Raw genomic sequence first — 57,095 nt, 5'->3', positions numbered from 1 at the left:
AAAAAGTTGATGTGATAGAGAAAAACTGGGGTCATTTTTTTAATTCAGATGCCAATAGTCACAAACAAGTGTCAAATCTAATTCAATGAAAACTGTGTTTCCATTTCACGTATAAGTGGTATCATGCAGTATTTGTTTTTCTGTGTCTGGCTTATTTCACTCAGCATAATGTCCTCCAGGCTTATTCATATTGTTCCAAACAGCAGGATCTTCTTTTGCAAGGTTGAAAATTAATATCTTTTTAACCTGAATATTGCCCTACATATTTTAACCCTTTGGGAAAATAAAGACTTAACTAAGATTGGGGTTAGAGGTAATTATTCCCTTTTGTGTGTGTGGAAAAATGAAGCTCTGAATAATAAACCCCTGCCTAACATTCATCAAAGGATTAGAAGCAGAAGTCTGGAGGGGAGGGGACATCTATGCCATCATACTCATTGTCAACCATCTGTTGAACTCTTACCCAGTTGTAGGCACTGAGTTAAATGTTTTATACATATCATTTTAATTGAAGTTTCCTATGAAGCTAAGTTGTCTGGTTATTAAAATACATTTGTCTTGGACATAGGTATGATGATTCTTGTCACTCATGTATAGTTGAAGAAGCCATATCTTTCCCTGAAATCACATACGTAAGAAGTGAAGAAATTGGGACTTGAATTCAAGCCTGTCTGGTTTGAAATCCTGATTGCTCTTGACCACTCTGCTCCACCATCCTGGCATTTGTTTGCTTTGGAAAACACTGGAAGTTGCTTCTTTCCTTGGCAGCTCCTCAACAACTTGTTCATTTAGAAAAATCCTTCCTAATCTCTTAGTAGGTGAGGTCAAGGGCACCACCCCATCATCTCCCTTACATTCTTTCAAGCAGCATAGCTCAGCTATTAGTTATTATTACTTTTAGTTACTTTCTTATTTAATGCTTAATCAAAGAGAATGGTGGGTTGGGTGTTGTTACAACTGATGCGTTTCATGCTTGTTTTTGCTTCAACCTTCCCCACCTCTGCCTCTTGCCCTTTAGATTAGCTGATTCACAGGTTGTGTTCTATTACCATGAAAACTGGGGGCAGAGCAATCCTATTTCTAGTTGTCATTAGCATTTTTATTTTGGAAACCTTTTGAGTTATGGGTGTGGCATGCTCAAAGGTTCTCCAACGGTCTCTGCCAAAGGAGTTTTTAAGCACAGTGTAAGAAAAAGACATGAGTTATGGATTATATGAATCAATGCTTAACCCTGTGAGAAACGCTCACAATAAAACACTGGGACACAGGACTTCAGCAGCAAAGCGAGGCATTTATTCATGAGTCTGCAGCCAGGCACATAGACAGCCAGGGGCAAGCGCGCCAACAAAATGGAGCTGGCTGTTTTTATCCTCATGAGAGTAACTCCCCGCCCCCTCTTCTCCTCCATTTTTCCATGCTGTATGCTCCGGAGTTACAATCTAATGTGATTAACTAAATTAACCAAGGGTGATAATTAACTCAGGGTGATCTGGTTATAGGTCTGTCTCCAGCTCTTCTTTGAAATTTCCCTGTCTTGTTTGCTGGGCTCTCTAGCTACATTTTCCCATTTTCTGGAGTTTTGTGATGAATATCTCCCCCCTTTTGATCTCAGATATCCTTTGTCCTCAGAAGCATTTGTGCTGAGCTGCGGAATGCCCCCTTCCTGACTTGTAAGTGTGCTGATACTATTAACTCTGGCTCACAGACCCCTGATTTAGGATTTAAGTATATTTGTCCTTTGCCGCTAATTATCTTCTACTGATTTGAGAATCACCATTTCCTTGCCCCTTATTACCACAAATCACTTTTTAAAAAATCTTTGGAATGAAATGTGTGAGAGAAGCTAGATACACCAGTACCCAGCTGGGGGCCACAGTAGGGTGCCTATGGCAGGCAAATGAGTTTAGTGTTTTCCTGGTGTGGTGGGATGAGTCAAAGCCAGGATGCGCTTTAGAGCTCAGATCCACAGCTCTTAACCAGGAGTCACCCTTTCGACTATCTGGGGTACTCCTAGGAATAGATTTTATTTCAGAAGGTTTTGGTGGGTTTGGTATGGTTATGTTGACAGTTTTCCTGGTGACTCTGGGGCACACCCCTTGGATGAGATGGTGCACCAGCCCTTTGTGCAGAGGAGGTGAACCTTGGGTGTATGGTCATGTACTACTGAAGCCAGAGATCCAGAGTTTATTAAATTAGCTAGTTCATATAAAGTGCTTAGCACTGTGTCTAGTACTGAATAAATGACATACTGTTACTGGGTCAGGAGCAGGAAAGGTAATCCTAGGATAGAAGTAAGAAGGAGGGTCAGGAACACAGATGATCTGATCATCAAACCAAGGGCAACAAGAGTCAGATTTAGGACGATGAGGGAGACCCCAAGAATCAGGTTTTTAAGGTTGGAACAATCTAGAAAAGTAGAGACAGGTTCACAAGTGACACAAGTGAACAAGTTTTGAACACCCAGCTCTACTGAATGCCCAACCTGCCCTCCACCTCTTCCTGCTGTTAGTTAACTACTGCTCTTCAGCCTTACTAGTTTCCTGCCCATTTTTAATATTATTTCAGTAATAACTTTAGAATCCAGACATTACAGGAAATCAGTTCACGCTGTTCCCTAGTCCCATGGCAGAGTTTCAATTTCCTAGGGAACCAACATGTAAATGACTTTCTTTCCCATCTGGACCCCTAGTGCATCCTTTCTGGAAACTCTGCAGAGAAATGAGCTCAAGAATGAGTCAGCTCAAGGAAAGGAGGAACACGACAGTGGGCATATGGGGACCGTGATGTGAGTAATGACACGAGTCTCTTGTCCGGAAGTCAGACTTCTCACTTAGCACCAAGTGACACTGCCACAAGAATGTAATTTCTTCATTTGATAACCTAAAATAGATTCATCACTAACATTTGGAAAATGGGATGATCTGATGATGAAACTATAGTCCCTCTCTGGGACAGTCAGAGGAGCCAGTGGCACTAAACACCATGAAGGAGGGATGAGAGGAGAACCCTCAGGTTGGTCCCTGGGTCTGACTGTGCCTTCCTGGCCTGACCTGTGGGCTGAGATGTGAATGAAAGCAAATATCTTTCCCTGCTCAGGATCATAGGCTGACATTTGGTCTCTAACTTTTGGTCCAAGAAACCCTTCTACTATAAGAGTGACAAGTAATGTATTCATTTGCTTAAACATAAAAGTGAAAAGTTGAGAATTAAATTTCAGTGCTCTTTTGCACATGAATTTGAGAACCAGCATCAGTTTTTTTGAAAGATTTTATTTATTTATTTTTAGAGAGAAGGGAAGGGAGGGAGAAAGACAGGGAGATCCGGGGCCCTTAACCCAGCATGTGACCTGACCTGGAATCAAACCAGTGACCTTTCACTTTGTGGGCCAACACCCAACCTACTGAGTCATACCAGTCAGGGCTAGAATCAGCATCAGCTTTGATGATTGTTTATTCTTTGCTTGTTTCTACCTCTTTCCCAGTTTAATCTTGCATCCCTTTCTTCTCCTCCTTTTTTATTTCTAGTTTCACCTCTTTACTTGCTTTGTGACCTACTTTTCTCATTTTCCTCCATTTTTTCTGGGGACATGGATAATTGAATCCTGGAATAGAAATCAGAAAATCTAATTCTAATGTGAGTTCTGTCATGAGCTAGCTGTGTAACCTTGGACAAGTCAGCTCTCCTCTCTGGGTTTTAGTGCTGTTTTTTTCCTATACAATGAGGGACTAGACTAGACAAATTCTGACAATCTTCTGACCTCTGCTCTTCTTTCATATGACATCTCAGTCTTCCACGGGATGTAGCTTGCCTCACCAGTGTCTATGCCACAGTAATAGCACCCTCTCGCTCTTCACCCTACCATCCTCACCTCCTCCCACCTCACATCCTGGCCCTACACTCTCCCCTCATACATTCAAGTGTTTGACAGCATGGTGCTGCAGACCAGTATGTTTGGACTCTGTAATATTCTCAGATGCTCCTCAGCTGAAGAAAAAAAGGGAGCACCTGGTGGCTGCCATTGGGAAGTTTAACTATTTAAGTGGTTAATCTGCTTTCCCTTGCCCTCCGTGCTGCTTGAAGACACAAAGGGCCTCTTAACCAGGCTCACTTGGGGCAGGATTAGCCAGCAACTTGTTGCCAAGGTAACTACTGCCTGGCAGCACTATAGCCTCCATCTTCACCTTGCTGGTGGCTAGGTAGTATTTGCATTGTCCAGCTGCTCTGTTTGCTTTTCTAACTGTAATGGTCACAGTCAGAGGGTTAATGAGGCAATAGATGGTCTTCTGGGTGATTAAACTCTCAAAGATGGTGAAGCATTTTATCAGGCTGTCTCTGAGTTCTCACTTGCCTGGAGGGATATACTAATATGCAGCCCAACTCACTGGAATTTTCTAAGGGTCTGGGGTAAGTCTGGCTCAGTCATCTGGGACGCAATGTTTGCTGTTCTTAAAGTGTAAGGGGGAGAGTGTGGCATTATGTTCGATGATTTTTCTATAATTATAGAATTTCTCAGTGGGCAGAATGGTCCACAGCTATGCCCCTCACTGGGAATTGCCCCTGGAAGCAGGAAAATGCCACCCTAAAGAGGGGATTCACTGCCAGTGACCACTACTGCAGGTATGCCAAGGCCCAGCCCCTTGCTTCAATCTGGGACAACTCAGAAAGACTATCCCAAATCTAGAGCTTTCCGGAAGATTAGCAGAGGTCTCAGTTGCAACTGCTTTATAGGTCAGCTTCTGCCTCACCCATTCTTGCCTTCCTCATACTTTATAGCTGTATCTTCTAAGAATATTTGCTCCACAACTTCTGCATGTAGCTTTCTGTCTTTGGTTTTTTCTAGGGACCCTAAATTCAAACACAGAAAACACACATACTGCATGGTCTCCCCTGGCACCCAAGACCCTCAGTGTGGGCAGGTGCTGCATGTCTCTACCTTTTTCATGTACCCGACACTGAGTGCTCATGGATATTCATCCAAGGAATGAAGACAGAGAAGTTTAGAATTGTGCTTTACTCTTCAGCTGAGCTTTACATTCTAACCCTTCTCTCACGTTAAAGTGAAGTGAGGAAAACTGATAAAACCTCCATTTAAGGCAGTTACTGAGAGAGTGTGGAAAATGACTTTGGGAACCATAATCTTAAAATGATACAACTCTTCTAATATTGGTTGGCATAGTTGTTATCTTTTCAGCAAAAAGATATCAGGTTTGACAGGTGGGGAGTGAGACCCAATTACGAGGGAACCATTAACCTACAGGACTGTTATGCTCGCTAAGCTCCTTGCCAGTTCTCTCCCAGGGACCCAACCTAGATCTGAAAGCAGGCCAACAGATCCTGGTCTGAAGGTTGTTCAGAGCTGTTCTTGTCTATGATTTACATTCATGTCTCCCTGACCTCCCTCCACCCTCTTCCAACCTCCCTCCTATCCCATCCAGCCCCAGGGTCTGCTGACACCAGGCCCCAGGTTCCCCTTCCCCTGGTGGGTCTGCTGGCTGCCTGGCATCAGCCAAGGTGTTTTGCACTTGGCCATCTTCCCTCAACTTTGAAGCCACCCTAAATGGTTGCTTGTGTCCTTCAAGAGCCCAGGCTGTGGCGAGCTCATGACAGCCCAAGTGCATCAAGTAGGCCTGTCAGTTCTTATAGAGGAGTTCCTGGGTTCTGCTATTGCCCTCCAGTGAAGAATAGTCATTACTGAGCTTTTGCAATTTTAAAACTTGTTACTCTTCTTTTTTTTTTCTTTGCTTTAGCTTTAATTTTTTGTTCCCCTCTGCCCAGTAGCCCCCTGCCCTCCAGTAATCCCACTCCCTTAATTCATGTCCATGGGTCATGCATGTAAATTCTTTGACTTCACCTTTTCCCATACTCTTCTTAACTTTCCTGTCTATTTTGTACCTACCAGTTATGCTTCTTAATCCCTGCACCATTTCCCCATTTCTCCCTCTTCCTCCTTCCAGCGGATAACCCTCCAAAAGCTCCCTGTACCTATGATTCTGTTGCTATTCTGGTTGTTTTCTTAGTTTCTTTTTGTTTTTCAGATTCATTTGTTGAGAGTTATGAGTTTGTTGTCATTTTAATGTGCATAGTTCTGAATAAATAAGTCCCTTTAACATTTCATATAATAAGGGCTTGGTGATGATGAACTCCTTTAGCTTTACCTTGTCTAGGAAGCACTTTATCTGCCCTTCCATTCTAAATGATAGCTTTGCTGAATAGAGTAATCTTGATTGTAGGTCCTTGCTTTTCATCACTTTGAATATTTCCTGCCAGTCCCTTCTTGCCTGCAAACTTTCTTTTGAAAAATTAGCTGATAGTTTTACAGGAACCCCTTTGCAAGCAACTCTCTGCTTTTCTCTTGCTGCTCTTATGTTTCTCTCTTTATCTTTAAACTTTGGCATTTTAATTTTGACGTGTCATGGTGTGGACCACTTTGGGTCCAGCTTGTTTGGGACTCTCTGTGCTTCCTGGACTTGTGAGTCTATTTCCTTCACCAAATTAGGGAAGTTTTCCTTTGTTATTTTTCACATAAGCTTTCAATTTCTTGCTCTTCTCCTTCTCCTTCTGGCATCCCTATGATTTGGATGTTGGCACATTTAAAGTTGTCCCAGAGGTTCCCAAGCCTCTCTTCGTTTTTTTCAATTCTTGTTTCCTCATTCTGTACTGGTGGACTGTTTTTTTCTTCCTTATGTTCCAAATCACTGATCTGAACCACGGTTTCCTTCCCTTCTCCATTGGTTTCATGTGGATTTTCCTTCATTTCAGTTAGTCTAGCCTTTCCTTTTTCCCTTCTGCATTTTCCGGACGCAAGCATATCTGTTAAGTCTGTGGGCATCTTTATCACCAGTGTCTGTTATGTTGGCTATCTCCTTGTCTCTTAGGCTGGCTATCTCCTCATCGCTCAGTTCTCCCACTGGGACCTTGATCTCTGTCTTTTGGGCCATACTTCTCTGTCTCCTCAACTTGACAGTCTTCTGTGTTTGCCTCTGTATCTTAGGCAGAGCTGCCATACCTGTTACATTGTAAGGGGTGGAGCCTTAGGTATTCGTCAGTATGGTGTGACCCGTTTCACCATGATGTGGTGCTATATGTGGGGGAGGGGTCTGAGAGGGAACAATGCCACTTGCTCCGCACTTGCCCCCTTTTGAGGCACTTCTCCTGCTTCCCGTATGGGACTGGTGCCTCTCTAGCTCTTTCCCTCATTTTCTGTAACTTCTGGTTGTCCCTAGTTTTGAGGTAGTTGTAGTTTTTCTTAGTTGTGGAGGAAGATGCAGCATGTCTACCTACACCTCCATCTTGTCCGGAAGTCCCTAAAACTTGTTATTCTTCCTTAAACAACTCTAGGCTCCTTTCTGGTAGAGTTGTTGTCAAACTCTTGTACTTGAATGTCTCAGAGAGGCAATAATATAAAGTTAACATTCATTGAGCACCATTGATATGATGAGATAAGCACTTTTTCATGAAGCTATGCACACGTTCCAACAATCTTATGGGTTGTTGGCCAGGGAAGGCAAGTAGCTCATCCAATTTATTGCAGATGAAGGAAAGGTTCGGAATACTTCTCAAGGTGACTGTGCATCTGTGACAGGGCTGGGATTTGAACCAGGCAGACTGGCTCCAGACCCCACCCTCTGGTGTACATTAGATGGCATTGCATCCTGGATAGTGTGACATTTTGCAAAGAGCACCAGTCACCTTTATAACTTGAGCATTGCCAGTTACTTTCTGGGTGAGCTCTGGAGAGTTGCCCAACTCTGCTGGCCTTAGTGAGACAAGAGTGCTGTATGGATTTCCTCTAAGATTGACCCTAGCTGGACAATCCTAGAAATGCTCATGGTTCTTCTCTCGATCAGTTAAATCTTTCTCTCCTATCACATCTTCCCACTAGACATGGAACACTAACAGTGTACGTGGGGAGAGAGAATTTCCTGGTGCAAAGAGGTGGACAGCTAGTTTGCAACTGGTGCCAATTCTTGAAATATGCTTCTAGCAGTTATGGCTTCCCCTAGACACAAAGATATTCTATTGCTACAGCAAGCATTACAAAGTAGGTTCATAAATATTATTCTTTTATGAGCTATAGGAAGTAATAGGGTACTTGATATTATTGACATACTTTCCAAGATCAAGACAGTCAGTTGTTGCTTCCCGGTGTCTGAAAATATTAACTAAATAGCATCCTCCACCCAAGTCTTTGTGTTGTGCTTAAAATTTTCTTTAAGGTACCGTAAAAACCAAGAAGGACACAGAGCCTCAGCTCATTGGCCATTCAGTGTGGTTTAGACACCACAATAGCCACATAACTCTGCAGTGTGATGGAGGGACATCTGACTCTGGCTGGCCTGTGGTCCAAACAGGAAGAAGTGACATCTTTGGCATAAAAGTTTTCCCCTGTAAAAGATAAATATTTTATGAGACGATTAACATAGTAAGCTGGTATTCATCAATTGTTCCTATAGGTCTGCGACTGTATGACCCTTTATAAAAAAAATTGTGAGATAAATCAGAATTTCCGGCCAAGATGGTGGCATAGACAGACACGCTGCATCTCCCTCCACATCTAAGAACGTATACAACTACCTCAAAACTAGAAACAACCAGAAGTTCCAGAAAATCAAACTGCATAGAAGTCCAGCAAACAGAGATGTAAAGAAGAAATACTCATCCAGTCAGGCAGGAGGGGCAGAGCCAGGGCGGAGAGGATGTGGTGTGCTGGTGGCAGCAATGGCGGCAACGGCAGGCCAGCAGAAAGCACAGTCACATGTTTTAAAGTCAGGAGGGACACCTGGGGAGCGTTCCCAGCTCCTCGCTGGACCTCGCAGCTCACAGTCCCAGCACCGGGGAAAATCAAGCCTCATTGCTTCTGACTGTGCACACCAGTGGGGCTTGGGGTGGAGACAGAAACTGCCAGTCTCTCAGCAGAGTCCGCTTGCTTAAAGGGCCCCACAGTCCTAGAACATCTGCAGACCCACCCACTCTGGGGACGACAGCTGGAGCGGTAGCTAGAGGGGCACCAGTACGGTACGGAAGTGGGAGAGGTGCCTGGAAAAGGGACGAGTGCTGGGCAGGTGGCATTGCTTCCTCTCGGACCCCTTCCCCACATACAGCGCCACAACATGGTGAAATTGGGTCGCCCGGTACTACCCTAAACGTTCCTTGGGTAAGTTCCAGCAAAGCAAAACTAAAGATCATAAGTGATCATTTGCTGCTCTTCTTGCGTTTACACAAATGAACATGATAAATTAAAAATGGACTTAATGCAGTCCCTTTAATGACAAGGAAGGTAATCTTAAGGAGAAAAATCATGATTCAAGGAAAATCACAATGCTCAGTGGTAGACTATAAAGTAGTGCAGCTAACTGTCTTTAAAGTTTCTTTTCATTTGAAGTTTGTTTTCATTTGAAAGTTTAAATATGTCTGTGGTATCATCAAAGATGTTTAATTTCCAGGCAAGAAGAATGTCAAATGCCTTGCAACTGGATGTCTTTCCAATAAGACAGTCTTTCAGATTCAGAGACTTGTTTGTGTGTTATGTTGCTTAAATTAACATCTGTTTTCTGTTTTCAAAGGGCATAAGCCTATGATCTCATTACCTGAGTGACTGTCTGTATGTACAGGCCTCATTTAATCCTGTCTGCATCGCTCCCTCCTGAGACTCAATGGTTTGGCTGAACTAAGTGGCTGGGTTGGTGAAGTAAGGGGTGGTCTGTGGGCTTCACTTTAAAACTGGTTTCTCTTTTCTATCCTAATGGGTTGGACAGAAAGGGCCCAGAGGTCTGAGAGAGGGGAAACTTAAAAATATTTCCCTCAGCCCAAACTAAGTACAGTGGGCAAAAGGGTTTTGGACAGGTGAGATGTGCCTGGCACACCTTCCTCCAAAGAAGCCCTTCTTTTCCCTAATGTGGGACATTGAAAAATTAATACCTGCCTTTTGTCATCTAGTGGTTATGGATTGAATGATGTCTTTTAACCCTGTTGCCAAATCTGTTGCCCACCAGAATACAACAAGGATGCCAGCCTGTTAAACCAAGCATGCCATTGTCTGGGGACAGCCAACTGACCTGGAGTCTGCACGATCCTTTCCCATGTGGGAAGGCCATCCTCCCCTTCACACGCCCACTCTTATTAGGGATTTCTGGACCCAAGGGTAGGTAGGACGATGACCATGCCCAGCTTGAAGCAGCTAGAGGAGCACGGGATCTTCGCCCATTGTCCTTTATAAGATTCTAAAGGATCTTAAGTCTGAGAGGGGGAGGTTGTTATTTTTTATTGTTAAAAAAAATTATTACTTTTTTAAAGAATAATATAGGAAAGGGTGAGGCCAGAGAACTTGTATGTATGACCCATTGGCATGGACTTGGGTCAGGGGGGGTGGGATTGCTGGGGGAAGGATGGTACTTGGGCAGAGGAGAGCGAAGGGAAAAAAACTGGAACTATTCTAACAATATAATCAATAAAATATACTTAAAGAAAAAAATACCTAAAAATGATAGTCATTCAGACTTAGACAACTTCCAAAAAGTGAACAAGGTGAACCTGCCACTTCCAGCAAATGACTGATAGCATTAGCTGCCTATGATAAAATTCCAGATTTCAAGTGAAAATTAAAATTGTGGCGATCTTAGCTCTGTCACCACGAGCTTGATGGTACCACAATACTTAAAGATGTTTCTCATGACATCACTGATGATATTAAATAATGTGATTTTTAAAATAGGATGTAATAAAATATATCAACATTTGGAAGATGTGCATAACTAATTGAACCAATACTATCAAATAATCAGTGAATTAATACAATATATAAATATTTTTTAAAGATTCTCAGCTTTAACTTTCAATACAGTAAGTATCGCTAAACCCAGAAACAAAAGCCCAGACCAAAAGCTTTGAGAACTGGTGATCTAAGTTATTGCTCTGCAATGAAGTAATGGAGATCAACTTAAGGAAGTTCCTAAGTCACATAATTCTTTCTCCTCTTTCTCCGCTGTTTCTCCAACAGTTTTCAGCCTTCCTGTCATTGAAGAGCTGACCAACAGACCTTTCTGTGTATTGAGCAGGGGGGAGAGAATTAATTTAAAAGACCGGTTTTACCAGTAGGAGGGATTCAAAGACTTAAAAACTAATTCTGAGTCCGCCCTTCCACTATGCTTCAGTTGGGCACAAACCCTAAGTAAACCACAGACGTGAATGACCAGGAGAACTGATGCAGAATTCCAAAACATACCGAAAGATGGCAATGAGTATAAGGGGCAGTCTGGGAAACTGCGAGGGAATAAGGGACAGCTGGGAGAAATTCTGCCAAAATCTTGGGTTTTCCTGTAACTCCCCCACTTGCTCCCTAAGGCTCCCGATAAGGTGTCAAGGGGGGGACCTGGCAGAGCCGCACCAGGGGCCGGGGCAGCGGGCCTCGGGCAAAGCCCCATGCCCGTCGGAGTCCTCTCAGTACCGGTCCCCTCACTCCCGGCCTCCGCTCTCGCTGACCCCTATACGACCCCGCGCCCACGACCCCAAGGGTCCTCACCACCAACGGGTTCCGGTCCTCCACCAGCTGCCGCTTCCCGAGGATCTCCGACTTCAGAACGTGCACGCTACCCAAGTTTACGCACAGTTTCCCACTCCGGCTCCGCCGGCCAGACCTCAACCAGTCCTGGAAGGAGAAGGCCCTAAAAAATCCGAACCCAAACAGTGGAAGAAAATAACCAACGCGGCTGCTCCCGGCCGAAGCTGAGGTGAGCGAGAGAAAAGAGAGCGCTCCAGCGCACATGTTGTTGACGAAGGCGCTGTAGACTAGCGGCCCCTGGCGGCGCCCTGCGGCAGCGAACCTGCACTTCTCACTACTACAGACGCAGGTGGGCTGAAAAGCGAGTCTTCCGAATTGTGTGAAGGTCGACATACTTCATTTATTTTGGTACGTATGAAAACTTTGCTTCTTTTTACTGTTTTTTTAAGTATATTTTATTGATTATGTTCTTACAGTAGTCCCAATTTGTTTTCCCTTTGCTTCCCTCTGCCCAGTAACCCCCTTCTTCCACCAATCCCTCCCCCCTCAGTTCGTGTCTGTGGGTTGTGCATATAAGTTCTTTGGCTTCACCCTTTCCCATATTATTCTTAACTTCCCCCTGTCTACTTTGTACCAACCAATTATGCTTCTTAGTCCCTGCACCATTTCCCATTTCTCTCCCTTCCCCCTCCCAGCTGATAACCCTCCGAGGGATCTCCATACCTATGATTCTGTTCCTATTGTGGTTTGCATAGTGGAATTTTGTTTTTATCTTTTTAGATTCAGTTGTTGAGAGTTGTGAGTTTGTTGTCATTTTAATGTTCATAGTTTTGATCTTCTTTTTCTTCAATAAATCCCTTTAATATTTCATGTAATAATGGCTTGGTGATGATGAATTCCTTTAGCTTTGCCTTATCTGGGAAGCACTTTACTAGCCATTTTAGAAATTAAAACACAAATTTAAATTATTAACTTATTTACAAATAATAACGTGTTATATATTACAACAAAAAATACATTATTGTGCTTTGTGTGGCTCTTTTATGCATCCATGGTGTTGTAACATGATGCATTAGCATCATGCATTGGTCACTTGGAAAATATTAGTTCACTTATTTATACAGAGCTTCCAAATGTTGACACACTTTATTACACAATATTTAAAAAATCACATTCATCCCATCAGAAAAGCCTTTTAATTATTGGGAAGATAATAAGCTCATTTTGGCAGATACAATTTGCTAATTGTAAAATGCTAATTTTGACTGAAAAAGCTCATATTTTATCACGAGAAACAAACATGCTCATTCATTTTCTTTTAGCGACAGTATCACTGTTCATTTGCAAGAAGACACCTGCCAAATACCCAAGTCTAAATGACCACAGTTTGTCTCTTGGTTAGCCTTCAAGTAAAAGTAGTATCCCGTTAAAAAGAAAGAAAGAAAAAGAGCTGCTTCAACTTGCAATTCAGTCGCTCACTGCTTTTCCTAAAGCCGAGCATCAGACTTGAGCACGCAGTGCAAGTGCTTTCTGTTCACTTCCTGCTTCAGTCCACAGAATATTGAAAAGATGCCCACTCGAGTGTCCACGTTTGATAGAATTAATACTTTTTATTCTTTATTACGAACATTTTTTAAGTGAAGCTGGCTGTTTTGTGCATGGGAGATGCCCACTCGAGTGTCCACGTTTGATAGAATTAATACTTTTTACTCTTTATTACGAACATTTTTTAAGTGAAGCTGGCTGTTTTGTGCATGGGAGTGATAGCAAAGTCAGGTTCAGCTGCCTGTCCTTCAAAAGCCAATACTGGAGAGAAAGGTGCAGATGGACAGAAAGGCGGCTTATTCAGGTGCCGGCAATCTGAGAAGATGGCAGACTCTCACCCTAAAGCCCATCTTAAGTCCCAGCACAGGCAGGGGTCTGTATCAGGAGGGAGAGGAAAAGCAGAACCAAGAAATTAGGAAGCAAGGGGTTGAAGGTTTCCTCTGTGTAAGTCAGCACAGGCTGCTCCTGTGAGGGTCCTGACTCTGGGCAAGTGGAAGTCTGGTTTTCACGGTTTCGAGTCAGCAAGTCTCCTGGAGCAAAACGTCTGGTTGCTGGACTTGGCTTCCTTTAAACATAGTTGCTGGGAATCCTGCACGAATACACTGTTTATCTATGTTTGTATACATAATAGCTAACAATTCATCTTAAAAAAAAACACTTTTCACATAAACAATGTTAAAAGAATTGGGGGGATGTGGATTACGGGAGGCGGGGAAGAAAAGACTGACGGCTGGTACAGTTCAGTGCCGCTGCTTTGATCCATGCCGATGCATCAGCAAAATTGCCACCGCTTTTGTACCGTCAGTGCAAATGTTAACTTTCCCAAATACAATATATAAAATCCACATTATACTATAAGTTTTTAAAAGATTTTATTTACTTATTTTTAGAGAGAGGGGAAGGGAGGGAGAAAGGGAGGGAGAAAGAGAGGGAAAGAAACATCAATGTGTGCCTCTTGCAAGCCCCCAACCGGGGACCTGGCTCGCAACCAGAGCATGTGCCCTGACTGGGAATCAAACTGGCGACCCTTTGGTTCACAGGCTGGCACTCAATTCACCAGCCAGGGCTAACTTACAATTTTTATGGAGTGGGGTTTTGCAAGAGGACAAAATGATCTTAAAGATCACAAGGAAGTATACATTTCCAGTAATAGTCAGAAATGGTGTAAGTATATAGTAGATTGTTGCTTCTGGCCTGAAGGAGTAACTGCTACAGGAACTTCTGTCCTACCATCAACAACTAGAAAAACAGGCAAAATATATAAAACAACTATTTTTCAGATGTAGGGCAACAGTCAGCGATGGACTATGGCTCCTAAGAGAAAGGGAACAAGCAAGGTGAGCTCTAGCCCAGATTACTACCTGGAGGCAGTTCCCAGGATACAGCCCAGATACAGGAAACCCAAACAGAGCCCACTGAATTGAAGGAAAGGAGATTACAGAACTGGGAGACTGAGGAAGCTACAAGTGTGGGGAGAATATGAGAAAGGAAAGAGATGTTCACGAGATAATCTCAAGAGCTCTGCAGACGCATCATTTATAATCATTGGCTGAATCCTAACGTGTATATGTTTGGGTGAAACTCCCCAGGGTGAGTTAAGAACCACTATAAAGCAGTGGGTCATGCAATGCCAAGAGCTCACACAGGGAAGGGCATTCACCAGACATTGAAGAGAGTGTTCTGAAGGGAATCACCCAATTAGCGGGGCTAAATTATCCTAGACTGAAGGCTGCTCTTACTCACCCTAACAAAGCAATAAAGGCAAGACTCTGATTCAAATGAACTTAACTGCATTTCACATCAAAGGCCAATGTTTTTAAAGAAATACAACAAAATGCAGCACCCAACAATATGAAAATACAAAAATCAATCAATGTAATCCATCATATCAATAGGCTAAACACAGCAAACTAGGAAAGATCATCAAAAAATAACCAACACTACAGCCAAAATCGTATTCATTAGTGAAAGACTCAATGGTGCCCACTGGGTTAAGGAAACAAACCAAATGTCAACCAACTGTGGTATTACCCATTCAAAAGAATACTATTCTGCAATAAAAGGAACGCACAGCTGAGACACACAACAGCATGAAAAAGTGCCGAAATGTTATGCAAGTGTAATGTCCCAGACACAAAATACCATATACTTCATGATTCCATTGATATGAATTCTTTAAGTTAAAACCACTTAGAAAGCAGATCAGTGGTTGCCAGGAGCTGGGGCTTGGGCTGGGAACTGACCACAAAGGAGCAGAAAAAAGACACTTCCAGACCCTTCCTAAACTTCCAGTATCTGGGATGCATAATCCTCCCACAGCATCCACCCCTTAGCACCCTCCACCACCCTCTTCTCCTGTGCTCACCACCACACCCGAAATACACACCCCACCCATTTTTGAAGGGGGGCACTATCTGTGACAGCAGCTACTACAGTTCATAGCATCCAAAGGAGGGACAAGACATTGCAAGTGGGCAACAGCATGATCATGAGAAAAGCTGACTCTGAGCAGCCCCAAGTGTTAGAAAAATCTATTGAAACACGGTTATAGGCTGTATTTCATTATTTTAAGATGCTTTTGTTTTCACATTTAACTTCTATAAAATAGGGATACATCTTTCAACTGAAGGCACCATGCAGTTATAATTGAACATGTTTATTTTTTTAGTGATAATTTTTTTTAAGATTGCATCTTAGAATTGATGGCAGAATTCTGACTCTAAACTTCCATATTTTTCTAGGAGATGTTATAACTAAAAGTATTTTATACCACTTGAGAGTTTAATCTTCTCTACAAAAGGACAATCCAAAACTTTTAAATTCATTTATTTTTATTGTAATACAAAGGATTTCTAAAAAAGAAGCCAAAGCACCAGTCAGAAGAGGTAAAGAAATTATAATAACTAAGTCATGACAGATTTTATTGAAATGATTCCAAAATGAGCCTTATAATAATATGTTCTTCAGTATTAATATTTTAGATTTTGGAACAATCCACTTGTTGGCACAAAGATCCAAATTAAATATGGATGTATGTAACCTGTTTGCTGATGTCATATTTTTAAAAAAAAAACCCTACTATAAGCATACTTCGGCAAAGCATATGGTGAGGTAAGCTTCACTGCCAATATTCCAAATAGGGAATTTTGAAGATTTCAAGTAACAACTAACCTAGAACATATGTAGCAAAATAAACAAATGAAAAATTTATACTGCCTATTATACGGCCCATGAACATATGAGATATAACTAGTGTACAATTCTTATTAAATGTACTGTGTCAGAATGCTTTACCCATAAAGATTGAAGGCTGAATGTAAAATGAATGTCGTAGAGATGACCAGGACTAAACTTATGTTGTGCCTTTGTGAGGAAACTCTAGCTTTGCTGGCTTTCAAACAGGAGAGGTGATGTTTCTCTCGTCATTGCAGATGAGGGGCTCATGATGATACAACCCCTCATTTCTCTTTTCAGATAGGATGGCATCAGCACTCCTAGATTTTTTTATAGCGGCTCTGCACAGGTTTTCATCGTTACAACATCTGGAAATGTCCTAGGAGAAAAAAATCAAATAGAACACAGGTATGTTAAAAAAAAAAAAAAAAAAAAAAGGAGTTCCAGCCTTACAAAAGCAAGCATTCCTAATAAGTCACACATTCCCAGTTCTTTTTTTGTTTATCTTCATCCCAGGGCATTGACATGTTTTCATTGTTTTTAGAGAGAGAAGAAGGAAGGCAGGGAGACGGGGAGGGGTTGGGGAGAGAGAGAGAGAGAGAGAGAGAGAAGAGGGAGAGAGAAACATCAATGAGAGAGAGAAACATTGACCGCCGCCTTCTCGTATGCACCCCCAACTAGGGATTGAAACCACAAGCTGGGCATGTACCCTGACCAGGAATTGAACCCGTGACCCTTCAGTCTACAGGACAATGCTCCAACCAACTGAAACACACTGGCCAGGGCCCCACTTCTTTATATGGGTTATAGTAACTGCCTCTTTGAATAGCTGTGATCTGCACTGATAGATCCTTGGGATTCCACTTTATGCTAATTCGCTAAGGTAAGTTTTATAGAAGCTATGCTTAGATTGCAAGAGCAAAGGGGAACTTAGAATTTTTTTAAAGTCTGGGTATTCTTAACGATGCCAAAGGCAGAATAGGCTCCTAACAACAATGTCATCTGTTGCCTGTATATTTGCTTCCTTAAATATAATAAACATACGGTTGGGCAAAATCTGTGTTTACGCAGCAACATAAATTCTATGTAGTCTTCATTAGTTATTGTGAAGTAGTTACATTTCACATGCCTGTACTTTATTGAAAAGTAGGGAAGTTCTAATGATTGAAGCACCATAAGGTACTACTTCACTTGCACATTAATTAAAGTAGAAAATGTCTTATTCTGAAGTGCCACCAACGTATTTGTGAATAATTTTGTTGTATACTCACCATAAGTCATAAGGCATAATATTACTTTGTCCCATGAATTTTACTATTTTCATTAAAAATCATGTACTTTCTACACCCAGTATTTGAAACACATATTATACAATCTAAGTATAGGTCTCTCAGGTTAGCTTTGTCTAATAAACTCATAGGACTTAACTGTGATATATATATATATATATATATATATATGACATGAGTTTACAAACTGAGTTAAGAATAGTAGATTATGTCCATAGATATGATGTTATACAATTATAAGAAATTATTCATGTGTGGTTAGAACAGGACTGTTTCCAAAAAAAAAAAACCATCAATAGATTAAATTTGATTTAAAATATTCTGACTCATTGTCACAGAATAGAACTATAACTTTTTTATAATGTGGGATTCTTATATAAACCACAAAAGACACCAGAAATGTGATGTGAAAGGGTTACTAAGTCTTCTTCAATGTGTTTATCTAAAAAAAGCTTTTCATTTTCCTAATCATTGCTGTATATGATTTATCCACAGATGTTGGCTTTGGTGCCTGACAGAGAGCTCTCCTCAGTGATTCCTTACACTTACCTGTAGGGACTGTGCTCTTTCTTTCTGACGAGGAGGAAATACAATGGCCAGTTCGTGGGCCCTTGCTAAGGATCGAAGGTCAAAATAGTATCTGGCATAGACACTGTCAGAAACATTAACATCATAATCTAGTAGATATAAAAATTGCCCCTCCAGCTCGTTCCTGGGGAAGAAAAAAGACAAAACCAACACAGGATAATTTTAGTCAACTTGCCTATTTTTAAAATTATCATTCAAAGCTACCAGGCCGGCTCTGAATATTTTTTTAAACAAATGGAGGCTACCCAACTGTACTAATACACTAACGTTCAAACAAGCAAACAGGGTGCAGGTATTTGTGGTCCCTTTTGCGTCCCAGCACGCTGAGTTTGGCACCAGGGGGAGGAGGTTGTGTCTCACTTGTGCACTTGGGGCTCATTCTTCAGAGTCCCATTAGTGCAGCTGCATAGTTCATGCTGCTTGCTCCCTTGCACAGTGATGAGATGGAAGGAATGATGTGCGCTGTTTCTTAGCTCTGAAGAACTTGAAGACATTTTCAGCAGGCTGATAACAGGAAGGGGCTTACTGAAGTAGAGACGTGCCATCAAAAGGAGTGTGCACATCACCGCAACAACAAATGGATCCATTGAAAGCCACCACTATTACCTCTGAGGGAGAAACCTTTTCAGACAACAAGGATTCATCGTAAATAAATAAATAAGCCACATTTAACGGGGAAGAGCTCCTCTCCCCCTGCCCCAGTGCATGAGGCTAATGTCAAAGAGCATAATGCAAGTTTATGCACCTTAATATTACTGGGGTGAGAAATTGTCACTATGACAGGATTGAATACACTTTTAAAACTCTGGAAGTAAGAAAGATTAAGATAGATATCTCCGCTGGACTAAACCCATGTTGCGATATGACCTCTGATAGAGCGCTGGACTCAAACAGTGTTTCTCCCATGTTGGGAATACAGTCCCGAGATGCTCAGCACCCCTGTCCTTTGCCAGAACAAAAGAAACTCATGGAGTGAGTTCAGTAAAGTGGGAAAGGAAACCTTGGAGCAGTCCTTTGCTATGTGACCAAACTGCTGTCACTTGCCAAGTGGTTAAGTAAAGATGAAATTAGAATAAACTGTACTACTGCCACAGTCATCCCACTCATAGAGTTAATAAAATGATAAATACCTGAACTAACACAAGAGAGGCTTATTTCCTAATGTATTTGGTTTGTTAGTTTTAAAGTTTTGATAATTTATCCACGTTCTCCTGTATGGAGATCAGTCAGCCTATGAGCAGAGATGACGTTTTCTCACTTGTTAAACCTTAAACCTAACTGAAGCTACTTCCAGATTTAATTTCCTGTTCATATGGCCATAAGTCTATAAAAATATAAATAAGATGTTTTGATAATCAGAAAATCAGGACTATGACACTATTATCAAAGTGGGCATTTTACCAAAAGCCACTTTGACAGCTACTGATAATCTCTGGTTCCTTCTCTTAGCCACAAGTGTCCTCATTTTCGATATAAATGTGCATTTTTATTATTCTGAGTGATTCTTATCCATAGTAATAAGCAAAGATAACAGAAACAAACTTTTGCCACTTCCTGACATAATCTCAATCATCCTATGCTGTTCAATATGATCAAGAGGTATTTTTCACATTTTCCTAAACGCCGCCCACAAAGACATTTAAATTTTTTAAAATTAAACTTATTGGGGTGACACTGATTAATGAAATTACATAGCTTTCAAGTGTATGGTCCTGTAGGTTGCATTGTGTGTGTATCACCCAAAGTCAAATCTTTTTTCATCACCATATATTTGAGGCTCTTTACACAAAGACATTTTCACCATCAAGAAGATACTTTAACACTCTGTGGGAAATGCCTTTTGGGCTTATCCTTACTTTCAGCCTCGGGGCCCTTCACAGCAGTTAATGTAGTCAGATCTAAAGCCTTCCTTAAATTTGGAGTTTTATTCCCATGTTCACATGCCAGCTCTGAGGAACGCCCTCGTGGTTAACCTATAGCCGCCCACAAAGCACAGCTGTGTTTGCTGAGTGCCCCTAAAAATTCTCAAATGGGACAGGCACTGGAAGATGCCGTGTGATGCTTCTCTGACTGCCTGAGAGGTAGGAACGTCCTAAATCATCAGACCTATTTTTAAACACACGCCATGCTCTTTAAAGCAGGAAAGAGCACAGAGACCTTAAACCTTTATGTGTAGCTAATTTTCTATCATGGTTTCTTTAACAACAGAACTTCATCTAAAAAGGAGGAAAAGATCAGTAACAGCAAGTATATAATATGTGACTCAGGTTTAAACTAACAATCCCCTTCATAGTCATGAGGCCTTAAGACCATAACAGTGGCCAAACATTTATTTCAAAGGCTAGATGTATGCTCCTTAAAATGGACCAAAGACAACAGAAAAATGTTGGATGGGATCCAAAATAGTAACAGAGTAAGTTACAGTCACCTCTTCCCAGGACCAAATTGGAATTACAACTAAAATATAGAAAAATCAATCTGAATAACCAGCTGAAGACTAGCTGAGCAGAAGTCTTATAAACAAGGATTTACAAAGAAGCTGCATTAAGACTGGTAGGAAGGATGGAGACCCACAATAGGGCTGCCCCTGCTCTCACGTGCTGTGTCTGAGAATCCAGAGAGATATCTCAGTTGCAAAGGTCCCCTCTAAAAAGCAAGTAGTCTCAGTCCCATGTCAGGCTGCCCAGCCCAGAGTTCCAGAGCTGGTAATAGGAGCCCATTTGGCTCTGAAAATAAGCAGCTGTCTTCCAGGGAGAGACAACAGTCTTCTAGAAGTCCAGTTGTCCTCTTGAAGAGCCAGCACACAAAATCTTGTTTGTGGCCACTTACTTGAAGCTTGCACAGAGGGAGGACAGCTCGGAGTGGACTTGTGATAAAAGACTGGGTTATGGGCTCCAGGGAGAGAGCTAAAGGGACAGCTGCCAGGATCTCTGTACTGAGTTCCTCTCCCATACTACCCACAGATTCTATCTTTATTGGGTTGAGCATTTCTCTGATGAGATCACCCTGAGGGAAAACAGTAGCCCTACCCTCCCTACTTCCTGTACTCCTGTTCTGTGGAGCTCACACCCTGTGGAAAATTCAGCTCACTGAGCCCAGGGTATAGAAGTCCAAGCAGATTCATGGTGCGTCAGAGACTGAGTTGTGTGGCCCTGGGGGCAGGGGCCATTTATTCCATCTTCCTTAGATCCTGACCCGTTCTTTACCCCCTGCCCCCATGAAGACCCAGCAGTCCTACCCTACAAAATGTTGGTGGTCCTCCCTGCTGAACTCAAGGACACTAGAAGGCCAGGCTAAATCAGGATCAGACTGAGTTGTGTGGCTCTGAGTCAGGGGCCAATTTTCCCTAACATGCCTGACCAGTGCAGAGATGTCCCTTCACATGGCCAAATCTTGATCTATTTGAGTCTGAATAAGTCTGCTGGGCAATTGTTAGACAATTCCCTGAAACCCTGCCCTACCAAAGGGGACTGTGGTCACCCAGCATCTTGCAGGCAGCCTTGGTGTACCCTGGGATTTTTTTCTGAGTGACCTGCTATTCAGCTTTGGCATCGAGTTTGAATATGTACTTAATGACTCACTGAGAACCTAACTCATGCCACTCAGTACTGCCAGAGGCTCTTACAGTGATTTAGCCTAACAGGCAGCCTACAGGAGGAGGCAGGCAAAGGTGGAACTCAGAATGCCTTGGGCCTTTTGCTGACCTGCACCAAAGCTTGATGCTGGTGGAAGGTGGCCATGGTGTGCAGCTTGGCCCTTCACATGCACACCAAATCAAAGCATACACAGCCACAAACTGGATCACTTTGTATCCCCAAGCCTACTACCCAGGGTCAGTCACAGGCAGTGTCCAACATTGGTCTGCACTGAATTTCTCCCAAGAGATCTGAAAACCAACTTACATGATGGCAGGCATCAAACAACATCAGAGCAAGATCCAAATAGCTCCACAAGTGACACATTCAAAGGGAGATCTTGGGAAGACCCAGACCCTGCTGAGACAAATTCTGCTTCATGTGGTAATCTCCTCGCACAGCAGCTCATACACTATGGTTAAGGTCAATCCTCACAGTGAGCCAGCCTGATGGTCAACCCCAAGCACAAATGGGCCAACAGCAATCAGGACTCAACTACAACAGAAGGGCTTCCATAACTCACATAAGAACTATTCCTGGAGCACCCAGCTCAGGTGATCAGCAAGACTGTGCCACTGGGTCTCACAGGACATCTACTACATAAGGCCACCATATCGAGATTGGGATACATAGAAGATTTACCTAACACACAGAGACAAACACAGAGAGACAGCCAAAATGGGGAGACAAAGAAACATGCTTCAAGTAAGAGGACAGTAGAAATCCCCAGAAAAAACTCTAAATAAAATGAATGTAAGCAATCTTTCAGATACAGAATTCAAAACATGGCTATAAGGAAGTTCACAGAACTTAGAACTGCAAGAGCATGAAAAAAGGACCTAAAAATCATTTTAAACAATCAGGAAGAATACAATATATAAAATGAAGAATATAGTTGAAAGAATAAACAGTACATTAGGTGAAGCAAGGGATCAAATCAGTGATTTGGGAACAAGATAGCAGAAAACAATCAGTGCAGCAAAAAAAAAAAAAAAAAAAAAGAAAAAAGAAAATTGCAAACAGTCTAAGAGACAACTTGAAGCATAACAGCATCAGCACCATAGGAGTACCATAAGAAGAAGACAGAGAGCAAGTGATTGAGAACTTATTTGAAGAAATATTGACTGAAAATTCCCTTATCCTGGTGAAGGAAAAAGGCACAGAAGTCCAGAAGGTGCAGAGAGTCCCAAACAAAATAAACCCAAAGAGACCCACACCAAGTCATAATAATTAAAATGGCAAAGATTAAAGAAGAAAAAATCTTAAAAGCAGCAAGAGAAAAATAATTAGTTACCTATAAGGGAGCTCCCAAAAGACTGTCAACTGATTTCTCAACAGAAACATTTTAGGGCAAAAGAGACAGGCACAGAATACTCAAAGGGATGAAAAGCAAGGACCTACAACCAAGATTACTGTACCCAGCGAAACTATCGTTTAAAATTGAAAGAGAAATAAAAAGCTTCCCAGACAAGGAAAAGCTAAAGGAGTTCATTTACACAAAACTAGAATTACAAGAAATGTAAAGGGTCTTTTTGAAGAAGATGAAAGAATAAGATGGCACTAAATATATATACCTCTCAACAATCACTTTAAATATAAATAGCCTGAATGATCCAATCAAAAGACACATGGTAGCTGAGTGAATAAGAATACAAGACACCCCACCCCCAAAATAGATATTATTCATCTGAAAAAAAATTTTCAATATCTTTTTCTATCCCTCACCCCACCCCCAGCACCCCCAAAGAAAAACAAGAAGAAGAATACAAAGCCTGGGGGTGGGTCAGCAAATGACTGAAGGCACTGCAAGGTCTGCCTCCATCAGCCTCTGCCTGCTGACTCACTGTCAGTCTTAGTCTAGCCTCAGGGTCCACGGTTTCTGAAAGGGCTTCTGGAGGAATCAGGACGATGGGAGCCCTGCATCTCCTGTGGGATGTGCCATTCAGATGTCACAGAAGATGGTGAATGTGTTCCCCAATCCCCATACCACACGTCGAGTCTGTCCCGGATCATTTCCCTGAACTCGGCAGGATGGATCCCCTAAGTAGGAAAGTGGGTGGGGCCCACAGAGCCCAGAGTTTGGGCCTGCCAAACACCAGGAGGGTGTTTCTACACCAAAAAGATATTTCCAGTACAGTTGTCCTGCAAAGTGAGCCTCTAAATTGTTTTCCAAATACCACCAGAGAAATACAATTTAAATAATCAAGTAGATTATTACAATAACACCTCAAGACCTACTAATTAATGATGAGGAATATAAATTGTTATACCAAATGCAGATAGAAAAATATATGTAATTTTATGCCTATTTCAGTTCTCTGCATAATGTAACCTTTAAAATATTTCTTAATATGTAAACATTATAGGGCAAATAAAGTATTGGAAAATAGTAAGAAAGTTCACCAAAACTGTGAAGACTCACATGTTAAGTGCATTGTTCCTGAAGAAAGTGCAGAAGTCTACATTCCATATAGGCTGATCGTGCAAACACTTGGAAGCAAGAGCAATGGCCCCCAAAACAATTCTTCTCCAATTGGAGGGACAGATGTCAATCTCCGCATAAATTAAAAGTCTTTCTATGAAAATCTGCAAAAGTAGAACACTGTTTTTTTTTTTTTAATTTTAATTCATTTTCAGTGCCATAATAATAACTCTTAGGAATGACAGATTTCATATGTTTGACATGCCTTTTATCCCTAGGCTCTACAGGGACTGCTTGGCCAGCTAAAGCCAGGGGCCATGTAATAGTTGCAAATCAGAATCTTCTACTGCCTACATTGCCTGTGTGAATTTCCAGTTCAAGTTTTGGTCACAGGAATGAATGGATATCTTAGCAAAGGACTTCCTGAAGAAATGCTATTACCTTGGCACTTGTAAAGGGCAGCGTATACAGGCTAAGCGTAGATTCAAGTTTTCAATAAATACTTGAGTGCCGACCATGTAGAATATGTCATACCTGGCTGGTAGTTATGTGGTGATTATATATAATATTTGGATATGGAATCCCTGGTAATACTGAGCACATTTATATCTTCTTTTTACAGCAACTAGTCCTTTGTGACACAGACTGAAGCTAAAGTCTGACCATCAAGAGCGCCTCCTAATGGCTGCTGTGTGGTGCAGTGGGACACATAGTGCAAACAGGTGTGCCTGAGGCAGGCCTGACAACTGTCAGGTGTCCCTGTACTTTGTGCCCTTGTGAGGGACACACATGCATACAAAAGACAATCTTTCCCATAGCTCCTAATTTCCACATCTCCATAACTATTTCGTGAAATTCATCTCTGTCTCACACAACCTGAAGCTCAGTCAATTCTGTTGGGTTCAAGGTGGTATCAGAGCTGCCAGTCTTTGCATCCCTGGTACTCCTCTAAACCTGCCAGGTAGCTTGTGAGGTCTCATGATTTCTTTCACATGTGTTCATCTCACAGTTAACTCTTTTTGAAGAGTCTGCCCTGTCTGCAGAGATGTTCCCTAATACGAATGTGTTCACATTGTTCCCATCACATCCCCACAACCCCTAGAATGCTTCCTCTTGTTTTGCTCACAGAAAATGCCCTGATGCTACTTCTCATCTTCCACTCTCTTTGTAACCCACTTTAGTCCGCCCTGGCCACTGTCACACTGCTGAAACTACTACCGCTAAGGTCATCTATGTTTTGCACTTACAAGCTGGAGTTGTATATCCCAGCTCTCCACTCCCAAGCCTAAGAGAAAGGGCACTGCCATTTGCCCAGTTGCTGGGCCACAAACCTCCAATTGCCTTAGCCTGCTCCAATCTACCTAGCATTGGTGACCTGACCCCTTTCTGCTCTGTTTGTCACTTCTCATCTGTATCACTGTTACTGCCTCCTCACTTCTGGCCTCCACTCGGACTCACAGCTACAGGCTCTTTTCCTCAAAGCGGCCAGGAGAGCCTCTTTAATGCAGCGCACATCACTACCTTGCTCAGTGTCTGCCAAATATTTCCCATGGAACAAATAAAAGTTTAACTTCTTCCCGTTGCCTGCGAATTACATGGCTCTCTGAGATAGGACATCACCTTATTTGACCTGTGTGTGCACTGCATGTGCGTGTGTCTCCTGAGGTGTGGGGGAGAGGCCAGAATCTCTCCTCCTGCCTTTAATAGCAGTTGTTTTGTGATAAGAACAGCAATGGTGATTTAAATTATACTAGTTATTAAGCTCAAGTGTGTGTATTTTACTTCCTTTGATGTTTTCTCTTAATAAAGTTCTGATGATCATTCCAGGAACCTACTTTTATTTGAAAAATAAGATCATGCCCTCTGGATGAGACAGAAAAGGAGCTTTCCGAAAGAATTATCTTACCAAAGCTGTTATTCCATATTCAACTCTTAGCCTTGTGGCATGGAAAAAACAGTGGATAAATCTGTAAATGATTTTAGGATCAGGATTGTGATTAAAGTGTTCCTCTGGAAGCACTTTTTGCTGAAAGAAGAAAAAAATGCAATATATGTATCCATTGAAGAGAAATACTTAAGTACTCTATGATAACTGTCTTCAACTTGTGCCCATGTGCCCTTGAAAATAAGTTTGATTTATGTCTCTTATTTAGTCTTTTAAATATAAACAATGGGACCTTAAAAAACAATAGGGATTCAATATCATCACTCATTTAAAAAAAATACAGGCACAACCTCAGAAAATTTATATGTTCCCTCCCACCTTCCTGTACAGAATTCTACCTGAACTATCTTAAGGCTCAAAAGTCTTACTGATGGCTAGGTCATAATTCTTTGCAATCAACTCTGAAAATACATCAGGCTCTAAAGCTGTGCTGTGCTGTACAGTAGTCACCAGCCACGTATCGCTATAGAGCATCTAAAGAAGTGAATTTGAACATTTTTGTCATTCTAATTGATGCAAAATTTAAACAGCTGTTTAATTTTCTTTACAGAGACAGTGACAGATCTGTTAGGTTTATTTACAAATATTTATACTGTTTGATGCTACTGAACATTATCTTATAAAGAGATACCTTTTGCCCTGGCCAGGAGCTCAGTTGGTTAGAGCGTTGTCCCTGTACGCCAGGTTTGTGGGTTTGATCCCCGGGTCAGGGCACATACAAGAAACACCCAATGAGCCCTGGCTGGTATGGCTCAGTGGACTGAGTGCCAGCCTGCAAACCAAAAGGTCACCAATTTGATTCCCAGTCAGGGCACATGCCTGAGTTATGGGCCAGGTCTCCCGCTGTGGGTGTGCAAGTGGCAACCAATAGATGTATCTCTCACATTAACGTTTCTCTCCTTCTCTTTCTCCCTCCCTTCCCTCCTCTCTAAAAATAAACAAATAAAACCTAAAAATAAAACACACACAGACACACACAAAATGAATGTGTAAATTGCAAATGGAAAAACAAATTGATGCTTCACTCTCTTTCAAATCAATAAAATTTTTTAAAATGATACACTTTTGTTTTAGGGGCACGTTTACTCACCTTTACTCACTAATTATACAAAGCTGCAACTCAGTTCTTACTAACATATTTCTTATATAACATTCCTTTTATAAAATAATTAGACACAACGTGGGGTGGGGAAGAAAACTTAAAGGAAGACAATTTTGACTTCAAGCTGGAGAAAGTCATTTTTTTCTAGTACTGTAATTAATTTCAAAGCAAATCAGCATGAACTATAAACCAATTGTATGAGAGAAAAATACAACCTCAATACAACTGACACTTACTGAAAATGGATATAGTCTTTCATCAAAAATATCCTTGGATCTATTTGCATCTCTGTAAAATAAGAACATGCATTTAAAAAACTAATTCAAGAATTGTTAATGTCTTAGTAACACATCTGCTGGGAATAGAGGGGTGGAGGAAGAAGTTTTACCTTCAACAAAGTCCTTTTACAAATTCGCCTCTTGAATTATCTAAGTGTTTTCTGACCTCTTCTTACTCAGCACATCAAATTTTGTGAAATCTTTTCCGTAATGACCACCCAGAGCTGCCTTTATAAGCATTGACCTTCCCTAAATAAACCAAGTATATTTCCTATATTTCCACTCCTCTAACCTCACATTGGAATACACAAGAACATTTTATAAAGCAGTAGTAGTGGGCAAGAGTTGATGTGAATATGAGATGCATGTTTTTTCCTGTTTTTCCATCTTAATATTTTTCTATATTATATTCTTTTTTAAAAAGATTTGATTTATTAAATTTTTAGAGAGAGAGGAAGGGAGGCAGACAGAGAGGGAGAGAAATATTGATATGCAAGAGAAACATTGACAGTTGCCTCTCTCATGCCTCCAACATGGGTCCTGGTCAGCAACCCAGGCATGTGCCCTGACTAGGAAGTGAACCCTTTGGTTCACAGGCTGGCACTCAATCCATTGAGCCATGCCAGCCAGGGCAGAAAAACTTGCACCTCTTTTTGTGAGCTTGAGAGCTTTGGAATACTTAAGGACTTTTCTAGTAAGACTGGTGGTGATAATATACTAACAAAAGTGGGTTTAAACACCATATGAAGAAATGTGAACCAATACTTTCCAAATGACCGATGTATTAATATTATTATATAACTATGTACAAGAAAAAGATCCATTCAGCATACAAGATATATGAATGGCTATTAATTTAACAGGGACTTTATTGAACAGAGACCTTACTACAAGTTCACAGATATGATTTAAAATTCCCTTGTAATTAATTTTAGAAACCAGCACTTAAGGACTTTTGGTACAGTATCAAAGAATATCCACAGTTATCTGAAGGCTTTAGAAATACACCCTTTTCTAGCCACAAAGTTAAACAAGGCTGGGTCTTCTTCATATTGTTTCTTCAAAACAGATTATTGAGATGATTGAAGTAATTGCAAATGATGAAGACAGCTGTCTTCTATTAACCGAGATATAAAGGGATTTGCAAAAATGTAAATGACACAATTTCCAATCAACTTTTTGTTGAGGAAAATGATTCTTTTTTATAACGAATTATGTTAATACTATGGTTCCAAATCAGGGGTGGTTTTTGTCCCCCTGGCAACATTTGGCCATGGTCAGAGACATCTTTCGTTGTCACAATGTGAGGTGGGGAGAGGGTGCTACTGGCACCCCAAGAGCAGAGGCCCAGGATGCTGCGAGTGTCCTATAATGCACAAGGCAATCGGCCACAACAAAGATTTATCTAGCTCAACACTTCAATAGTGCTGTACAAACCGTGTTTGGATATACAATGGTCGTATTTTTTAATTCTCAATTTTAATTTTTAATACAGTAAATATCTGTATAGCCCACATAAACAAATACTCTTTGGGATTCTCAATAACTCAAGCATTAAGAGTCCTAAGACAAAAACACATGATTCACTTCAATAATGTAATAAAAACACTCCATAGCTTACTCCAATAGTGTCGGTAGCTACTACCTAACACTAAACTTTGTGTCTTGTAAGTTTATTAGCTAGAATAACAAGACAGGTTTTAAAACTCACCTGTTCTTTATGAGGTAATACATTGCGAGAGTCAGGCTGTGGAGAGAAAAACATTGTTAACAATTGACTTTATGTTAAGTTTGACGACATTTTTTAAAGGGGGTTGTGGTGGGGGAAGACCTTCCTAGCTGCCCAGTGGCTATGAAATCCTTACTCAGGACACTATCACATGGGCACTTTTTGCCTTGTTGTAGTTCTTTGTCTTTCAGCAAAATTAGAAAAAACTAAAATGCTTGGTGACATGTTGTCAGAAGACATGTTTCGGTGGAATTTTATAATATGTAAGTTACTACACATTTCCCCTGTCATTTGCCCTTCTACCCATAGAACTTCTCATCCTGTACAAGTTATATCTATTTGTACACACACTTAAATTTAAGCCATACAGTAGTTTTTCCATCTACCCAGTCATTTCCCATCATTTCCCTAAAGGTAAGTAAAATGCCGTATACCAAATAACATCATATAAGGTGGTTTTTACATAGTTATTAAGAAATCTAATAGCAAATATAAGAACCCACAAAGTCAATGTCTAACTCTCCTACAGTAAGTAGTGCTAACAATGCAGCAAAATAGTACACAGTGTGATATTCATAACATTCATTTCCAAATACTGTGTAAATTACTGTATTCCTAAGTTACTCAAGATGTTGAGTAATGTGCTGAAATGGGTACTCTAGGTTGTTATATGCTTTTCCTCTTTGCCCTCAGTATCTATTATAAAATGAAGCTCAAAATAATTGAGGGAAAGCAAATCTGAATTTTTTACTAGGTCTGTAGAACGTTAGCACTTGTAAAAAGGCCTATAACATTATTAGCACAAAGATGGGTACTTGTATAGTGCTTTAAACAGTTTCATGTTCAAATTGATTTTAAAATCACAGAATTTGGAGCATATAAGCTGAAAAGGAGAAATGAACTTTTGATTACATTTAATTCAACGCATCATTTTACAGATAAGGTAATCAAGGCTTAAAAGTGACATGCTGAAGGTCCCACCAATCATGAGAAGCAGTTGTCTCTCAGACACTCTAACCAGGCACTGTCCCCAAGCTTAACTGTACTTTGGGACCACTGGCGGAGCTTTAAAAACTGCCTGGCTTCCACGTTTAGGCGATCTGATTTAACTGGCATTGGGTATGGCGTGAGATTGTTTTTAAAGCTTCTCAGGTGATTGCAATGGGCAGCAAACTTTGAGAACACATGAGTTAGGGTTAAAATTAGAATCTCCCTGGATGCTTTTCCCCGTGTAATTTTGCCTCCCATCCTTCCTCAGCTTATCGAAAGGCTTGTGAGAGTGAAAGAGTGTGCTGGGGGAGGGAGAATGGGATGCATGTGTTTAGAGACATATTTTGAAAAAGGTTGCGTAAGTGATTCCAATAAGCCTCACCCACCTCATTGAGAACAATGCACTACTACCCCATAATAAACATTTTTTTCAAAATCATTCCTAGGAGCCAATTAGCTGTATTAATTTTCTCAGAAAACCTTTATCTTACCAATCAACCATAAATGTACTGAATGATCCTTTCCAAAACTTAATGAGTTGTAGTTTTATAAACTATTTCAGAAAAGCCTTCCTTCCTCACATTAATACAAAATAGCTTTCATCACACTGTCATACTTTCCCATCAGCATCCCCCACAAATACACAAAAGTTAGAACAGGGAGAAAATCAAACTAGTTGATACCTTTTAAAATGCAGAACATTTAAAAATTGCCAGTAGCCAATAAACTTACTCTACTTTAAAAAATTAGACTAATTTGGAGATAAGAAGCATAAAAACTACTTGTGTGAGCAAGGTTAATCTTTAAACCTACTTTTGAATTAGATACTGTAACATCGGAATCCTTGAATTCAAGAGAAGCTATGGAATTCAGCCAAAGTCAAGTGGATTTTTTACTCATGTCCAGGCTGAATAAAAACACTCAGTGATTGTGTGATATGTGTCAAGCTCAGGACTTTAGAGAGATACAGGGCTCAATTTTTGCTGAAACACAACCTGTTCTCAACTATTGTTATGACTGAGAGAAGAAAATTACATTATGATTGTGAACTTGTTGTTTTTAATTAAAATAGAAGTTACTGATAACTTAATTAGCAAAAAAAAAAAAAGTCTGGCACAATGAAAACAAAATCAATTTTGTAAGCCCTTTATGTTTTTAAGACTGAAAAATAAAATTAGGAATGAGAATATTAATATTTTCAAAAAGCATTTCCCAAACTGTGTTCTGAAAAATCAACACATATCCCACGGAGACATTGATAATGGTCCTTGGACAATCCCAGCAGGATTCAGGAAGCTCTGCATTCTATTTTGGTTTTATTGTGCCCCATATAAGCTTGAAAGTTTCCTCTTAGGGTGTTTTTAAAGTGTATCTCCAATGTCTCATTTTTTTCTGCTGTGATTTTCTTATATATGGATTGATAGAGTGTCTTTATATGTATAGAGATATTATATCTCTATACATATCAATATATAACTAAATTTAATATGTCTATGAAATTTAAAACCTCAGTTGACCAAATTTTATCCACAAAGAAATTAACTTGAAAAGTTGTTCCTTAAGACTGGTTTGATGCATTTTTTTTTTCCTGGAAGAAGTGAATTTTAATACAGAAATAGTGCAGGGGAAAAAATGTACAATGGGAGAAATCTGACAAAATCCAATTAAATTAAAATTCAGATACACTCTGGTGCCAGTAGGGGACAAGCTGTCCCTTCTTCCACGAGTAGCTTCTAAAGTAGTATACGTTGTTTTAGGCCCGAATCTCATTTAAAAAAAGAAAGAAAGAAAGAAAGAAGAAGAAAAAAGAAATTTTTTTTCTATGAACATTCAATAAAAAGCATCTCTCCGATCACTGTGTTCAGCAATGTCTCAACAACAGTAATACATCCAATAAAGATAAATACTTTGGAGGTGGGGGCAGGATACTTTATTCGCTAACTGGCTTTCCCTTCTTCCATCCACTCTAAGAGTAAAATGAAAATCAAAAATTTGTATTTAGGTCCTTGAAATCAATAACAATTGACATCACTGAAAAGGACAATCAAATGACTAAAATTACATATGGGCAGGATGCTCTTTACATAAGGGGGTCTGTTACTGAACCCTGGGCACTTATTTGCACTCACCTGTGTATGGTCATATCAAGATTAGGCTGGAAAATCGTGCTGTCATCTAAGAATATTGTTGAGCACGAGCTGTGACTTCGAGATACCTGAAGGGAAAGAGAATTTTTTTTTAATGTCACAGTAAGTTAAAATTACAGAATTGTGGTCCCCCCCTCTCCTTGGTTAAAATGTCAATCAATTAGGCATTAAGATTTTTCTTTTACTCCTTGAACTGCTTTAGTGTGATATCATATATGGCTCTATGGGAAATTCATTAGATACTCTTAGTTCCACAGATGAGATTTGAGAAATCGGTTATAAAATGCTACCCTTGATATAGTACCTATAACCAAACCTGGCAAACACCTATGATAAACTCCCTTTATAAAAATCTGAAACATTTAGAATAAGATTTCAGTGTTTTTTCTTAAGAAATGAAAAGCAGCTGAGATTTCTGTTTCTGCTATTTCTTACATTAAAAAGCATAATGCTTTATAAATAATGAAGCAAGAGCACTTTTACGGAAGTAAATGAAAGCCAATTATAAACAGTAGTTCAGGAGACAGTGTGACAAAATAAATGTTCTTGAGGCAGAGGTGTGTTGTTGTGCTGGGGCTGCCCTATGGCTAACAAGCTGGGAGTTCTTTTTGGGCATCAGTTGCCTTATCTGGAGGATAGAGGAGTATTGTTTTAAGATCTTTCTACATCCAACAAAACATATAAAACAACTCTGAGAATTTTACTCCCTCTTCATGTTTAATAAGACTAACTGTACATTACTCAAATGAGAACCTCAGAGAATACTTTCCACTCATTTCTGAATGTAATTAATCCTATTCTCTAAGTTACTTGACATTCATCCTTTCCTCACTCATGCTGCACACTCTGCTTCCAAGGCCTTTTTCTTCCCCATTTTCCCAGCTAGCTTAGCCGCCTCCGGGCATCTACCCCCAGGATACCTCTGCCAGCAGCCACACTAGAACTTCTCCCTTGTGTGTACTCATGTGTCTAAGTCACCACTCATTACTTGGTATCAACTGCTTACAGGGAATCGCCCTCCTCAAAAAGTAAGCTTCTCTAGGGAAGGGAGAACTCTTACTCCTACCTCCAGCTACTGAGCACAGAATCTGGGGCAAATTAGGAGTTCAACAGGTGTTTGACAAATTATATAAAAATCAATTACAACTGGAAGGAAAATCTTACTACAGATGCAAATCACAATTTCTCTGTAGTGGTATCAGAGAGATGACATTAAATTCTTGAGATCCTCTAGAAAATAAATTACCTTGAAAACATTTTAGATATTCATTTATTGTAACAGTATCCATTGATTTGAAAGGTGCCCAATAAAACAGCAACAATCAAATACAGAAACAGCCTAAACTATATTAGAACAATTCCCTTAAAGTAAAACCAAAAACTAATCACAGTTACTGTAAGCAGTTGAAAGTAATGGTAGCATACCTTAATATCACAGAATACCAACAATTTTAATATGCTTGGTTTTGTTAGCAGCAAAAGGGCACCAGATGTTAGACCTTGATCTTTGAGTTTGGCTGGGAAAGTACTCAGAGCCAAGAACTCAATTATAAGAGAAAGTTTAGTTATAAAGTCACAGAGGTGGAAGCAGTGAGACAGATGGGCTGCATGGACTCAGGAAAAAGCTACAGAGGCTAAAGAAGGGCCCTTGGAACTTAGGAGAAAGAAGGCAAAGATATGCATGCCTGGGGTAAGTAGAGGAGGAAAGGTGTGGGCATGCGTCCAAAGAGAAGAGGGTGAGGAAAGCCACAGATGAGAGAGAGAGAGAGAGAGAGAGAGACAGAGACAGAGAGAGAGACAGAGACAGAGAGAGACACAGAGAGAGAGAGAGAGAGAGAGAGAGAGAGAGAGAGAGAGAGAGACAGAGACAGAGACAGAGACAGAGAGAGGCAGGAAGGCTGGAAGGGAAGGAGAGAAAGAGCCCGCTGGGTCCTTCGTCTTAAGGGTTTTTATCTGAAGGCAGAAACTTTAGGCAAGGTCTCAGGATAGGATCTCAAGAAACTATTCATCAGCTTTCCAGGTGTGTCTCCTCAAGGTCATGGTCTCCACTGATGGGTTGGTGCCAGGGCAGGGGGTCATTAGTCATTGTAGCTGGTCCTGATGTTAGTCATGGGGTCACCCTACCTGGCCTTCCTGCTTTTCTGGGCCTGGAGCTGAAATACAGCTGAGGCCTAGATATTATAGCTACTTTGACCAAAACTTTCTCTGTGGCCAGTAGACTAAGGCTTTGTTCCTAAGATTAACTGATGCAGGTCAGAACCTCATGCTGGAGGGTGTGGTGGTGCTAGGGCTTGTGAGGGAATCCTATGAGGCTATTCTTTGGCCCCTTGGCTCTACCTCCAAGAGAGTCAGTATTCCAAGGGAGAGAAGTTGAGAGGAGGGTCTGAACCACATGACCAGTGATGCGAAAGTTTAGGAGGTCTAATCCACATGTGCAGCCTTATGCTAGGGGAGGTACCTCTGGGGGCAAGGTACCACCCTACAACACTTGGTTTCCCAGTTTTGCCTATTGCTAGGTACACAGGGCTTTCCACCCTGGTGACTCTCCTTACTTGGTCTCTGGTTCCTATCCTGTTCATGTCTGCCTAACTGCCTACTGTATCAGTTTTGTTGTATTTTTGTAAACTAATTCAGATAAGCCTTCCTTCCTCATATTAATATAAGATAGCTTTCATCATTCTGTCATCCTTTCCCATCAGTATCCTCCACAAATACACAAAAGTTAGGACAGGGAGAAAATCAAGCTAGCTGATACCTTTTAAAATGCAGAACATTTAAAAATTGCAAGTAACCAATAATCAGAATTATCTTTACATTATAAAAAACATCATTTTGCCTTTTTTATAAGTTATAATTCAAAGCCACTTATTCCTCATTAACCAAAAGTTCCAGATGGCATATTTTGGACAAGAACCACTATTCGGAGGAATAAATGTTCCTTCAAGCTAGAAATGTTTTAACTATAACTAAAACTTTAATATGTTCCTTAAGCTATGCAGTTAACATGTAATGTATTTCTGGGATCTCAAAAACAAAACAAATACAGCATAAAATACAAAAATTTACTCAAATACTTTTATTCTAAATGGAAGGTAACCTTTTAAGATCAGTACTATAAAGGTATAATATGGCATATAATATACCATAATAAACTCAATTATGACCAAAAACCTATATATAGGGTAGTACAAAGAATATAGAGTAGTTGGTAAAGCTTTGGGTGATATATGTTCTCATTTTCCTCTATTTAATTTTTTTCTATTAAAAATGTATATTGGGTTCTCCTTGAAAATAGTAGTCCTAAAATATTTAAAAATTTAATTAGACATGGTTCACAGCCCTATAGAGGCTCATTCAGTAAATCAACAACTTAGAGTCTACTGGCTAGATGCAACCAAAGAAACACAGAACACTTTGCCATCAGTTCAGGCCAACTGTCAACTCTTCAAACTTTTCAGTATCAAGTACCTAGTATCCCCTAGAGGGTGGTAGAATTGTCTCCTAGCAAAGCCTGGATATATTGGCGATGAGAAGCTTGCTTTCCCCTCTTGCTTAAAAATTTAAGACAATTGTTCTTTTCTTTAAAAAAATAATTATTTATTTATTTGTTTGATTATTTATTTTTAGAGAGAGGGGAAAGGAGAAAGAGAGGGAGAGAAACATCATTGTGTGGTTGCCTCTCACTCACACCCCCAACTGGGGACCTGACGTGCAACCTAATCATGTGCCCTGACTGGGAATTGAACTAGTGACACTTGGCTCGCTGGCCGACGCTCAATCCACTGAGCCACAGCAGCCAGGGCAAGACAATTGTTCTTTATGGTTCAAACTTTACTATTGCTGGCTTACAACCTCAATAAACTACACTGACAAACAAAAATAAAAAATGCAAATACAAAAATACAATCAAAGAGCAAAATACTATTGAAAATTTAGTGTTAATAGGTATTTTAGTTGGTCACTAGAACAGAGAGAGAATTATCCTACCATATCTTGATTTTCAGCACTAATGACAGAATGGATGGACTTTGACAATCTTCACAAGAAACGGAATGGGTTACTTAGTAGACATAAAGTTCAATAGCAAAGTCTGGAAAAATAATCATATCTAGAAATTTAGTAAGTGACACACCAAACCTTCCTATCATGTCAAGTACCTGCTGAAATCATGCCTCCATGAATTATGTCTACTAAAAAATAAAGTTGATGCCCTGGCTGGTGTGGCTCAGTGGACTGATCGCTGGCCTGCAAACCAAAGGGTCGCTGTTTCAATTCCCAGTCAGGGCATTTGCCTGGGTTGTGGGCCAGGTTCCCCGTTGGGGACATGCGAGAGGCAACCACACACAGATGTTTCTCTCCCTCTCTTTCTCCCTCCCTTCCCCTCTCTAAAAATAAATGTAAAACTTTAAGTGAAAATACAAAATAAAGCTGAAGTTTACTGTTTTCCCTCTACTTTTTCACAAGTTTTAGATATTAAGAATTAATGACTTTTAATTAACTTAAAATTTTCTAACACTTTATACATTAATGAAAATGCTCTATGTAGCACATAAATGGGACAATATGGCAGGGTACATGGTTTAAATTGAGTTCTTAATGAAGGCTTTTGTAGAAAAGTATAGTATGCTAATTATAGGTATAACCAAAAACATTCTCTGAATTAACATGTAATTTTATTGAATTAAAATTTTAAACTTGAATTTACTTTAAATATAGATTCTAAATTTCAGTTAATCATGGTGGACTGACCAGAAATCTATGTCCTCTCCCTTTCCTTTCAGAGATATTTCATTAGAATTAAAGGCATAAAAAAAGCTACGCAGTATAAGATAAATAGCAGCTGATTTTTAATGTCTGACAGTTAAAGACTAAATAAAGGAGCTGTTACTGACATGGCTGAAAGAAGGAGAAGAAGCACCACCTTGACACCCAAAGAGGGTACCTGGGGCAAAAGTAAGAAAGCAAGTAACCCAGGCTAGACTTAGGATGTGGCCCCCAAATTCTTGCAGTGAAGCCCTGTCAGTTAACCAAGGTTCTGCTCACTCCTAGTGCTTCCAATTAGATATAAAAAGAGAGCCAGGGACCACCACCCATCTGAGGGAAGCCAACAAGAGAGATCAGAGACTTTCGGCAAGAAAGAGGCTTAGACAGAGATGCTTGGTCTTCCTCTACAACTAGAAAGGAATACAAGTGCCACAAAACAAAAGATAACCAGAAATTCCAGAAAATAAAACTACATGGAAGCCCAACATATGAAGTTATAAACCAGTGGCGCTCATCTGGATGGGTAGGAGGGGCGAAATTGGAACAGGAACGGAAAGGTTGGGTGGTGCAGTTTGTGGTAGCAGTGGGCAGAGTGGCAAGGGGAGCAATCCCGGCTGCAGTTGAGTCTCTGCAGCTCACGACCCCAACGCTGGGAAAGGCAGTCCCCCCATTGCTTCGGACGGAGAGGCCCAGAGGGCAGGGGGACGGATCCCAGTCTCCCAGTGGAAAATAATGGCAGGAATACATCTTGGACCCCCGCCTCCACACAAAGTGCCACAGTGCAGCAAAAAAGGCTGCAGATCACCACCAGTTGCCAGTAGCGACGAGTACACGGGTTCCGCCCCCCACAGCCTGCCCAGGAAGCAAAGCAAAACACAAATCTGTCGAAATGAAGGAGACAACAATTGAAATCCCGGTGACGCAGCTCACCAGGCAGCAGATGAGGAACCTGACAGAGGAACAAATAGGAAACCTGTCAGAGGCTCAGTTCAGAGCTATAGTTATAAGGTGGCTTAAAGAATTAACAAAAGATTAGGAACAAGACAGGGAAGAAATGAAAGCCACTCATACTGAAACAAATGAACACACATACGAGACAAGTGGTGAGGAAATAAAATCCAGAGATCAAATCAACAAATCGGAACATAGGGAAGGAACAAACAGTCAACCAGTGCAGAAAGAGGAAACAGAAAGCAAGGAAAGTGAGGAGAGGATCAGAAACCTCTGGGACAGCTATAAGAGACCAAACATTTGGATTATAGGATTGCCAGAGGGTGAAGAAGAACTAGAAATTGAAAAATTATGTGAAAAAGTAATGAACCAGAACTTCCCAAACTTGGGGAAGGAAATAGACTTACAGGTCCAGGAAACACAGAGAGTTCCAGAAAAACTGGACCCAGGGAGAACCACTCCAAGACACATTATAATCAAATTGTCAAAAATTAAAGATAAAGAGAGAATCTTAAAAGCAGCAAGAGAGAAGAAAAGAATCATGTACAAAAGGGTCCCAATTAAACTATCAGCTAATTTCTCAAGGGAGACCGTGCAGGCAAGAAGGGACTGGCAAGAAATATTCAAAGTAATGAAAATCCAAAACCTACAGCCACGAATACTCTATCCAATGAAACTGTCATTCAGAATAGAAGGGCAGAGAAAGTGCTTCCAGGAAAAAATAAAACTGAAGGAGTTCATTAGATCCAAACCACTGTTATATGAGATGTTAGAGGGACTGGTTTAGAAGATGGAGGATCAAAATTATGAACATTAAAATGAAAACTGCATCACAAGAACCAACTACAGAAGCTAGGGAATTGAAACAAAGGCAAACTAAATAAGCAACGAGAGTTGAAAAAGAACTATAGGTATGGGGAACATACTGGGGGGAGGTCAGCAGGGAGGGGGAAGGGGGAGAGGGAGGGAGATAGTACAGGAATTAAGAAGCATAGTAGGAGGGAATGGAATAGATAGGAAGAGATTGAGAAGAACTATATGCACAACCAATGGACATGGACTAAAAGGGGAGGACAACTGGAGGGAGGGGGGCCACCAGGTGGAGGGGAGCAGAGGGAAAGGAAATTGGAACAACTGTAACAGCAAAATCAATAAAACATATTTAAAAAAAAAGAAAGAAAGAGAGATCAAAACAGAATGCCTACTACCAAGAAGACAAGTTACAGCAAGGAACCCTCATTCACTGCTGGTGGGAACATAACCTGGTACAGCCACCACTAAAAACAGTATGAAGTTTCCTCAAAGAATTAATAAGAGTTACTATATGACCCAGCAACCCCTCTTCTGGGTATCTACCTAAAAAAATCTGAAATCATTTATTTGCAAAGATATATACGCCCTTCTGTTCATTGCAGCAATATTCACAGTGGCCAATATACGGAAACAACCAAAGTGTCTGATTGGATAAAGAAGATGTGCTACACATACACAATGGAATACTACTCAGCCATAAGAAAAGATGAAATACTGCCATTTGCAACAACATGGATGGACCCTGTGAATATTATGCTAACAGCAAAATAAGTCAGTCAGTAAAAGCTAACCACGATGTGGTTTCACTCATATGTGGGATATAAAAGTAAAATCATAGGCACAGGCAACAGGATGGTGGTTACCATAGGAAAGGGTTTGGGGACTTAGTAAAAGGCAAAGGGGGCCAAATATATGGTGACAGAAGATGATTTGACTTGGGGTGGTGGGCATGCAATGTAATAATGTAATACACAGATCATGTATACTTGAAACCTATATAATCTCATTAGACAGTGTCACCTCAATACATTTAACTTAAAAATAAAATAAAAATAAAAATCTCAACTCATAAAAAATAGCAAAATCATTTCCTAAAATCTACAAGTTAAGAACATCACATTTTTTAATGATTACTTTAATAGAGCAACTTAGAATCTATGGTATCAGCAAATGAGTTGCCCTATGTAAAAAAACAATAGCATAAAAAAAGAAAAGGAAATTAAAGGGGGTGATAAAATTCAGAAACAAATAAAAACTTACCAATTTTAATCTCAGAAAGGTAAAATTGCATTGGTGAAAGAATGAAATGCTATTAAAGAAGAATGACAGAATATAAGAGAACACTAAATTAAAAAATAAATAGAGAAAACAAAAAATTATAAAAGGAAGAGTTGGAGCATAAAGTCAAGGAAATATCCAGGAAGTAGAAAAAGGCAAAATGGAAAGTAAGCGGGGGAGAAATTAGAGATCCATGCAGGAATACTTGTCTATGAATTCCAGTATTGGAGTAATAATAATACTAGAAAAAATAAGGAATAGAAAAAATATGAAAGACACAAAAATATTCCAATAAGATCTGCAGTCTTTTTTTTTTTTTTATTTTAAATCCTCCCCCAACAACATTTTTTCATTGCTTTTAGAGAGAGAGAGAGGAAGGGAGAAAAGAAGGAAAAGAGAGAAACATCAATGTGAGAGAGAAAGCTCGACTGGTTGTCTGCCATATGTGCCCAACTGGGGATAGTATGCACTGGGACCAAGGATTGAACCTGTAACCTCGGTATGTACCTGAATTGGCAATTGAATGTGCGACCGTTTGGTTACATGATGACATTGCAACCAACTGAGCCACACCGGCCAGGGCAAGATCTTCAGTCTTAATGATCACAAGGAAATGAAAACGTATGTACCAAACCATAAAAAATTTCAGATTCCCAGGGATAGAGAAGGTTCTAAAAGCTTCCAGAGAAGGAAGGGATGGGGTGAAATGATGAAACTCAGTGATATGCAATATATCATACAATGTAACAGATTTAAAAGAAAGGCTGTAATGAGAAAATGTCTTTGGAACTGCAAAACCTAATTTTAACCTAGAATTCTATAGTTTGTTAAATAGGAGGCTTATCAGAGAGGCTAGATCTCTAAAAATTTCTGTCTATATAACCTTTCCCAGGAAAACATGCTCCAGTAAAACAAGGGAATATAACAAGACAGAGGAAAACATGCAATCTAAGACAGCAATTTTTGTGTGCTGCAAGAACTTTTGAAACAACCTATACCTATTTAGTCAGGGACACTGATCTCCTTTCCCTTAGACTGTCAAATTAAAAAAAAAAATGACAACAACCAACAACACAATAGCTTTCCAGTGTGAGTAAATCAAAATATACCTATTTATTTTGTCAGATCAGTAGAAAAATGTATATTTTTGGTGTGCCACAGAATATTAGTAATTAGTTTATGTGCGCCATGAGATGAAAAAGGTTGAAAATCTCTGATCTAGGAAATAAGGGATCCAACACCAGAGAGCAGTTATGTGAGATCCCAAATGACTTCAAAGAAATATGCCCCCAAAATAAAAATAAAACAATAAAAAACAGGAACAGAGCAGACCTAGGGAAAACCAGTCTATACTAGAGTAAGATAACAAAAGGCTGGGGAAGATTGTTTCCAATAAAAAATGTAACAGATATGTTTTGGAAATGGAAAATATTTTTGACAGGCCTGTGACAAATGTAACAGCATTTTCAGAAAAAAAAAAGTTGTCAGAAACAGGAAAAGTGTATATAGTCAAAAAATTAATTCCAGGTACACAAAAATGAAGCCTTACTAAGCATTAAGTTAATGTGGTGTAAATGTAGTATTTCTGTCTGGTAGTCAGTCCTCTTTCTCTGCCATATTACTAGATTATTAGTTATGAAAGAAGTCATTTTTGAAAACAGGGAAACCAGCCTGCTCATTGCATTTGGCTATGTGAGATCATGTTGACTAGGAAGAGGGGTTTGGATTTTCATTGTCCTGGAGAAATGTGGAAATGCTCAGATTGCAGTAATATTTGAGAAAAAGAATGAAGGGTATACAAGAAGAAAGTGCAGCCAGAGATCAATATGACTCAGCATTAAAAAACATTTGCATAGTCATAAAAATGTACACATTGATTCTGATTTAACAAACACTGTGATACATGTTGAGGGGACAGAGGGAGAAAAACAAGGCCACGGTGGCGTGAGAAAGCTAAGCTTGCACCTGCTATGGCAGGAAGTCAATAAATAGCTCTAAAAATTAACGTGGCTATTATGTTTTTCACCTGGTTAAAAAATTAAGGTAACTCTATACCACAATTTCATTATAGAAATTTAACATAAATGTCAGAACTCTTAAAAAAGGGGTGGGGCATTACAAGCCAAAAACTTTCCTAAATGTGTACATTTGATAAGATAATAGAGATTTAGAAAATTTACAAAAACAGGTTTATGCTAATGATATTGGGTACATTATGTTCTTTTTTTTAATTACGGCCAACTATTTTTAATTCAAGTTATTAGTTTTTTACTTAACTTTTCAGTTGTTTACTTACATGATATGAATAGTTCTGCTTTCCTCGTACTAAGAATAAAAAAAAATTGAGTGATCAATTCTGATGATGATGCCACAGAAACACAAAATCAACAACATACAAAACAAGACAAAATTTTATTCCATTTTTAAATAATTTCCAACAAAATTAATAATTTAAGTCACCTGTCAAGATTAATCCCATAAAATAAAACCCAAAATCTAACTTTTACTTTTTGACCTAACAGGTATTCTCTATTAGGTACAAATAAAAGTCTCTCCACATACAGAAAAGAACAAAGCAAGTTAGGCCAGGGGGAAAAATTAGCTAATAAAAAAGTTTACCTGTTGCATATCTGAACCACTACTCAGTAGTAGTTTCTAATTTTACATTTATGCATATACCCACCTTACTTGAATCACCGGGATCTAACAGTTGACAGCTCTTAGAACCAGTTTCTGGGCAGGCACTAAGCCATATATGCACCAGCAACCCTGAAGCACCCTGAACAATTATTAATAACCAACTAAAATACCTCACTAAAAAAATTAAATAAGCCTTGACTAATTTGAAGAGTAACCCATTTAAATTTAAATTTAAAAATGAATGTGGCTAACCTAATTAAACATATCACAGCACACAAATTCATTTTGCTCTAACAAGTGTCAGAAGAAGAATGAAAGCTCCAAAGAGAGTCTTGGCTGTCCTTTGTCTTCCCACACTGCCTCCTTCAATGTGGGGCGGTCGTCCTGACCACATACTCCTTAGGACTGAAGAGAGGGGCATGGGACAGCTCTTCCTCTACCGTCACCACTCTCTCTCTATATGAGTGCGGCCCATGGCTCTGGAAGAAACTGAGAAATAGAGCAATCGAACTAAAATGATCAGCTCCAAACAGGCAAAATACACATCTGCCATGAAAATAAACTTGATTTAACATAACATTAAAGAAAGTGGGCAGGCAAACAGAAGTGTTAAAATTCTACAGTTCTGATTCTTACCCTAAAACAAATCGTCGTCGTCGGCAGCCGTCCGTCTCGAGAGACGATGGTGTAGCTTCTTAAGAGTCTATCTGCGAAAATTACTTCCGGCCAAGATGGAGGCTTAGACGGACATGCTAAGTCTCCCTCTACAACTAGAGAGGAATACAACTACTTCAAAACAAAGGATAACTAGAAATTCCAGAAAATAAAACTACACGGAAGCCCAACATATGAAGTTATAAACCAGCGGTGCCATTCGGGCAGGTAAGAGTTAAAGAGGGCAAAGCTGTTTGCGGAGCTGCGGGCGGCGAAAAATCCCGGCGGCAGTCAAGCCCCTGGCAGTGCGCGACCCCAGCGCTGGGGAGAGCGGCCACCGCATCGCCTTGAACAGTGAGGCCCAGGGGGGCGGGAGGACGGATCCCGGTCTCCTAGCTGAATAACTGTGTGAATCCATCTTGGACCCCCGCCCCCAAAGAAAGAAAGCACCACAGGGCTGCGAAATAGGTCGCAGACAGGCGCCGGTCGCTGACTTGTGACGCCAAACGGCGCCGGTCGCTGGGTCATTACAAGTACACAGGCACCGCCCCCGACAGCCGGCCCAAGAAAACAAAACGCATCTGTCAAAATGAGGCTGACAACTATAGAAATCCCGGTGACACAGCTCACCAGGCAGCAGATAGAGAACCTGACAGATGAACAGATAAGAAACCTGTCAGAGGCTCAGTTCTGGGCCATTGTAATCAGGTGGCTTACAGAATTCACAAAAGAGCAGGAAAAAGATAAGAAAGAAGCGAAAAACTTTCATAACGAAAGGAACAAAACCATATACGAGACAGATGGTGAGGAAAAAAAATCCAGAGTTCATTTCAACAAACTGGAATATGGAGAAGGAACAAGCAGTCAACCAATGCAGCGAGAGGAAATGGGAAGCAACAATGAGAGGATCAGAAACCTCTGGGACAGCTATAAAAGGCCCAACATAAGAATCATTGGTTTGCCAGAGAATGAGGAAGATGAACTAGAACTTGAAAAATTGAGTGAAAATATAATAAAGGAGAACTTCCCAGACTTGGGGAAGGGAATAGACTTGCAGGTCCAGGAAGCAAGGAGAGTTCCCAAGAGACTGGACCCAGGGAGAACCACTCCAAGACACATTATAATCAAAATGTCAAAAATTAAAGATAAAGAGAGAATCTTAAAAGCAGCAAGAGAGAAGAAAAGAATTATGTACAAAGGGGTCCCAATTAGACTATCAGCAGACTTCTCAAGGGAAACCCTACAGGCAAGAAGGGACTGGCAAGAAATATTCAAAGTAATGAAAATCCAAAACCTACAACCACGAATACTCTATCCAGCGAAATTGTCATTCAGAATAGAAGGACAGAGAAAGTGTTTCCAGGACAAAATAAAACTGAAAGAGTTCATTAGATCCAAACCACTGTTATATGAGATGTTAAAGGGACTGGTTTAAAAAACAGAAGCTAAGGAGATGAAACAAAGGCAAACGAAACAGGCAACGAGAGTGGAAAAGGAACTGTGGGTACGGGAAGCATATTGGGGGGAGGTCAACAGGGAGGGGGAATGGGGAAAGGGAGGGAGATGATATAGGAATTGGGGATCAAGGTAGGAGGGAATGGAATAGACGGAGAGAGGTTGGGAGGAACTGTATGCACAACTAATGGACATAATCTAAAAGGGGGGGACAACTGGAGGGAGGGGGCCACCGGGTGGAGGGGAGCAGAGGGAAGGGAAATTGGCACAAATGTAATATTTTAATCAATAAAACACATTAAATCTGAAAAAAAAATAAAATAAAATAAAAAAGTAAAAAAAAAAAAAAAAAAAAAAAAAAAAAAAAGAGTCTATCTGCACCGCCGAGAATGGCTGTGCAGTCCAACTCGGGAGTGACACGGTATCTGTCTCCTCCCGTGTTGAATCGACATCTTACGATGACGCTGGAGTGTCCTCTCCAGTGAAGCTGAAGCTACAGAGCCTGGGCAGGGTGATATGGAGGGTCTGCTGTTGCCCATGCAGCAGACCCCCCCTCTCTTCGCAGCTGAAGGGTCCAAGGGAAAGACGGAGTCAATACAGCTTGGGTTCAGGTGCGCCGCAGGAGTTGCTGGTGTTGACTACAACGTCAAACCGCCTTAGGGACTCCGGCTCCAGATTTTCTGTCGGGGTTTACTCCCTTAGCCTTTCCCCTGAAGAGGTATGCCGCAAGGCAGCGGAGGTTTTTTGGAGTCAGAGTTTTCCTTCTCTGATGTGCCCTGACTGGAAGATCGAACCAGCGACACTTAGCTCGCAGGCCGACGCTCAATCCACTGAGCCAAACCAGCCAGGGCAGCCCTAAAACAAATAGGACACAGCAAATTGCCACTAGCTTCACATACTGATGCTAAGCTTCTGGGAAACCCCACAGGCCTATGTTTGCTCTGATGTACCTTGGCAGCATTACATTAGGATGAGAGGATTTTGACTAGCTTAATAGCCAAGATCTCTAAATAGCCCACATGTCCATCATTAGGAGAGAGGATAAAAATCCGTGGTACATTTACACAATGGAATACTAAGCGTCTATTGAAAAGAAGGAACTGTTACCCTTTGTGACAGTATGGAAGGACCTGGAGGTTATTATGCTAAGTGAAATAAGTCAGTCAGAGGAAGACAAGTACCATATGATCTCATTTCTATGTGGAATCTAATAAACAAGACATATTGACAATCTAAATAGAAACAGAGGCATGGACATGTGGAATAGACTGACAGCAGTTAGAGGGGAGGCGGAGGGGGGACTGGATGAAAGAAGGTGAAGTGATCAGCCAAAGAATGTATATGCATGACCCATAGACACAGTAAACAGTGTGGGGATGGCCAGAGAGAAGTGGGGTGGGGGCTGGGTGGAGGTTAGCATGGGGGGTGGGAAAATGGGACATCTCCAATTGTGTCAACAATAAAAATAAAGTTAAAAATAAGTTTTAGATGTGAGATAGGGTCATTATGTTGAGAACTATCAAAATAAAGCAAAAATCCCAAATTCAACCCTCGGACAGACAACTGATTTTTTGATTTGTTCAAATAAAACCTAACTGTGACCTAAATCCTATCTTCACTTACCATCCATTTGCAATTTCTTCAGGAAAATTGTGCCTGCCTTTGGGTGGTCCAATGGAATTAATTCTGAAGCCAATTCTGTATAGGAGGAAGAGGAAGAGAAAATGGCACAATAATTTAGTTGAGTAGAAAAATACATAATTTTAAAAATAGCTGCACATCAATTTTAATTACTTTTAACAGCATTGGGAAGAGTTTTTTAGTAATGGTAACAAGCGAATTTTAGTAAAGGCAACAATATAAAAATTCTACTGGGGAAATATAAAACTGTAGAATCTCTCTCTACATGTAGGGGGAAACCAGCCTATGTCTTAGGCTTTTTCTTTAACTTGCACTTAAATAATCTATAAAACTTTTAGGTGAATCACATATGTGTTTCCTCCTTCCACTTATCAATTAGAAATACAGTTTTTTCTTTTAAGCTGATGTTACTAGCAAATTTCAGGAACAGTCTCTAGAAGCAAACTACACTGAGGTCAATGAGAAGCAGATACCAGCTAATATATCAGATATGTCCAAACCAAGTGAGTTGCTTTTGGTAAATGTTCTTTAGACATTTAGGCTAATTCTAACTCCATTCAAAAAATCAATTGGTTCGCTGTGGTTTACTTGGGGCTAGTCATTCTGGCAGATTTAAAAGAGGAGCATAAAAGCTCAATGCACTCATCTACAGGAACACTTTTAATACTTTCATCAAAATCATTTTTTTAAATTATGCCCTCAATTTCCAAAGCTACAAGTCTCACTTCTTCCTTCCATGCCACACAGTTAATTTGGGGCTTCAATAAAAATACTTTCTGGAGTTAATTATAAAGGCCACTTGTAAAAATTTTTTTTTTTTCCTGCACCTATGCAGTCCACCCCGCACCAAGGTGGGATAATCTTCTATTTAGGGAAGAATACAAGACAAGTACTTGAATTTTAATAACGCAAACTTTGCCACTATATGGAATAATAAAGTTGTCATTTTAAGAAACAAACCCTATGATATTCTCCAGTAATATCCACCTCAAACCACTCAACCAGTCTTACAAGAAAGTGGGTCAAGATACCGATAAAGTAATGGTTAAGGCAATATTTCCTAAGCCACATAATAATAGTTCTATTTTTTTAAAAGGGATTCGGTGATCAAATTTAAATAAACTATATCCTTGGTTCTTTGAGAATCAAAGTGCTCATTGATATGTTAAAAATGAATCAGTCTAGTAATAAATAATGTCTAACACATCATTTCACAAATTTATTTAACTAGAATCCCTTTTTTGTCCTCCAAGTAATACAGTTAGAATTTTGCTCAAACATAATTTGGGACTTCCTGGTTAAACAGACATCTGAGCCATCCACTTTAATGGCACTGTTAACACCACAAATTAATATGGCCAATCCACCTGCCTTTTTCTTCAAGAAAATTCTTTAAATTGCTTTTTGTGAAAAAATTCTATTCAATACTCTAATGTAAAAGACCCATAAAGTTATTTTAAAGGTGTTTTCCCACATATTTGAAAAATTAGATAACATTGGCTAGTTGGAAAAATGGATTAATTTAGTTTGCACAAAGTCATAGGCAGAGACTATCACAGCCACCTCTAACCTAGGCTTCTGAAAGAAATCAAGACTCCTTCCTACCAAAAATAAAGCAAATATATTGCAATTAAATTTTTTTAAAAAATAACAAATGTATGCAGAAGTAGTCATATTATGTATCAGCACCTGTAGCATGATAAAGTTTAATTGAACTTTTCAGTGGGAAGCCCAGGAAAAGTACATATCAGAATCAAAGAAGAAGCAGGCTTACACACACTTACACACACACACATACACACACTTGCCCCAAACCAAGATGTGCTGGTAGGCTCTAAATACAAAAAATTATAAATGCTGGAAGAAAACAAATGACAACCTTCAGGGGGGAAAAAAATCAAAATTAGCTCAAGTAACAAACAAAAAGTTGAAACTTCCCCTGTTCTAGGGTGGGCACATGCCCCTGGACTGGCCAATCAATCACAGCTGGCCTGTGACTTCCCAAAAACCTCAGAGAAAGACAGAGTGCACTCAGGTCTTGAGAGACAGTGGGGCTGTGGATTCCCTTTGCCTGCAGGAAGAGAAAGCCTTTTCAGGAGAAGTCAACAGGAGAACAGAACTGAGACAAGTTCTGAGAAGATCATTTAATTCCTGAATCAAGGAGAACCTTGATTTTTTTACTCTGCAAACTCTGGTTATACAAGTCAATACTGTCCTTGTAAAAATTTTAAGCTATTTTGAGATGGATTTTATTTTTTTACTTGCAGCATATTTGCTGTTTAATGGATACATAACAGCCCGCCAAGTGTAATTCCTACACTTTACCTAGCTGACCTCCTATTGGGGTTTAAGTACTTCCAAAGATCTATTGTTATCAACTGTAAAAAAAAAAAAAAAATCTCAGATATATAGTATTTTTAAATCAATTTTAAAAATCTCCTTACAAAAACTCTTTAAAATAAGATGACTATACCAAAAGGTTAGATCATTTTTATGGCTCAGTGGCTCCATATGTAATACTAAGTTGCATTCTAAAACAGGTGAGGGCCATTTAGTATTTAAGGTTCCCAATCATAGCAGTTTTAGCTTCTACCTGAGCTTTGGATACTTGAAAAAACATTCTAGTTATGTGAATGAAGCGCCTGTAATCTCCATTTCCTTGATTACACAGTTTTACCACAGTGAACAGTGTTATTTCCACTTTGCCGAGTTGCCTATCATGTGTATGTACCGTATGTATGTACCCACTTGGGCCCTGACGTTGTCAATTTGCATGAAGCTTTCATAAAATATTTTCAAAAACTCCTTTTCTCAGTGTCTTGGACTTTTAAGAACATTTCTGGGTAGCGATTTACCTCAATCGTTTTTCACATTCTGTAATGCTGTTTTAACCTTAAAGTTTACTTTAATACACTAAAAAAGGGGGTGAGTGGAAAAAGGTAGTATCCCCAAAGCTGCTCACATGATGTGTCGTTCTATAAATTCTATTTCTATGTGCCATGGATCTGGAATTTACATTCCTGCCCTATCAAGCTTCATTTTTCAAACTTTGGGCAACTCAATTTATACCACTCAGGGCCTGTTTTCTCACATGTAAAACAGATATAATGCCTATATTACCTAACTCAAAACATTGTGAGGAGCAAATGAAATGGAAGAGCAATTTACATACTACATATAGAGCACAGAAAATGATGAGCAAAGCTCTCAAAAATTAACTCAAAAGCAAAAATATGAACATTCAACATTTTATTGAAAAGTGTATGAAATGTCCACTTACTGCCCATACCCAAAGTCCACCTTAAGTAAATATGTGCTTTGGCTGCCCTTTAAAGGAAAGGAATAAAAGTCAGACAATTAGCAAAAATTTCTCTCAGCGGGGGATTTTATTTTTTGTAAGTAAATATGTACTTTCCCTGCTTCTGTAACAAAGATTCCTGTATGTCCTGTCTCTTTTCTTATGTAATTTAACCTGGAGATCACCACATAGCAGTAAAGAAATGGCTTATAGCTCCATAGTAGTCCACCATGTAGATGTACCAGTTCACTTTACCAGTCCCTTACTGGATATGAGTTATTTCCAATATTTATTTTGAAAATAATTCAACAAAAACTTTGTGAATATGTGGTTTCATATTTGTCTTCAGAATAAATTTCTCAAAGTAGGATTTCTTGATTAATGCCACCTGCATTTTTGTGAGTTGTGCCAACATTCCCCTCATGACATCAAGCCATTATGCATTTCCATCAGCAATATATGAAGGTAACTGTTTCTTCAGAGCCTTACCAAAGAACGCAATGTCAAGTTTATGGATCTTCTCCCAATAGGAGAGAAACTACAGTAAAGCCTGCATTTCTCTTATGTGTAAAGACATGTTTAAAGGTAATCTGCTTTTTTCTTTCTTTCTATGACTTGTCCATTCATATCCTTGCTACTAGATTTAGCTTTATTTAATTTCTTTAAATCAGCCTACTTTAGGCCCTTACATATATATATTTGTTGTTGCTCAAGGCACTCTTGGCTCTCACTTGAGCCACTGTACCAGCTTTCCACCAGGACTCCCTGCTTCCACCCTATTCTCACAGAGTAGCTTTCTCCCTCTCACCGTCACTCTCGCTCTTTATAGAATTAGCATCATTTCCCTACATGTAATCCTACGTTGCAACTAGACTAAATTTCATATTTTCTGTCAAGGAGCACTAGGCATCCAAGGCCTTAATCTACCATGTTCCTCCTGGTATCCCTTCCACTGGGCTTCAGCCATCCTCCCCATTCCCCCTTTTTTTCTGTTGTTGGCCTGCACTCTGGCTATTCCCATCTGAGGAACTTGGCATGGAAGCCTCTCCTCCCACATCTTCATGGGTTCCCTCCCATTTAAGAACTGCTCAGTGTTGCTTAAAGAGAGCAGCGGTCTTCAACCACCCTGCTGCTCCTGATTGTTGGTGTGCTGTATGCTTCCAGGGTCTTCTGGAATGTAAAACCCTGAGTTAGAGTAGGGGCTTGGTCTTGGATGTCACTGTTTGTCCTGCATCTGGAATGGTGCCCAATAAATAGCTCACTGTTTCAGTGTACACAAAACCAGTTCCTTTTCTCCCAACTGTTTTACATCTTTTAAGATTTTATCTGATGCAATCTTTTGATTGGTCATCTAAGATTAGCATTTCTTTCAGATTTCAGAGTAGTAGTTATTCAGAATTAAAGACACAAAACCCACAAAAATCTAAAAGAGGAGTTCTAATGTCCAAAGAAAAACCAATGATAACTTTAACTTGAGATAAAAACATTTAATGCTAAAATATCTTAACTACAAAAATTACATCCTAATCGTTATAACAAAGTATATCGTTTTAATTCTACAGGTGGGCACTATTCATCCACTTTCATTTCTGTCCCCAGAATAAAGCACTATAATAGAAATGTGTACCTTTTCACTGTTTTTTAAATCTTCACCCGAGGATATGTTTATTGATTTGGGGCAGGAGAAGACATTGAGGTGGGAGAGAAACATTAATCTGCTGCCTCTCGCATGTATCCTGACTGAGGATTAAACCCACAGGTGCACAGGATGATGCTTCAACCAACTAAACCACCCAGCCAGGGCATAGTTTCACTTTGAAAGATGGTCCACCAGCCCTGACCAGTGTGGCTTGGCTGCGCATCGTCATGGAGAGTAAAAGGTCACCGGTTCCATTCCCGGCCAGGGCATATTCATGGGTTGCTAGTTTTTTCCCAGTCAGGGTGTGTACAAGAAGCAACCACTTATGTTTCTCTCTTGCATTGATATTTCTCTTCCCCTCTTTCTTCTTCTCTTCCCCTCTCTCTATAAATAAATACAATTAACAACAAAAATAACAAAAAATAAAAAATAAAAAGATGGCCAGCCATAATGGGTGTGAGGAGTAACTGAGTGATGCTCCGGCCACGTGATGGCGCACTGAGCGGTTACTAAAGGCAGCAGCAGAGCTCCAGCACCTACTGGAAATACACCCTGGAGAGCTCTCTAGCTGCTATGCACAGTTCCGGGAGCTTATGTTGTTACTTCTCTTTATAACAAAGAATCATAAGGAAGCACATAGAGAGTGACCTCATTTTTGTAAAATAAACACAATGTTAAGTTTATATGCATACAAAAGGTTCATGAAGAATAAACACCAACGTGTTAATAGAAGTTCTGAATATTCTGAGCATAAGTGAATTTTTTGTATTTTCTAAATCTTTTACATCAAATGTTTATTAATACTCTCAACAACAACGACAACAACAAAATGGGCTTAAAATAGCTATCAGAAAGAGTAAAGATCTGTTGCTCAGTTTTTTTCACATAATATTGCCAGTTCCTTACCTACTCGCTCCTCAGGGGCAGGGGGAGAAAGCAGTCACTTGAGAGAGGTACCTTTAGCCGGCAAATTAGCAAAGCTTGTAAGGTTAGAAGATAAAAGGCTGTATGAAAAGTTGATGAGTAATTATAAAATGGGTAACAGACCCTTAGTGTCTTTTGTTGTGTGTTACTGATATTCTGTTAAAGGCAAGGTAGTAGAAAAATCCTCTTAAGTCTATCTGAAGTCTGTACTAGGTTCTTAAAAGTATCCCTTTGAAATGACTTTAAGAAATCATGTTCACTGTTTCAGAAGAACAAGGTAGAGCATCAGCCATGTGTGATTTTGTGTAAGTAACCAAATAATTCAATTCAGCATGGTAAAAAAGCCAGAATGTTTTACATCTAAGTAGGTAATTCTTAGTTTCCAGGGAAACTGATACAGGCTTGTCTGAAATAAATACATTAAAAGCAAACTTTCAGTGTGCTTGGACTTTATATTTGGTGTTCTGAACTTGTTTCTATGGAAACTTAATAATAGGCAAATGCTGAAAGTGACGTTTCTCATCACTTTTTTGAGTGCCCGTCCAAAATTAAAAACAAATTGAAATAAAATTTTAACTATCACATTTAATATAAAAATGTAAATTCTATACTAATGGACTCTGGTTTTTTCAACTTTTCTGATATACCACTCCTTATTATAGTCCCATTCTTAATCCTTGTTACTTGATCTGCCCTCTTAACAGCTTCTATTAAAGTCCCTCTTTGTCCAGAGCACTCTCAGCTTCAATTTGTCACCAGAACAAACTATTTAAAATATATCAATTAGTTAATGTAGTAAATTCATGCTATTTCATGATGTCTACTTTCATTCTTATCCATTGTAAGGCATTTATAGATATAGGATGGAAGGGTAAAAATTGCTTGTGAGTTGTAGACAGTAATTTCAAATGGAAATAATCGAAACTGGACTAAATTAAGATAGGCCCACTTTATGGAGAGATTCTAAAATGTAACCTTCATTCAACTAAAGTTTAAACAGAGTAAGAGCTATAAGGATTTTCCTCTCTATGAAACGAAATAAAATGTAGTCTTCATTAGCTACATCGTTACCCAGAATTATTTTAATTAATTTATGGATTTTAGAGAGAGGGAGGGAGGGAGAGGGAGAAAGAAGAAGGGAGAGGGAGAGAGTAGAAGAGAGGGGGAGAGAGGGAGGGGAGAGAGAAGAGACACACACACAGAGAAACACCGATTTGTTATTTCACATACTTATGCCTTCATTGGTTGATTCTTGTATGTGACCAGACTGGGGATGGAACTGGCAGCCTTGGCGTATCAGGATGATACTCTCAACAACTGGAGCTATCCGGTCAGGGTGAACCAAACATTTCATCTCTCCTCCTTCCTCTCCCTCCCCCCACCCTTAGCAGTTTGTGCTTTAGAACTCAACATTCTTACAGTTAAAAAGGAATCTATTGGCAGGAGGGGAGAGAATGGAGAGGGAGCCATGGAGACAAACATTCTGGTGCAGGACCTGGCATCTTAACTCCAAAAACTGTTAAAAAGTCTAAATTTGTTTTCTTCTCCTTTGAAACTTTTGACCAACATTCTGGTGAGCCAACCTCCTGCTCCTTCAGAACAGGCAATGTGAAAGTGAAGTCTGTTAAGTCATGAATTAAGACTGAGGACATATTTGTGTCAAAGTGGGTATATTAAAGTAGTCAGAACTCCATGGATTCTCTTTTGGGTAAAACAAAACATGACAAAAATAAACTATTCTCTGTAGTACTGGCAGTAATATTTCACATCCTTCAATAATTTTAAGTTCCCTCTTCTACCATTTTCTTTCTTTCTGTGTTCAGATTATAGTTTGAAGGGATAAAGAGCTTCTACCCTGGCAACTGAAAACAGTCTACTCAAAGCACCACATAGACTCTCGTATGGTATATTTTGAATTGAAATAAAAAACCCTAAAAATCCTTGAGGCTAAACTGTCCCAAGTATCAACTATCTTAATGGGTGGGAGCAAGGGTACCACCAGGCCCTACCTGGTTCCTTCACTTAAGTACCATCTGGATAGGGAGATGGAATGGATACTCCGAAGTTGGGATATTCAAGTTTTTATCGAGAAAAGGGAGAATATATGCTCAAAAGTCTTCTCAGAGTCCCACCAGACATTAAACAGAACTATACATAGGAAGGGCAGAGACTGGAGTGTTTCAGGCTTGTTGGAAATGGGAATAGAAGGAAGAACTGGGCATTTGGGTAGTGAAAAGGGAAAGAAACTGGCCAGGCGCGATGGGAAAAGAATAAGGGACGGGGACGCCAGGCAGAGCCAGCCCTGGGAAAGCCTCTGGCGCCAGGAAGGAGGCTTAGGTGGTCGCTCCCTTCCAGGGGATTCTGGGGGGCAGCCTAGTCAGACGTGCACCTGAGAGCAGAGAACTCCTGCTGCCTCCTTACCTTCGAGCACTTTCTGGTCTCTGATGCGTGGCACATGGTAACTCTTGCAGGCTCCGAAATTCGACTCAGTGGACCCCAGGGCAGCTGGAACTGATGGTGCTGCCACTGAGTTGCTGTCACCCACCTTGTAGACATCAGACTCATCATCTGGCGTAACACACTCACTGTGCCGGCCCCGCTTGTGGCTGGCACAGGGCTTTAGGCAGCAAGTGAGTTTGTTCCCCATGAGACGCTTCCACTGCTTGCTGCTGTCACCACTTAAACTCAGCGGCGCCCCCTTCCACACACACACAATGACAAAGACCCGTGCAGTACAGGGGCCTGTGGACTGCGGGATGCTGGGCCGGGCTCAGGGCCCGGCCAGCCCCTGCTGCCACCTGTGATGCTATCGAGCTGCTACCACCTCCCGAGTTGACTAATCTGTGAGGATACCGAGCAGCCTAATTTATTGAAAAGATGTGGAGATCAGACAACCGCTGACAACCACAACCACCGAGAACCACAACCACTGCCAAGAAGAGAGCACAGCCGAAGCTCCTCCTTCTCCTACAGCAGCCTCTCAACTGAAGGCAGCTACCCTAGCGGGCACCAGCCAATCACAACACATTCCATGGTCACGCCCTCCATTCTCCGCACGCGCCCACATCACAGAAAAGTGATTCACAATGCGCCACCCCTCTCCCCTCACCTTGTAGTCACTCCACACCCTGCCCCCCCCCCCCCCACTTTGTGGAGCCACTCATGTGGCCGAGTCTTGGGTTCCATATATCATTCCCTAAACATAGTCAAACGTTGTGGGGAGGGCAGAAAAGCTACAAATGCCATTCGCTATGACAGATGGCTGACTAAAGAAGTGTGCCAGCAGGATGGCAGGCAGTGAGTAGGATGTAAGAAAGGAGAGACGGCAACAGAGGGCTTCTCTTCCCAACCATTTGGCTGAGAAGAGATGTGGTAGTAGTTAGTGTTAAAGGGTATTTCTTCGATGTCCAGCCGGTAGGGTAATCAGCTGAACTTGGGTCCTGGGAACCAGACCCCTGCGGTTGCATGCTCCGACCAAGCAGAACAAGGAACTTGACCTAACTGTTCCTCCTTTGAGCAGTGACCTATTCCTTTGAGCAATGACTTAGGGAATAGCAGTAACCGATTCCTTTGAGCAATGACCTGGGGAATAGTGGGAATTTTTTTTTTTTTTTTTTGCTTACACAAGCTGTATTTCTGTCCAAGTTCCTGCACCTGAAATGCTTTATAAACCCCTCAATCCCTAAGGTCGGGGCTGTCCACCTAAGTCCGGCTTGTGGACTGGTGGGCAGTCACTGGCCAGCTAATAAAGGTTCTTTAAATTCTAATTTGATTGTCTCCGACGGTTTGGTTCTCGCACTTACTCCACAACAGTTAGATGGAGATACACTGCCAGGATACTTTATTTTCAAATGAAATATACTTTGTTTTAAGGTGTGAGCATATTTATATTTTAAAGGGTAAGAGCTAATGGAGGAATTTACAAAAGGATGCAGTTAAAGGACAAGGGAGAATGACAGAGCAAGGCCCCCAAGAAGGCAGAAGGGGATGCACTCCAGAGCAAGGATGGATTAGCTCTGGGATGATAAAAAACCAAGGAGGCAGAAAGGACTGTGTTGCCATGGAGACATTTCTGGTAGAGAGAAGATTTAGGAAGAGCTCATCTGATGACCTCTATTTTTCTCTATTTTCATAGCCTTCTACTTATTTGGAAAGCTACTCTGGGAAAGAGAGTGAAACTGGAAGTCAAGTAAGTTAGTGCTGCCTGTCACTACCAGAACCAATACATAGAGGCAAGGGTTGAATCCAAATGCTGATGATTTGAGAAGACTGTGGATTATATACCTTCAAGGACCATCTTAACATTGCATCTCAAGTCAACCTTTTCATAAGGAGAAGAAAGGGTTAGGTAAGGGGTTTGTGAAAAAAAGTTAAGGGAATTACCTAGTGCTTCTTTCTCTATTGATCAACAATTCTTTATCTGTGTCTTGGGAATTCCCTCCCTGGAACACAATGACTGACTCAGATACAATCTCCACCAGCTTGCAGACCCCTTGGGGCACAAAGGTTGAATTGCTTATGATCTTCATGAGTCCTGCCTTCCAGTTCCTGGAATAACAGCTTTCCACTTAAGCCTATCAACTAAGGCAAAAATCTTTAACTCTTGAGTTCCCTTATCAAGAGGATAAATGTAGAGAAGTCTGCACTTCAGGAAAGCTCCAAATATCTAACAAAAAGGTGGCTAGATTGAAAAGAAA

General features: G+C 40.3%; 1 protein-coding gene across 1 annotated transcript; it reads right to left on the bottom strand.

Moving 5' to 3' along the window:
• Positions 1–16,436: 16,436 nt before the first annotated feature.
• LOC150019506 (cyclin-Y-like protein 1) lies at positions 16,437–55,045 on the bottom strand. The gene is made up of 10 exons (XM_090267360.1): positions 54,820–55,045; positions 53,982–54,040; positions 32,324–32,409; positions 29,187–29,222; positions 27,434–27,485; positions 26,057–26,176; positions 24,151–24,314; positions 18,454–18,597; positions 18,055–18,217; positions 16,437–16,595 (listed from the first exon to the last, which is right to left on the bottom strand). The coding sequence occupies exons 1-10, from the start codon at positions 55,043–55,045 to the stop codon at positions 16,437–16,439; spliced, it is 1,209 nt and encodes a 402-aa protein (XP_090123486.1).
• Between the last annotated feature and the right edge of the window lie 2,050 nt (positions 55,046–57,095).

The sequence above is a fragment of the Furipterus horrens genome, unplaced genomic scaffold (genome assembly GCF_987537825.1).
Source record: "Furipterus horrens unplaced genomic scaffold, mFurHor1.1.pri manual_scaffold_2, whole genome shotgun sequence".
Classification (NCBI taxonomy): Eukaryota; Metazoa; Chordata; class Mammalia; order Chiroptera; family Furipteridae; genus Furipterus; species Furipterus horrens.
This window is presented reverse-complemented; position numbering and strand designations above follow the sequence as displayed.

Coding starts and splice junctions, on each gene's coding strand:
- LOC150019506 (XM_090267360.1), bottom strand. CDS start 55,045: ATGGGGAACAAACTCACTTGCTGCCTAAAGCCCTGTGCCAGCCACAAG. Junction 29,223..32,323: donor CTTGATATGACCATACACAG/GTGAGTGCAAAT, acceptor TTCTCTCCACAG/CCTGACTCTCGCAATGTATT. Junction 24,315..26,056: donor AATATGGAATAACAGCTTTG/GTAAGATAATTC, acceptor CTACTTTTGCAG/ATTTTCATAGAAAGACTTTT.